Raw genomic sequence first — 72,089 nt, 5'->3', positions numbered from 1 at the left:
CTTCTTACTTATGATCCCGGTCATGTAAGAAGATCATAGTCTGATGAAGGGTGCTTGCATTCAAAAGCTCATGTCTTGAATACATCTTTGTTGGTTTTAAAGGTGCTGCTGGACTCTGATTTTATTTGGTCAGATATGTATGGTAATATTGTAGAAACACTCCTCATAGGATTCACATGCAATTCTGTTTCACTAAAACATGCAGAGCTTTCATCCCACTGACTTAATTTAACAATTGCATGTATAGATTTTTGTTGCACTGTCAACATGCATGGTACTAGCCAGGATAACCGAGAAAGAAAAGTTCTCCCTTCAAGGAATTTATTGTTGAAACTTTTGCAGTGTGGAGAGATCTGAAAGAGTACAGAGCCAGTAGGGGAGACCAGGGGCCATTACACACGACTTTAATGTAGCAGAAGTCTTGGTAAACGCTACTAATTCAAGGTTCCGCATGATGTCGCACCCAATCTGCAACACTCCTGCAACACTCCCACAAAAAGCGCTTCATTGACCGTTTATGCACTGGGAACTTCACTGTCCCGGTTCTCGTGCAGGAGCACAAATCAGGGGCAGGTGAGGCATACCGGGCCAAATACTCCCCTGTGTGGGTGCAGGAAGAGGTGGGGCAACCTGCCACAACTAAAACTCCAGCCTGGAGCCTGGCATGAAACCTGCAGTGCATAAATGGTCATTGTAGCGCTTTTCAGGAAATCAGGTAAAGTGGATTCCCCCTGAGAAAACTGCTACACTTCTGCATACAAGCTGCAAGAAACCAGCGAAAGACATGTGCATTCTCAATGTAGCAGTAGAAAGAAAGTCCCTCCCCCACTCTCGCCACCGAACTTCCGGTGAAGCGATCGCCATTTTTTTTCCTTAGATGGAGAAAGCAATGAACAAGCGAGGCTTCTCAGAGGCTTCTCCAACTAAAGTCCCTCCACAGAAGTGATTAAAAGTTAAACAAAGCTCCCTACTGCAAGTGTCTTTAAAGTTCCCAAGCACAATACAGCCCCTTGTTCAACACTGCCCATAATTTCGGCCACAAATCTCTCCCATGGGAGTTGCCTTCTCAGAGCTGAAAGAAGAGGAGGTGAACAAGAGTAAAGTGGATAGATTCAGGTGGGTAGCCATGTTGGCCTGAAGCAGCAGAACAAGAGTCCAATGTCACCTTTAAGACCAACAAAGTTTTATTCAAAAACACACTTCTTCAGACAGCACAGTTATGTGTATTTCAGCTTTGCTGTGGAGAAAGCAAGACTTCATCTGAAGATGTTCTTGAGCTGTGGTATTAGACTGTAAGGTTACAATGACAATAGGACCATTTAAATAAAAACACTTCTCTGTACACCCAACATTAGTGGCTGCTTTGAACAACTCCCACTGCTGTTGAGCATCCATCTTTATGCATCCTGTCAAAAGCTGCTGCAGCACCCCAGTTGCTCTGGAGGTTAGAGAAGCATTTGTCTTAAATGTCATTCCTGGATTTCATGCTATGCATATGCCTATGTCAGGGGAGTAATGGAATGACAAGACAACATAATTCATGCTGATAGGAGTAGGCTATAGGGCTTTAAATATGTGTTCTTTTTTCACACATTTATCACACTAGCTGTCTGCACCAATTGGAGACCCTGAATAATCCAAGTCTGATGACTTCCTGAACAATAATTTGGAAACATCTGTTAATTTTTATGCAATTTGCAATTGGCCCATATTTATAAGTTAGCTGTATCACATAGAAGGTTTTCTGTCAGCAGCAACCACCTAAAGGCCCTTCAATTAGTAAAATGCTGCTTTGGAGGGACAGGTGATCATGCATTCAATTAACCTACAGTAGAGTGATAAAGAGCAGTGGAATCTAATCTGAACAACGAGGTTTGATTCCCCACTCCTCCTCATAAAGCCTGCTGGGTAATCTTGAGCCAGCCACTGTTCTCTCTGAGTTCTTTCAGCCGCACCTGCACCATGAGGTGCCTGTGGAAAGGGAGGGAAGGAGATTGTAATCTGCTTTGAGACTCCATAAGGTACAGAAAAGCTGGGTCTAAAGATCTACTTTAATTACTACTACTACTACTACTACTACTACTACTACTACTACTACTGAGCCTTGGAAGAGGGCGGTATATAAATATAATAAATAAATAATATTTTTAAATTATATAATATCCAACCCTGTATTTCCATAGTAAAGCAAGCAGGGTCTTTGGGATTCTCTAAAACAGGGGTAGTCAACCTGTGGTCCCTAGCATTTGCTGGCAGGAGCTCATGGGAATTGTAGTCCATGAACATCTGGAGGACCACAGGTTGACTACCCCTGCTCTAGAACATCCAAAAGCTAATAGAAACACAAAGATGACCTTGACCCCCAAATGAAAGAACATATGAAATACCTTTTTTGGTGGTTTCAACACTTCTGCTGAGCAACAGTAATTCACACTGTAATTGTATGAACTATTGAGACAAATGTATGAATACTTCTCCCCTGGGGATTAGAGGTGCTCTTATTACTTTGGAGCCACTGCTTGATAATTCCAGCAGGATGGAGTACTATACAATGAAAGTAATGAGAGAGGGCAGATAATGGGTTCTGAAGTGTATGGAGTAGCTGCTGAAATGACATCTAGCAGAGGTTGATATATGCTCACAAAGGACTAGCTAGTCACCCTAGAGATACATCCCTTGACAAATAAGCTGCCCATGCCCCTTCACAATGAGCTTTGTAGCCTCACTTTATGCACTTTGGCTCTATGTAGCCACAAGGTATGTGATCAAGCTGACAAAAGAACTAGAAGGGAAGAAATGTCACTCGTGTGTAATACCAAATGGGCCTTTGTCTGGCCTTATGATAGCTGACACTGTTTGCTCTATGTTTGGACAAGCACTAGCACGTTTCGTTTTTGCATTGGCCAAAGTGATCTGGTAAAAAAGTATCACTTGTCATAGGGGAGTGTTTGGAATTATTCCCCATGCTATGACCCATCCTGATCATTTTGCCTGACTTTGCAGCAGAGATAATAAGGCTCTTCTGCTGTCCTCAGTTATTCTTTTTAGCAACTCTCCCTAACATACCTTGCCTAATAGCTCTGAATAGAACCTCATTCTTTCCTGGATTCCCACAGATTTCCAGAGAGCCACAACTTGGGGTCTGAGAAGATGAGATGTTAAACAGAAGTTGGACTGGGGGGAACTGACCTTGAAAATGACTTGTGGGGGTAATAGGCTCTGTGTGCATGACAAGAGTCTAGAGAGGTTTTGTCATTCTCAATCTTTCATGCACCATGCTTTTATGGTAAGAAAATTACTGTGGGAGAAGCCTGTTAATCTTGCTGCCTGTTCCAGGTGTCTCCTGGACAGACACATGAAACTGGTTGTCAGACAAACAGTCTATTTCCCAAGGCCCTTTTCTGTCTGCAAAAGCATGCTGGGTGAAAGGCAGGGAAGGATGTATCCTCTTCCCGACATACCTCCCTACATATACACATACACTCCATTTTGAGAATAAGTGCCAATCACAAATTAAAAATGTGTTGGGTTGGTTGGGGGTGAACTGACATTTAATGATTAGGCCTCATTATGACCTTAGCCTTACAACATCACTATGCATCTTTCATTTGATCTTGCTCTTTGGTCCTAAAAGGGCGTTTTTTCTATTCATGCCTTACATTCAGTTTTAGACCCCCTGGTTTGCTAAGGTGGCTGCATCCATTTCTGCTATTCTTGAAGAAAATGCTTTGCTCTGCCAAGTGTTCAACTTAGATGGTTCACCTGTAACCGCTCAGGTGAAAATTCATAAGGTTGGCTAAGCATATATTGGGTCTAAGATCTAAGTGAAGTGTTTGCTTGTATTCAATCACCATATTTGGCCAGGATCCTCCTTTGATTCTCATTTTCCAGTAGTTCACTTATGACAACATGAAGGTCAGTTTTCATACTAAATTGTCATTCCAAGGATTGGTCCATGAGCCGTGTTACCACCACCATTATTAGTAACAGCTAATTTTTTTGTTTATACTAGGGGCAAAGCCCGTTGTCTCCAAGAATACAACGGGCGCTAGAGCTTGGCAGTGGGAAGAGGAAGGGAAGGAGTTGTCCAGTCTGTAAGGGCATGGGGCTGTCATGTGTGTTGTGTGGGAGGTTGTGGTGGCATGGTGGCAAATGAGGGCATGGGTGTGGAGATATGGGTGTCAACAACCTGTGGTGTGGAATGTTCATTGATTGTGGGAGAGGACTGACCTTTGGGAATTGTGGCATAGTGGTTACAGATGAGCTTTCCAGAGCCATGTCCTCAGATATGTGAAGGGAAAATCAGACTGGAGACTCTTCTTAGGGGAAGATTACATGGCAACCAATTCCCCCCAGTTCTGCGTCATTTCCCTTCTTGTGTGAATTAGGCCACATTCACCGAAATGCCCCTCTGCCCTAATACACATAGGGTAGTCACAGTACACAGGTGTCCACCCTGTTCTTTCTGTCTCCCATATTTTCACTGTTGGTAAAATGTTATGTGCCCACATGCTTCTTTCATGGTTGCTCTTTAGAAGAACGGATTTTTGTACCCTATTGCTTACTACCCAAAGGAGTCTCAAAGCGGTTTACAAACACCTTTTCCGTTTGTCTCTCCACAATAGTCAACCTGTGAGGTATGTAGGGTTGTGAGAGATCTGAGAGAACTGGGAATGGGCCGCAGTGACCCAGCAGGCCTCAGGTGTCTCAAAGCATTTTCCAGTCGTCTTCCCCTTCTCTCCCCATAGCAGACTCCCCATGAGGGAGGTGGGGTAGCGAGCCTCACAGGGAAGCTGGCAACCCTAAGAGGAAGACTGTCTGTGCACAGCAGTCTTGACCTTAGTAAGGTTTTTAATACTGTTTTTTTATTTGCCAGGCCAAGGTTATTTGCCAGTTACTATTTCAGTGACGATGTGTCTCCAGACATTTACTTGTTCTCTATTTAGTTTCAGGCTGTAAATATTTATTTAGATCTTCCTGCACTTTCCAGACTCACAGGACTGATGCTGGTCTGCCTGTCTGCGCCCCAGAATACAAACAGTTGATGATAAGGGCTGGCCATAACCCATAGGCCAGGAAGGACACTCCTGCACCACTCCCTACCAACTGCAGGCAAAAATGGCTCCTTTGAAGGCTGGACTCTGAGGCATTGTACGATTTTGAAGTCCCACCTCCAAACCTCCAGGAATATTTCCAACCCAGGGGTAGCCAACCTACAGGTGTGGCCCGGAGAGCTCCTGGAATTACAGCTCACCTGCAGAGTATAAAGATCAGCTCCCCAGGTAGAAAAGGCTACTTTGGACAGGGTTGTGGTAGAGAAGAAACATTTAAGGCTTCCCACACAGGTTGTTGTTGAATTGAAAGACTTGAGGCCTACTGCACAGGGTTGTTGTGCAGATGAAACAGGAGACAAAAGAGCCAGCTTCCTCTGCAGAATAATGCTGTGCAGTGGCCTCAAATCTGCAGAGTTGCAAAGAAGAAAGACACATGGCTTGGCTGTGTCTAACCCCCGGCCAGAGCAGTATTTTAAGTGAGAAGGGGCTTTTCTGTAGCCTCCCTGTCAGGGAACTGTTTGGCAGAAGGGGAAAGTCCCCCCCCTCAAAAGGAACACCCTGAGGCTCCCCTGTGTTGCTCTTGGAAAGGCCTCCTTCCCTCAGTCAGGGCCTGTCAGAGGCTCCTTCGCAGGAGGCCTGAATGGGGGGGAGGGGGAGCACTCTGCAGCCTCCTGCTAGCTCTGTCAGGGTTCTGAGGCAATTCGCAGTTGGACATGACAGTTAGGACAGCCTTGGGGCAAAAAGGGCTGGCGCAGCCTGTCCAAGCCTCTGTTCTCACCCCCCTTGGCAGCCCTACTGACCTCCTCTCCCTGCGGTGGTCAGGAGCAGACTGGCAGCCAGACTGGGCTGGGTGAATGGAATTTTGGTCTGTCCTGGTGAGGGGCCAATAGGAAGTCACTTCGCGCCTCCCCATTGGCTGCTTGACCCTGGATGGACACTCGGAGGGCCCAATCAGGAGCCGCTTCGCGGCTCCTGATTGGGCCCTCTGAGTTTTTATCCTGGACAGGGCCCGCCCTAACTCCTCCCCAGGTGGCCTTACTCTTTTATTTAATAGGACCCTGTCCTATTTAAAGATAGGACCCTGTCCTATTTAAAGATGCTGTACTTGTTATCTTTCAATTGCCTGTCCTTAATTGCTTGAAAAGTCAAGAGGCTGATGGTTATTTTGGTACACTGTACAGTTTGGTAGACTGTACAGTTTAAATCACAATTGACTTATGTTACCAACAGTACAAAATATTAATTCTGCACATAACACAGTGCTCATGTGTATGCAGTAACATTGATGTCAGGTTTATATAAGATGCATCCATGCAGTAACTTTTCATTGCCTTGCAGGAAGGGAGTTCCAGGCTAAGGAATATGCTTGCACATGTGGTCGGAATTGAATAAGGCCACAGCTTTTTAAATAACATTTTATGAGATATTGGCAAGGCAGGGGTTAAGGAGCCCCCTCAATAGCAGTCAGCTGACTGTTCCTAGTTGTCCACCCCATCTCACAGCACTCAACTGACCTGCTCTTGTTCCCAGCCAGCAACACAGGTCCCTCAAGCTGCTGTGGATCCTATCTCAGGAGGTGTCCACCTGGGACATCCGAGGAGGCGCAAACAGACCCTTCCCAGGGAACCCAGCCCTGTGACCCAAGTGCCTCCCCCAGCCAGGTTCAGCACCCATCCACAGGTCAATCACCACCTTAAGGAGGCCCTTGCTTAGGGCATTTGGCATGCAGGGCAATTCCCCTTCAAAACTGGTTCTGCCCCCTGCCAACCTACAAGCTGTGACTTAAAATGCACACACAAAGCGCTGCAACAAACCCGAAAAATACCTGCCCTGGCTGAGAGAGTGTATTCAGCAAAAATCTTAAAACATGCTCTCTATCAGGCCAAACCAACTCCGAGATCCACTCTTAATTCCCAAAAATAAAACCAATACTACAGATAAAATAGTTGTTGTTTTAACTTACAATAAGTACTAAAGAAATATCTTTAGTAAGTACTGGTATCTCCTTTCTAACATTCTAAGATGTAATTTGTAACATTCTAAGATATAATTCTAAGATGTAAGATGTAATTCAGTCCCTTTGTCTGCACATAAATGAGTGAAAAATCTCAACAACTTGCTTGTTCACAGCAGATTCCCACACAGAACCGGCAGTTAATACTTTAAATGAAAGGGATTACCAAGCATTTTTTTTTCTTGCTGGCATTGCAAAACCTGTCAGTATGATAAAAAATGCAAAGCTTTAATGGTTCCAAGAATGACAGAACTTTTCTAATCAATCAGTATATAACATTTGTTATATCTGGTGTTATGTATTGAGTGGAAAGTAAATATAAACAATACATAGGCTTCACACCTAGACATATTCTTGAGCAAGTACATATTCTTGAGCACCTAAGCAATCTAAGGTACAGACGAAGCAGGAGGGTGGTGTTTGCTGAAGGAGCCAGAGACTGCAGGCACACTGTCAAAGTAGATGGGGCCCAGCTGGGATAGCTCCTGGGAAGGATGAGCGAGTCCTTCCCCAGGTGCAGCCAATTAGCTGGGCTGCTTTTAGGAGAGACAGCAGCAGCTCTTCAGCATGGATGCAATCTATGCAGAAACCCTCCTGTCCAGCTTGGATTCCTTAATTTACAAACTTCTGACTCCCATCGGCTCCCAGCAAATGGCTTGTGACTATGCACTTGGTAATTGGACTGGCTTTGTGAATATATGCTTATCTGGACTCTGACCTTGGCTTTCCCTCTTTGCCTCACCCTTAACTCTGCTTGCTTTGATTCCTAATGACTTGGCCTGGACTTTGCTTTGGTGTGGACTCTGCAGCCCAGGCACCTTCCTGCACAACTGCCACTGGGTGTGGCCAGCTAGAGCAGCATACAAGGCCTCATTGCTGGCTACCCACCTGCATGTGGCCCACATCCAACTCCAAGCCTTGTGTTTGAGTGGCTGTATGTGCAGGCAGGAAGAGCAGCCAGACCTTGCCTGCACCACCTTTAAGCCTCCCACTCAGTTGGCTGTGGGCTGGCAGGGGGAATGCCCAGGCCTCATCCACGCTGCCTTCTGGACTCCCACTCAGGTGGCGGTGCCAGCAGGTAGAAGGGGCATCACTGGGCAGAAGGGAGGGGGAATAGCCCCAGCATTTCCTACATCACCTTCAAGCCTATCTCACCTTCTTTCCCTCCTTTTCCTCTTTCCTTTCCTTCCTAATGCCACGACCCTCTTTGGGTTGCCGAGGCCACCACCACCGCCATAACCCAAACGGGGCCATGGCATTAAGAAGGCTGAGAACCACTGCTCTAACCAGTCCCAGCAGGTTAGTCATGGCCTCTCATCAGTCAGTGTCTACACCTGATGTCTATTAGGAAAGTGTGGGTATTCTATCATTTCCAGCAATGTCAGCCTTTCATGTTTATGGGGCGTACAGCAGATTAAAGGCTGTCTCCTCAAGAACTAAGCATGCAGCCTGCCAGTGTCTGTTCCAGTTTGAGTTAGTAAGTTGTCTTTTATTACAACAGAGAAGGTATTTATCTCCTGTGTTTTTCCCCTTTGTGCCTGACTGATTGTTATGTTTTTTTTATCTGCCATAACTTTCTCCTCCTTTGGTTATTTGGTTAAAAGCTTGTACCTGTGACTTTTAATAAGAGGTGCAACAGGGAGGAAAAACAATGCTTAAACTAAAGAACAGGGCAGCCTTCTCCCCTTATGTAAGGCATCCCAGTCCATTCAGCTATTTAAAACTACAATTCTGGAAGTTTAGATAATATGTATACCATAGTTTAGTTAATGTATAAAAAGGCCTCTGTGGCTAACAAGAAAAGTACTGGGAGCAGCAAATGCTAAGAAGGATTCCTTTAAGTGATGGAAGGCTAGTCCAAATGAAGTAAATAAAAGGGAATACAGACTTTGGTAAATAAAATGCAAGTTGGTGATCAGACAGTCAAGAAGGGGCTATGAGGAACATACTGCAAAATATACAGACCAACAAAAATATGTCTTCTAAAATATTAGCAGCAGAAAATCAGACAGAGAAGCAGTGGAGCCATTGGATGACCAAGGTATGAATGGAATGCTAAAGGATGATAGGGAAATGGCAGAGAAGGTGAATGCATTTTCCCTCTCTGTCTTCATTGTGGTTTGCAGGAGGGGTTAAAAAGACCTGAGTGAGATTAAGTTGACAAGAGAGGAGGCCCTGTGACTTATGGACAAATTAAAATCTGACAGATCACCAGGCCCAGGTAGCATACTTCTAAGAGTTCTGAAAAAAAATCAAATGTGAACTTGTGGATCTCCTGACAAAAATATGCAGTCTATCACTAAAATCTGCTCCATTCCTCAAGACTGGAAGCTAGTCAATGTAACTCAATGAAATCTTCAACTAAGGGTCCAGAGCAATCCTGGAAATTAGAGGATGGTCAGTCTAACATTGATACTGGCTAATTTGGTGAAATCTGTTGTTAAAAAAGAATGAATAGACCCATTGATAAATAAAAGTTGGTGGGAAAAATTAGCATGGATGCTGTAAAGGAAGATATTGTGACCATTTCCATATAAGGAATTTGCCCCTGCCCAGCCTTTCATTGTTTGTGGGTTTTAATGCTGCTTCCCCATGACAACTGCAGCAACCCGTGGCTGTGCAGGGGCTGGCATGAGATTTCATCCTTTTTGCCCCACGATGAGGGAACTACAATACGAAAAAGGAAGAAAGGTTCAAAACATATACAGAGAAAAACAGAACCTTTCCAAGGCAATTGGTACAATAAATTTTATATATCAATAATTTTTTAAGGACCAACCAAAACGGTTTCTAGATATACTCCGTTTTCACAATTTTTCTTCAGTGGTTGATTCCTTATACTCTTATCAACCAATTTTTATATATAGATAGGCCACCGGCTCTGTAAAGTATTGTGGGGAATGTCAGCCAAAAAACATGGGAATGTGAAAACGGAGTATATCTAGAAACCGTTTTGGTTGGTCCTTAAAAAATTATTGATATATAAAATTTATTGTACCAATTGCCTTGGAAAGGTTCTGCTTTTCTCTGCCCACAATGAGGGAAAGCTGTACATCTCTTCTTGTTGCAGCATACAATGAGGTGAAAATCGGGGCAAGCCTCTTTGAAAGGAGAAATTGCAAGTCTTGGTAGTGATTTCATAGAATCATAGAATCATAGAGTTAAAGGTAAAAGGTAAAGGTATCCCCTGTGCAAGCACCGAGTCATGTCTGACCCTTGGGGTGACGCCCTCCAGCGTTTTCATGGCAGACTCAATACGGGGTGGTTTGCCAGTGCCTTCCCCAGTCATTACCGTTTACCCCCCAAGCAAGCTGGGTCCTCATTTTACCGACCTCGGAAGGATGGAAGGCTGAGTCAACCTTGAGCCAGCTGCTGGGATTGAACTCCCAGCCTCATGGGCAAAGCTTTCAGACGGCTGCCTTACCACTCTGTGCCACAAGAGGCTCATATCATAGAGTTGGAAGGGGCCATACAGGCCATCTAGTCCAACCCCCTGCTCAACGCAGGATCAGCCCTAAGCATCCTAAAGCACCCTCACACCTGTACTTTGCTTTCCCTTTCCGGATTGGATTTTTTTCTAATGGCATGGTTGGTATTGCAGTGGGAACGCAAAACAACATGCACGTGTATCAGTGGAAATTGCCATGTAATCCATGCTTCCAGCTTCTCCGCCACCTTGTTGGGAAGGGACAAGTTGATGAAATAACATGGGAAGGGTCTCCCATCAGGAAGTGACTAAACATGTAGTTTACGATCACACGTTTACAAGATAGAGGTGGCACATGTTGTCCGCCTCCATGCTGAAATGGTCTGTCTTACTAATCTTTCAGACCCATTCTGAACCGACAGTTATGTGCCAGTCTGTTGCTGGGTGTTTCAGCCAGGGCAAGTTGCCCTGCCTCTTCTTGGGTCTGTACGAGGGAACATTTTCCTTGCCAGATCTGGTCCACCCCAGATTTGTGCCTCCAGATGAGGCAGCTGGGGTGACAAGGTTCCACCATGCTGTGAGGGGCGGGGACTGATTTTAATTTTTAAGGACAGGGTATTTACATTACAGCACAATACCTGTTGTTAAAAAAAAATTTTAAATGCCACAGGCAGTTCCACTGTGCACCTTCCCTGTGAAGAATGATTAAAGAGGTTAGGGCTCTTTAGTTTGGAGAAATGGTAATTGGTGGGTAACATAACAGAGTTTTACAAAATTATACATGAGATAGACAGTAGAGAAAGAAGTATTTTTCTTTCTTTCTCTCAATACAGAAAACGTTTTATATCCAAAGAAAGGTAATGCACAGTGTAAAGACACCCAGAGTTGGTTGCTGTGTAGAGGGGCCTGTTTGACATGAAGAAAGTAGAAAATATCAAGTGATTTCTAAGATTCTTTGTAGATCATGGGGAGGGGAATGGATCTTCAGGAACATGGAGTTCTTTCTTGGTTCCAAAGGGTGGTTTTATCCAAGTGATTGAATGATGAAGCCCTTTTCAAACTATTGTTTTTCCTGTGGTCATGTCGCCAGGGTGATTGTTGCTCAGTTCACACTTGCAACAGAGATTCTACATGGCAGTTGTTCACCCTTGTTAGCCATGGCTTCCCTTTTGCAGTACATGTGGATTGTGTCCCAACCCCTGCACTGTTGCCATGCTACTGCCATAATTCTCCACCCACCATTTTATTTCTCAATGCATGCATAGTGCAGCTTGAGAACAGAGCAATATCCATTCACAAAGTTCTGATCTATAACAGTAGTCAAATCCCATGGTGATGCTAATCATTGGGAAGTACTAGGTGTCCCCTTGTGGTCAACTACATTGAAAAGATTAATTGGTCTCCCGCTACTGGGGAAAAATCGAAAGAACACTTCAAGAACTTTTCAATTGTTGGCCAAAGCAGCAGAGAAATATCCTTGACACTTGTATTGCCATAACATAGTAACAGCACTGCAACTTTACCCAATCCTTCCAAATAATTAAAAGAAAATCAGCTGTGTTCGTCTCAGCAAAAACTTCAAGACAGTTAATTGTAAAAAATGCTGAAGAAGCAGGTAATGCAAGTGTTTCATTCAAACATAAGGCATACTTTCCCTTCTGAACACATATAAAAGTTCAACCCAACAATTCCATGCTGGGAAAGATTTTTCTGGTTTGGATCCCACCTTCTAAAATATGTATTATCTGAGGCCACCACTCTGTAAAGAAAATGGAAATAAAATTATACAATTAAAAAAATTAAAATTAAAAATGCCCATATTTCAGACAGAATGCCTCAGCTTTTGCCTAACTCTACATCAAGAATGCATTCCCATGTCTGTGGGAAAAAGCTTTGACATACCAAAGGGGAGGGGACTTTTTATGCCTACCAACTAGGCTGATGCAATACAGCTGTTATTGCATCAACAATTTTCTATGGGCTAATGTTGAAGTATAGTGAAGGAATGCTTGTGGGGGGGGGGGAGGGGAGAAAAGAAGGAACAGAGATAAACCACTATGTCCAATTAGGGTTGCCAAGGATGTGAGCATGACTTCCCTCTGGATGTGTTTCAAAGGGCCGGATTAGAGCTATTTATTGACTAAAGTTTATGCCCTGTTAAGATCTTTAAAAGCAAAATAAAATATTGACCTTAAGTTGAGAAGGAGTATTTTTGGAATAGTGTATCAGGTGCCTTCTGCCTACTGTAAATCCGTTGTCAAGCCAACACTAAGGTAGGTCCTGAGATACATTAACCCCTGTCACCAAATAGAGGCAAGATCCTTGGGAGATGAATTATACTTCTCGAGGGACCATATAAAGCTGTTATCAACTAGCTGCCTATTTTCATAAATGTTTAAAATCCTCCATGTGATTAATGTTCTTTGATATGGCAAGAATTAAAGAGGAGAGGTCATTTGATGTAATACAATGGCTTGCATCCAATTAATATTTATGAACAATTCTTTACAGGGATTGAAATTTTGCATTAGGTTGGGCCATCTGTAAAAAGATGCAAGAAGCATCTGTAAAAAGATGCAAGAAGTGTGTTGCAATATCTTTATTGGCCTTGAATTACTGCTACAATTGGCTATTTTCCCCCTGAGATTTTTATAATGGCTTTTATTTCTCTTTGTTCTGAATAAACATGTCTGTGTGATTTTGCAAGCTGTAATCTTATAATATCAATACTTTAAGAACTATAAGGTGTGATTTAGATGGGATAATGATTTCAGATGGCTAGGTTTGTGTGACTTTTCAGTGTGGCACAGAATCTTCAGTATTAAACCTATGGTGATTAATGCCAGCATAAAATACCCATCCATACCCACCCATAAGTGTAGGCATGTGCGTATAAGACCTGTTTAGTTTCAGATTCAGAGAAGAAACTAAACACCAGTTTGGCGTCATCCAATACAATTTCAGGATTTGGTTTCAGGCTTTTATTAAAAGGGGCACTCTGAAATCATTCAGGTTCCCTTGATTCCTATGGGGGACTTGTGACAGGGGACTGGAGTGGCTGTTTTTCAAAATCCCCAAGTTTCAAAATATCCCCAGATAGAATCTCTTTCAGCTAGCCCATCTGTCTCTCTAGTTTCCTGGTGGTGGTGGTGGTGTTGTCCAAAACACCAAACACATCAGAGACACCATTGCCCAAAAGCCTCCCAATACAAACAAAACTGACACGAACCAACATCAAACCAGAGAACCCAAACAAAGAGAAGGGGCAGCATGCCCAAAGCAGCCAATATCAAGCCAAGGTATGCCAGCAGAGCCATAAACCACAGACCAATGTTGCAAGTCCAACAAAGCCAAAAGCCTTCATCACTGGTGCTCCTGTTCTTCTCACCCCTGTAATATTTTATTTATTATATTTATATACTGCCCTTCCTTGTGGCTCAGGGCACTTTACATAGAACATAGGAGAACATAAGGATAATCTGTAAACCTCTCATAAAATGCTAATGACAATGTGGGAGGAGAAAGGGGCAGGGCGATTCCAGGATAAAAACTCGGAGCCAATCAGCATCCGCGAAGCAGCTCCTGATTGGCCCCTCTGAGTGTCACTCCGGGAGGTGACTGGGCCGTAGGAAGAGCCTTCGCTGCCGGGAAAGGAGCAGGGCTGCCACGATCTCTGGCAATGAGGATGGGATTGTAGCACTAGGCATGCTACCCCAGTAAGTGACCATTGACTGAAATCACTGCCCTACTTTCCTAGGAGGGAAAAGCCAGTAAAACCACTTTCTGCTCAGTGCCCAACCTCCAGGGAAGGGACCATTTGAATGACTGAATGCACGGCCCAGAAAGCAGACTCAGTCTTAGCAAAAAATGATATGGGCACCCAAGCCCAATTGAAGCCATTTTATCTGAGCCAACCAGTCAAGTGGGAGATATATTTATTTTATTTTTATTATTTATTATATTTATATACTACCCTCGCCGGAGCCTCAGGGCAGTTTACATAAGAACAGTAGATGAAACTATGTATAACATGTGAATAACCATACAATAATAATAATAATAGTTGTAACCATCTTTGACCGCTCCTGGGGAGTGGAAGGAATAAAAGAGTAAGGGCAGTGTGGGAGGAGATAGGGCAGGCTCTGTCCGGGATAAAAACTTCATGGCTCCTGATTGGGCCCCCTGAGTGTCCATCCAAGGCCAAATGGACAAAGCACGGCTCCTCATTGGACGCTTGCCCAAGCCTCGTTTGGCCTGGCTGGGGAGTCCGCGAAGTAGCGCTTGGGCCCGGAAGAAGCCTCTGCCACCTGCCGTCATCCTTCTTAGGCTTCTGCCGGGCCCCGGATGCCCCTGGGCCTGGCAGAAGTCCACGCAATGCACACACACACACCCTGCTCTTCCCCCTGCCCACCCCACCTCGCCTCTCCCTTAACCCTCCCCTCCGGACCCACACAAATGCACGCGCACACACACACCTTCTACCCACACAAACGTATGCACACGCACTGCCATCTCCCTCCCTCTTGCCCCCACGCCAACCCGCCCCTTCACATATACCCCTCTCCCATCCCATTCTATCTACCTCCCTGCCTGCCTTCTTCCTTCCTTCTTTCCTTCCTCTTTCTCCATCTCCTTCCTCTCTCTCTGTCTCTCCCTCTCACTTACGTCCTCTCTTACTTCCTGGATCCTTTCCTGTTCTTCTCCCCTCTATCCATCCCTGCAAAATCCTCTTCCCCTCCTTTCTCCCTCCCACTCCTCCTCCCATCTTCTACCTTCCTTCACAACATTCTTCCTCCCCACGCACTAGCGCCCGCTGTATTTCCCTTCACAGCGGGCTTTATTTCTAGTCTAACAATATAACAGTATAAACAATATAAACAATGCAACAGTGCAAACAGTTCCAGAGTATATTGGTGGAGTTCTGAGGATGGGGGGGGGGCGGGGGGGAGGAGGGTCCCTTCAGTTGTTGTTGGTTATGTCTGGTCTCAACCAAATGCCCTGCGGAAGAGCTCCTTTTTGCAGGCCCTGCGCAATCTTAAGCTCCATCAGGGCCCTGATGTCCTCCGGGTGCTCGTTCCATCCATGCTCTGGTCCTGGTCGAGACCAGGCGGAGTTCTTTAGAATCATAGAGTCGGAAGGGGCCAGAAAGGCCATCTTGTCCAACCCCCTGCTCAACGCAGGATCAGCCCTAAGCATCCTAAAGCATCCAAGAAAAATGTGTATCCAACCTTTGCTTGAAGACTGCCAGTGAGGGGGAGCTCACCACCTCCTTAGGCTGCCTATTCCACTGCTGAACTACTCTGACTGTGAAATTTCCCCTCCTGATATCTAGCCTATATCGTTGTACTTGAAGGTTAAATCCATTACTGCGTGTCCTCTCCTCTGCAGCCAACAGAAACAGCATCCTGCCCTCCTCCAAGTGACAACCTTTCAAATACTTAAAGAGGGCTATCATGTCCCCTCTCAGCCTTCTTTTCTCCAGGCTGAACATTCCCAAGTCCCTCAACCTATCTTCATAGGGCTTGGTCCCTTGGCCCCAGATCATCTTCGTCACTCTCCTCTGTACCCTTTCAATTTTATCGATGTCCTTCTTGAAGTGAGGCCTCCAGAACTGCACACAGTACTCCAGGTGTGGTCTGACCAGTGCCGTATACAATGGGACTATGACATCTTGTGATTTTGATGTGATGCCCCTGTTGATACAGCCCAAAATGGCATTTGCCTTTTTTACCGCTGCATCACACTGCCTGCTCATGTTTAGTTTACAAACCACAAGTACCCCAAGGTCTCATTCACACACAGTGTTACCTAGAAACGTATCCCCCATCCAGTAGGCATGCTTTTCATTTTTCTGACCCAGATGTAGAACTTTACACTTATCTTTATTAAATTGCATCTTGTTCTCATTTGCCCATTTTTCCATTGTGTTCAGATCTCGTTGAACTCTGTCTCTATCTTCCGGAGTATTTGCCAGTCCTCCCAATTTGGTGTCATCTGCAAACTTGATGAGTAGTCCCTCCACCCCCTCATATAGATCATTAATAAATATGTTAAAAAGTACCAGGCCGAGCACAGAGCCCTGAGGTACCCTGCTACTCACCTCTCTCCAGTCTGATGAAACACCATTGACAACAACTCTTTGAGTACAGTTCTCTAACCAATTCCCTATCCACTTAACTATCTGAAAATCCAGATTGCAGTCCTTCAACTTATCCATCAGAACATCATGGGGAACCTTATCAAAAGCTTTACTAAAATCCAAGTAAATGACATCAACTGAATTTCCACGATCCAGCAAACCTGTTACTTGGTCAAAAAAGGAAACCAGGATTGCTGGCAACAGGGCTGGTGTTCATGTTTTTACTTCTGCTGATATTGGCCCAGCCAGTATACATTTTTTAAAAATATCAGGAGGAGCTTTTATGCATTGCTGTCCTGGAAAACTGCCATTTGATGGCATGCCAGGGCCATGCAGAGGAAGTTTCTGGCAGAGGTCAGAGATAGAGGGTCTTTTGGATGTGGTATCTTGAGCCAGCACGACTGGGAGTGGTGGTTAATAAATTTAAATAAATAAAATAAATCTGTAGTTACAGGAGTCTATGGAAGGCCCTTCCCTATTAGTGTTTCTAAGGCTGAAGACCCCCTTCAAGGATCGCTACCTTGCCATGTGAAGTGAAGCTATGAGCTATGCCATGCAGGGCCACCCAAGATGGACAGATCATAGCCGAGAGCTGTGACAAAAGGTGATGCCGGAAGATGAGCCCCTCAGTTCGGAAGGTGTCCAATATGGTACTGGGGATGAGCAGACGGCTAGTACGAGTAGCGCCAGAATGAATGAAGCGACTGGGCCAAAGCTGAAAGGACGCTCAGTTGTGGAAGTAACTGGTGGCGAAAAGACAGTCCGATGCTGTAAAGATTTTTATTCCATAGGAACCTGGAACGTCAGATCCATGAATCAAGGCAAGCTGGACGTGGTTAAACAAGAGATGACAAGACTGAACATTGACATTTTAGGAATCAGTGAACTAAAATGGACAGGAATGGGTGAATTTAATTCAGATGACCATCAGGTATACTACTGTGGACAAGAATCTCGCAGAAGAAATGGAGTAGCCTTCATAATCAATAAGAGAGTAGGAAAAGCAGTCTTGGGATACAATCCCTAAAATGACAGAATGATCTCAGTTCAAATCCAAGGCAAACCAGTCAACATCACAGTAATCCAGGTCTATGTCCCAACCACTGCTGCTGAAGAGGATGAAGCTGACCAGTTCTATGAAGGCCTACAACACCTTCTAGAAGTAATGCCAAAAAATGATGTGCTTATCATCATGGGGGATTGGAATGCTAAAGTAGGAAGCCAAAAGATAACCAGGATAACAGGCAAGTTTGGCCTTGGAGTACAAAATGAAGCAGATAGAGTTTTGTCAAGAGAATACAATGGTCATAGCAAACTTTTCCAACAACCCAAGAGACGACTCTACACATGGACATCACCAGATGGTCAACACAGAAATCAGATTGACTATGTGCTCTGCACATAGTTGAACTATTTAAAATCTTAAAAGATGATACATGAGAAGTGTTACACTCAATATGCCAGCAAATTTGGAAAACTCAACAATGGCCACAGGATTGGAGAAGATCAGTTTACATTCCAATCCCAAAGAAGGGCAATGCCAAAGAATGTTCAAACTACCGCACCATTGCACTCATTTCTCATGCTAGCAAAGGTATGCTCAAAATCCTACAAGCTAGGCTCCAGCAATATGTGGACCGAGAACTTCCAGAAGTACAGGCAGGATTTCGAAGAGGCAGAGGAACTAGAGATCAAATTGCCAACATACGCTGGATCATGGAGAAAGCTAGGGAGTTCCAGAAGAACATCTACTTCTGCTTCATTGACTATGCTAAAGCCTTTGATTGTGTGGAACACAACAAATTGTGGCAAGTCCTTAAAGAGATGGGAATACCAAGCATCTTATTTGTCTCTTCAGAAATGTATATGCGGGTCAAGAAGCAACAGGGAGAACTGAACATGTAATTGATTCAAAATTGAGAAAGGAGTTCGGCAAGGCTCTATACTGTCGCCTTGCCTATTTAACTTGTATGCAGAGCACATCATGAAAAAGGCGGGATTAGAGGAGTCACAAATTGGGATCAAGACTGCAGGGAGAAATATCAACAACCTCAGATATGCAGATGATACCACTCTAATGGCAGAAAATGAAGAGGAACTAAAGAGCCTGTTGATGTGGGTAAAGGAGGAGAGTGCAAAAGTTGGCTTGAAACTCAACATCAAGAAAACAAAGATCATGGCATCCGGCCCTCTCAATTCCTGGCAAATAGATGGGGAAGAAATGGAGATAGTGACAGATTTTTTTCTCCCTGGGCTCCAAGATATCTGTCGATGGGGACTACAGCAAATAAATTAAAAAGACGCTTCCTCCTGGGGAGGAAAGCTATGGCAAATCTAGACAGCATCCTAAAAAGCAGAGACATCACCCTGCCAACAAAAGTGTGTTTAGTCAAGGCTATGGTATTCCCAGTTGCAATGTATGGCTGCGAAAGTTGGACCATAAGGAAGGCCGAGCGTCAAAGAATTGAGGCTTTTGATCTCTGGTGCTGGAGAAGACTCTTGCGAGTCCCTTGGACTGCAAGGTGAACAAACCGGTCAGTCCTAGAGGAGATCAGCCCAGACTGCTCCTTAGAAGGCCAGATCCTGAAGATGAAACTCAAATACTTTGGCCACCTCATGAGAAAGAAAGACTCCCTGGAGAAGAGCCTAATGCTGGGAGCGATTGAAGGCAAAAGAAGAAGGGGACGACAGAGAATGAGGTGGTTGGATGGAGTCACTGAAGCAGTCTGTGGAAACTTAAATGGACTCCGGAGAATGGTAGAGGACAGGAAGGCCTGGAGGATCATTGTCCATGGGGTCGCGATGGGTCAGACACGACTTCGCACCTAACAACAACAACAACAAAGGCTGAAGAATTCCCCCCTCCATTGTTGCTTTTGTTGTTTGGTAAACATTTGCTTGAACAGACTGTCTAGAAATGTATCCATTCACATACTGCCACAAACCACTGAACTGATTCATGGAAAATTCATGCTGGTTTACCTGGCATAAACCACAGTTCATGAATCACCAGCTAGTCAAAATTAATCATGAACTTTAGTTCATTAGCTGGTTTGTGCCCATCCCTACCCAGGACTGCCTTTGCTTGCAACTATAAGTTGCCAAGTGATATTTCTCCCCTCCCTATGCATGTACTTTCTGGGCTGTCAAAAACCTGTATAACCATTCATCTGTGATACCTGATTTTAATGGGTACCAAATGCCTTCCTGTGTCAGCCATCTAAGAAATATGTTGCCTTTAAAATTGTTATCCTTTCTTCTGTTTTTCTAAAATTTGGTAAGGAGGATACTTTGAGTTAGGGGCAACAATATATTGCCTGCTATGTTCATCCAAGCATTTAATTTAATTACATATAAAACTGGTACCCCCCCTCCCCAACTTAAGCTTGATTCAGAAAATCATTTAAGTGGCTAGTGTAGTCTATGCTGTACAAATGTAATCTTAGATTGATAGGGGGAATTTTTTTTAGTGCTGAACAGTATGTTTTCCACATTGTCATGTGTTTCTTGTGTCATGTGGTATCAATAAGAAACACACACAACAATGTGGAAAACATAATGTTTAATAAGAAACAAAAATGAAAATAAATTAATGCATTAACTACTGACATGAAAATAAATAGCATTTTTTTAAAAACATGCAACTAAAATTTTTAAAACCATTACCATAACCCACATTCATTTGTATAAGCAGCAGCAACTTGTGACTGGAACTTATTTTAATTCAAATACCTCATAGTAGACAAGCTTTCATATTTCATATTTATGATTTCAACAAGGTCCTCACAAAGTCATACATAACAAATTATGATAAAATCAGGCAGACAAATAAAGGGAATGAAACACGCTTTACTTTATGTCAATATACTAAAAGAAGACAGATTATTTTATTTCCTCATTTAGACATGGTGGCATTTCTAAAGAAAGGTTGAATTTAAAAAGGCTTTTAAAATAAAACCAAATTTATAAATACGTTTTAAAATGAGATGGATTTTAACTGCTTTAAATGTTTTGCTATGCTTTTTAACTTGTATGCAGAGCACATCATGAGAAATGCGGGATTAGAGGAGTCACAAATTGGCATCAAGATTGCAGGGAGAAATATCAACAACCTCAGATACGCAGATGATACCATTCTAATGGCAGAAAGTGAAGAGGAACTAAAGAGCCTGTTGATGCAGGTGAAGGAAGAGAGTGCAAAAGTTGGCTTGAAACTCAACATCAAGAAAACAAAGATCATGGCATCCGGCCCTCTCAATTCCTGGCAAATAGATGGGGAAGAAATGGAGATAGTGACAGATTTTATTTTCCTGGGCTCCAAGATCACTGCAGATGGGGACTGCAGCAAAGAAATTAAAAGACGCTTGCTCCTGGGGAGGAAAGCTATGGCAAATCTAGACAGCATCCTAAAAAGCAGAGACATCACCCTGCCAACAAAAGTGCGTTTAGTCAAGGCTATGGTATTCCCAGTTGCAATGTATGGCTGTGAAAGTTGGACCATAAGGAAGGCCGAGCGTCAAAGAATTGAGGCTTTTGATCTCTGGTGCTGGAGAAGACTCTTGCGAGTCCCTTGGACTGCAAGGTGAACAAACCGGTCAGTCCTAGAGGAGATCAGCCCAGACTGCTCCTTAGAAGGCCAGATCCTGAAGATGAAACTCAAATACTTTGGCCACCTCATGAGAAAGAAAGACTCCCTGGAGAAGAGCCTAATGCTGGGAGCGATTGAAGGCAAAAGAAGAAGGGGACGACAGAGAATGAGGTGGTTGGATGGAGTCACTGAAGCAGTCTGTGGAAACTTAAATGGACTCCGGAGAATGGTAGAGGACAGGAAGGCCTGGAGGATCATTGTCCATGGGGTCGCGATGGGTCAGACACGACTTCGCACCTAACAACAACAACAACAAAGGCTGAAGAATTCCCCCCTCCATTGTTGCTTTTGTTGTTTGGTAAACATTTGCTTGAACAGACTGTCTAGAAATGTATCCATTCACATACTGCCACAAACCACTGAACTGATTCATGGAAAATTCATGCTGGTTTACCTGGCATAAACCACAGTTCATGAATCACCAGCTAGTCAAAATTAATCATGAACTTTAGTTCATTAGCTGGTTTGTGCCCATCCCTACCCAGGACTGCCTTTGCTTGCAACTATAAGTTGCCAAGTGATATTTCTCCCCTCCCTATGCATGTACTTTCTGGGCTGTCAAAAACCTGTATAACCATTCATCTGTGATACCTGATTTTAATGGGTACCAAATGCCTTCCTGTGTCAGCCATCTAAGAAATATGTTGCCTTTAAAATTGTTATCCTTTCTTCTGTTTTTCTAAAATTTGGTAAGGAGGATACTTTGAGTTAGGGGCAACAATATATTGCCTGCTATGTTCATCCAAGCATTTAATTTAATTACATATAAAACTGGTACCCCCCCTCCCCAACTTAAGCTTGATTCAGAAAATCATTTAAGTGGCTAGTGTAGTCTATGCTGTACAAATGTAATCTTAGATTGATAGGGGGAATTTTTTTTAGTGCTGAACAGTATGTTTTCCACATTGTCATGTGTTTCTTGTGTCATGTGGTATCAATAAGAAACACACACAACAATGTGGAAAACATAATGTTTAATAAGAAACAAAAATGAAAATAAATTAATGCATTAACTACTGACATGAAAATAAATAGCATTTTTTTAAAAACATGCAACTAAAATTTTTAAAACCATTACCATAACCCACATTCATTTGTATAAGCAGCAGCAACTTGTGACTGGAACTTATTTTAATTCAAATACCTCATAGTAGACAAGCTTTCATATTTCATATTTATGATTTCAACAAGGTCCTCACAAAGTCATACATAACAAATTATGATAAAATCAGGCAGACAAATAAAGGGAATGAAACACGCTTTACTTTATGTCAATATACTAAAAGAAGACAGATTATTTTATTTCCTCATTTAGACATGGTGGCATTTCTAAAGAAAGGTTGAATTTAAAAAGGCTTTTAAAATAAAACCAAATTTATAAATACGTTTTAAAATGAGATGGATTTTAACTGCTTTAAATGTTTTGCTATGCTTTTTAACTTGTATGCAGAGCACATCATGAGAAATGCGGGATTAGAGGAGTCACAAATTGGCATCAAGATTGCAGGGAGAAATATCAACAACCTCAGATACGCAGATGATACCATTCTAATGGCAGAAAGTGAAGAGGAACTAAAGAGCCTGTTGATGCAGGTGAAGGAAGAGAGTGCAAAAGTTGGCTTGAAACTCAACATCAAGAAAACAAAGATCATGGCATCCGGCCCTCTCAATTCCTGGCAAATAGATGGGGAAGAAATGGAGATAGTGACAGATTTTATTTTCCTGGGCTCCAAGATCACTGCAGATGGGGACTGCAGCAAAGAAATTAAAAGACGCTTGCTCCTGGGGAGGAAAGCTATGGCAAATCTAGACAGCATCCTAAAAAGCAGAGACATCACCCTGCCAACAAAAGTGCGTTTAGTCAAGGCTATGGTATTCCCAGTTGCAATGTATGGCTGTGAAAGTTGGACCATAAGGAAGGCCGAGCGTCAAAGAATTGAGGCTTTTGAACTCTGGTGCTGGAGAAGACTCTTGCGAGTCCCTTGGACTGCAAGGCGAACAAACCGGTCAATCCTAGAGGAGATCAACCCTGACTGCTCTTTAGAAGGCCAGATCCTGAAGATGAAACTCAAATACTTTGGCCACCTCATGAGAAGGAAGGACTCCCTGGAGAAGAGCCTAATGCTGGGAGCGATCGAGGGCAAAAGAAGAAGGGGACGACAGAGAATGAGGTGGCTGGATGGAGTCACTGAAGCAGTAGGTGCAAACTTAAATGGACTCCGGGGAATGGTAGAGGACAGGAAGGCCTGGAGGATCATTGTCCATGGGGTCGCGATGGGTTGGACACGACTTCGCACATAACAACAACAATGCTTTAGGCCCCTTAAAATAGTTTAAAATGAAATTGGAACATAATGCAGACATGTTAAAACCTATGCATTCAAAATCACTTAAATGTGTAGCCATGACCCTTTATCAAACAGACTTAAAGCCTCCTTTTCACTGTAGGTGAATGAAAAAAAGGGCAAAAATACCTTGACTTCTTCTGTCAGGAATTATAAATGACCAAATGAATCATACATATTATGTTAACTTTATTTGTTAAACTTGAAATATATTAATTATCAAAGAACTGGTAATTTACTTTCCATCCTATTTGAAAATAGTGTTGTGTACCTTAATTACCAGTCCTCCGAGTTACCGCTATAATGAGTCAAGATGTAGCAGAGGTTTAAAACAGCAGTTTTGGAGAGGTGTAGCCTTTGCCTCCTCTGTTGCAGCCATCCTATCACCATAATTTCCATCATCTTGTATTCTCCTCATCCTTGCTTCTTGAAAGCCTTCAAAATCATTCTGGAAACTCAAATTGATGCAGAATACCACAGCTCAGCTATTATTGGGAGCCATATATTATTCCCATTCTATAGCCACTCCCTGACCTGGATAGGCTGCTTAAGGAGGTGGTGAGCTCCCCCTCACTGGCAGTCTTCAAGCAAAGGTTGGATACACACTTTTCTTGGATGCTTTAGGATGCTTTGGGTTGATCCTGCGTTGAGCAGGGGGTTGGACTAGATGACCTGTATGGCCCCTTCCAGCTCTATGATCCTATGATTCTATGATAGCTCAGGTTAGCCCAATGCATCAGATCTTAGAAGCTAAGCAGGATTGGTTCAGGCTAATATTTGGATAGAGGACCTGCAAGGGTCTTGGAGGCAGGCAATGACCAATCATCTCTGAATTTATCTTGCCTTGAAAACCTTATGAAGTTGCCATAAGTCAGCTATGACTTGATGGCACTTCCCATCATTTCATTGGCTGCCAATTGTTTCCTAGACTCAGATGTACCTATTGGCCATTACATATGGTAGGACAACATTACAAGCCCCTGATGGCCTTGGACCCTCATATCTGTGCCTCTCTCTCTCTCTGCATCATAACAACTTCACTCATCTGTGCAAGGTCTTCTGCAGTTGCCAACCTACAAATGGTGAAAATCAACAACTGCCCATACTTGTGCCTTCTCTATTATGGCCCCTTCTTGTGGTATGGCCTGTTTGAGGATGTCAGGAAGGTCCCCACTTAAATAATTTCTCATGCAACAGACTCCAAGAATTGCCATCGGAGACCATCAGTGTGGGATCTATCCTATGTGATGCCACAGGCTACAATCCAATCTCCCATGATCTTTAATCTTTATGTAAAGCTCTTCAGCCAAATCATTTCAAGTTTGGGGTATTTCTGTGATCAATGTACAGATGATACATAGCTATACATGCCCTTATCCAAATCATCTTCTGATGTGGTAGAGCGCCTAAATTGCTGCCTATCAGTGGTATTTAAATGGCTAAGAGTGAACAAACTGGAACTAAATCCTGGAAAGGCAGAAGTATTGTTAGTTGTGAAGGTCTTTAAAAACATTATGGTCCCCACTTTTCATGGAGCTCGTCTGACTCTTGCCAACACATTTAAACGCCTAGGCCCATCTGTTCAAGATCATTTGTTTTGCATGGTTATTTTCTGATTCAGAATTTTACAGTGTTGTTCTGTGAACCTTGTTCTAGAGATATTCTGCAGGTAGCCCAATTCTTTTTCAAAATTAGGACCAATCCTTTCAGAATAATAAAGGTTTTGAAAAAAAATCTACCAATTTGTCTTGAATGTCCTTTAAAAACAAAAAAAGATGGTATTTTCCATTATAATTTATTCTGGAAATTGAGTTCTTCATTTTTGCAATCTGTAACACCAGTGACCTTCTAGGTTATCCGCCTGTTCAAAATTCTTTTGTTTTAAAAAAATCCAGCCTTTTTCTCATCTCTTCTGCTTTAATACAATCTCTCTTTAATCCAAGAGCCGATATTTGCTTCCATAATTGTCTAGACTGTTTCTTTCTTTATTATTTATTTATTTATTTAGATTTATATACCGCCCTCCCCGAAGGCTCAGGGCGGTTTACATTAAAACTAATCAATGATACATGAAACAGTCTCCGTTAAAACATACAGTAATTAATAACAGTGGTTGTAACCATATAACAGGATAATGTAACAGTATAACAATATAATAAAATAATATAACGATGGAACGGTGCAATACCACAACAGGTCCAGAGCGCTCTGGTGGAGTTCTGGGAGGAAGGGGGGAGAGGGGGGGAGGGGGAGGAGCGGGGGGGAGCGGGGGCCCTTCATTCGCTGTTCGTCTCAACCAAATGCCTGGCGGAGGAGCTCCTTTTTGCAGGCCCTGCGGAACTGTTTAAGCTCCGTCAGGGCCCTGATCTCCTCCGGGAGCTCGTTCCACCAGGTGGGGGCCAGGACAGAGAATGCTCTGGCCCTGGTCGAGACCAGGCGGACTTCTTTAGGGCCAGGGACCATTAGCCGGTTGGTGGCGGTGGAGCGCAGAGCTCTTTTAGGGGCATAGGCAGGGAGGCGGTCCCTCAGGTACACTGGGCCCTGACCGCGTATGGCCTTGAAGGTAATTACCAGAACCTTTAGTCTGATCCGGAATTCAACTGGCAACCACTGCAGTTGGTGGAGAATGGGCCGGATGTGGGACCTCCATGGTGTTGCTGTGAGGATCCTGGCCGCTGCGTTTTGGACCAGCTGTAGTTTCCGGGTCAAGGCTAAGGGCAGGCCTGCGTAGAGCGAGTTACAGAAGTCCAGTCTAGAAGTGACCGTCACATGGATCACTGTGGCTAGGTGTTCCGGGGCCAGGTAGGGCGCTAGTAGTTTGGCTTGGCGGAGATGGTAAAATGCCAGCCGCGCTACCTTTGTGATCTGGGCTTCCATTGTAAGGGAAGTATCCAGAATCACGCCTAGGTTCCTGGCGGAGTGAGCCATAGAGAGCTGTACTCCATCCAGGGCAGGCAGGCACGCTTCCTTGCATGGGCCCTTCCTACCCAGCCACAGGACCTCCGTCTTTGAAGGATTGAGCTTCAGACGACTCTGCTTCAGCCATCTCGTCACTGCTTCCAGGCAGCTGGCTAATGCTTCTGGGGGGGAGTCAGGGCGGCCATCCATCAGGAGGAAGAGCTGGGTGTCATCGGCATATTGATGACAACCCAGCCCAAACCTCCGTACCTGTTGTGCGAGAGGGCGCATAAAGATATTGAATAGGATAGGAGAGAGGACCGCTCCTTGTCGGACTCCACAAGTAAGTTGACGACGGTCTGATGTTTTGTCTCCAATTGCAACCCTCTGTCCACGATCCCGGAGGAAGGAGATCAGCCATTGGAGGGCTGTCTCTCGTATTCCGGCATCGGTGGTACTCTTCTGTGGTACTCATCGGTGGTATTCTTCTGGTGGTACTCCTCCAACTGTCAAAGTTGTTAATGAATCAGTTTCAAATCTTGATATTTTCTCTTTTTAATCTTATTCTTTTGCTGGATCAGGGACCCCCCCCCCCCACTCACACACACACACAATATAGGTCTTTCTGGCATCCCGAACTGTTGTTTCGAGAATTGATTTGGGGAAAAAAATTCTGTATCTCTGTCTCACATTCCTGTACTATACGTTTATCTTCAAACAGATAGGGATCCATTTTCTAGCACCTGAGCCCATGCCTATGGTAACTAAATTTTAATTCCAAAGGATTATGATCTGCGAAAGTATTAGATAAAATCTGAATGTCCCAGATCGACAGATTTTGACAGCGAACACTGATCAGTCCTCGGGTAGGATTTATGTCTGGCTGAGTAAAATGTAAATTGACGTTTTTGTGGGTTCTTAAATCTCCAGACATCAATTAAAGAAAATTGATCAAAACAAGATAAAACCTTCTTCAGGAACTTAGCAGCCTGTTTTTTTGGCAGACTTGTCCAGCCTCAGATCTGGAACCACATTGAAGTCTCCCACCAAAGGCAACTCTGTATCTAAAATTTCCAAATGCTTTTGAAAAAAAATCCTCAAAAATTATCTTTGGTATTTTTAGGTGCATAGATATTGGTCAAAATCATCTGGTAATTGATCTGGTAATTTTTGTCATCTGGTAATTGAAGCTTGAGAGCCTCTTGTGGTGCAGAGTGGTAAGGCAGCGACATGCTATCTGAAGCTCTGACCATGAGGCTGGGAGTTCGATCCCAGCAGCCAGCTCAAGGTTGACTCAGCCTTCCATCCTTCCGAGGTCGGTAAAATGAGTACCCAGCTTGCTGGGGGGTAAATGGTAATGACTGGGGAAGGCACTGGCAAACCACCTCGTATTGAGTCTGCCATGAAAACGCTAGAGGGCGTCACCCCAAGGGTCAGACATGACCCGGTACTTGCGCAGGGGTTACCTTTACCTTTACCTAATTGAAGCTTGAGCATTATATAACACACCCTGGATCTTGGAACAGAATTGCAGTATTAATATTTGGATTCACAATACACAGCTACACCTCTTTTTTTTTTTTATTTTGTCAGAAGCAGTAAAGACTTTACCAAGTTTCCCAAATTGATGAATATTAAAGGGGACCTCTTAATACGAGTTTCTTGTAAATAAACAAATTATATTAGGCTGCAGACACTTGAACAAAAAAAAAATCTCTTTTTTTCACTGGGGCATTTAAGCTGTTCACATTAACTGAAAATAGTTTTAACTTCTCCATGTTTTACCCTAATGTTGATGGGCCAGGTTGTTGAGAAGAAAGTAGAGTCAGCACCTGACTTGAGGTCTCCTGGTTTAATTGATCTCCCAACTCATGCGCTTGCCAAAGTGTTTTAATAATCTGTCTTCCAGTGGGTAAAAAACTTCCAAGGCAAAAGGAATCTTCCAAAAGTATTGAATCTCCTTATGAATAAGAATTTGTCGCAAAAAGTGAAACTGTGCTCTTTTATGAAGAATTTCCACTGGTAGATCTTGGAATATCCTAACTTCCGGTCCAGAAATATTCAAAGGGATGGAACGACTCTTCTCCAATACGGAATCTCTCACCAGCTTGCTATCAAAGCTTAACACACGATCCCTTGGCTGGTTGTTTGTGAATTGCAGCTCTGGAAAAAACTCTGTATGCCTTGTCAATTCGGATCTCTTCATCTGGGAGGTACTTTTCCAGAGTAGTGGTTATTTCCTGTCTGAGAACTTGTGTACCAAATGCTTATACAGCACCTTTGATCCTCATGTTTCTGGACCTAATTTGGGTTTCCAAAACCTCAAACCTCTCTTCAGCTGTTGATTTCTAGTCTTTCAATTCATTCACATCTGTTTCTACCTTTAACGCTTTGGTATGATCTTTATCAATCCACTTGGTCCGGGGACTGGTACCGGTCTGTGGATCAGTTGGTACCGGGCCGCGGTTCCACTTCGTCCTCCTCCCCGGCTGCTGCCTCGGGGGCTGTCCTGGCACTCTGCCACTGGCTCACCTTTGGTGTTCTCCAGTGGCTGCCATGGCTGGGGCTCCCCCTTGGCGTGGCACTGCGCAGCTGCTGTTGGCAGTGCCCCCCAGTGGGCGGTGGGAAGTCAGGGGCGCTAGTGGGAAAGCAAGTGGAGCAGGGGCTCAGGTGGTAGTGGCAATGTCCCTCGACCAAAGACTACCCCCCCGGGCCTCAGTAAAACTGTCAAGCGTTGACTGGTCCCCAGTGATAAAAAGGTTGGGGACCACTGGTCTAGACTACACAAGACTTGTGCAGTGTCTGGAAATTTCTCTTCTCCTTCCTTTTTTGTGTTTCTCTTCACATAAGCCATTTCCTACTTTTTCCTCAGATGAGAAATATTTTGAAATAAGCTTTTAGATTTTGGTGATCTTGAAAAGTGTCTCAGCTTAGCTGACATATCAAAATATTGGCAATCAAATTCAGTATTCACAAACACAGTACCTAAACACAAGAACAGTGCATGAACACTGAACACAAGCTCTTAGGGGCTTGTATTTGTTTCCAGGGTCAGTACAGGGCATGGGTTACCTGTGATTTTTCTTTTGTATAATTTGCTTCAGATACTTCGGACTGATTTCATGGGCTGGAGCAGATGATTACCTTTTATTTAAGCACAAGCATTGGTGCCTATGTGTCTTTTCAGCAGCAGTCAGTCTGTTTTGAGGCTGAGGACTACAATCATTTGTCTTTGCCTACTGCTTGAGGTTTGCTCCTTTTGTTTTGAGGCTGAGCATTGTAATCATGGGGTGGGGTGTTGTCTGGGTTTTTTGGCTTTCTGCTTGTGGTTTGCCCTGTTTGGGCTTGTGGCTGTTTTCATAAGAGAGGAAAGATTTTTCACTGCTAGGCTTACCTTGCTGTTTAGCAGCGGGAAGGAAGAATTCTTGATGCAAAATGGTTTATTTGTTGATGCTTTGGAATGTGTCACCTGGACCGTTTATGCACTGGGAACTTCACTGCCCCAGCTCCCGTGCAGGAGCACAAATAGGGGGTGGATGAGGTGCACTAGGCCAAATGCTCCCCCATGTGGGTGCAGGAAGAGGTGGGGCAATCTGCCATGACTACAACTCCAGCCTGCAGCACAGCATGAAACCTCCAGTGCATAAATGGTCCTGGTCCTGTTTGTTTGTTCATTTTTTTTTCTTTTGGTGAAAGTTGAGCATTATGACACCTCCTTGTAAGAGAATGGTTAAGATGGCAGGGGGTAAGAAGCAGGGGAGAATAGCAAGTACTATGACTGGGGCTGCATCTGCTCCAGCTCCAGCTGCTGTGGCTCATCTCCCTTCTGCATCCACACATCAGCATGGGACTAGGGGAATGATCAAGCATGCTTTTCATGGGGGAACTGCACAGGCAGTTCCTGTGGGTTCAGAATCTCTGTGGGGGCAATTTCTGCCCAGGATTTTTCAGCCCTTCCTCCTTCTCCTCCTCCTCCTCCAGCTGTTGGTCACAACAGTTGGCCATTTTCAGTTCAGTCCTTAGTCCCAGTTAATCCTGACTCACTTCCAGCAGTGGCAGCAAGCCAACATGCCACGCAGTGGTCAGCTTCAGGGATGTTCTCATGCCTCCCTTTTGGTGCCAGCCTGGTAGGCAGCAGGGTACTTTTTTCATTCCAGGGCCCCAGTTCCTTAATACAGGGGTAGTCAACCTGTGGTCCTCCAGATGTCCATGGACTACAATTCCCATGAGCCCCTGCCAGCAAACACTGGTAATGTTATTATTGTTGGTAATGTTATTATTGTTTTTAATGGGGTTTTAATGGGGATTTTAGGATGCTGTAACCCACCACGAGCCGCAAGGGAGTGGCAGGAAATAAATCCAATAATAATAATAATAATAATAATAATAATAATAATAATAATAAATACGTGTATCTTGCTGAGGGATTTTCCAAAAGGGTTTGTATTCCTGTTAGTAGGCCCAGGGATCCCACATCTTACATTAATTTGAAATCAGCTTTTGAGTTCCCTGATGTCGTGGTGGCTAAGGTTAGGAAGGAGTGTGAGCTGGATAGGGTAGCTGGGCCTTATACTCCTCCCCTCTTGCCTAATCTGGGGGTGGCCCCAAAAAGGTGTCAGGGCAGTACCATTTGATCCATCATTTATCTTATCCCAAGGACACTTCAGTCGATGATGCTATTGATCCAGAGCTTTGCTTTGTAAAATATGCAGTGAACATGATTAAGGCTTGTAGTAAAGGGTCCCTTATGGCAAAATGTGATATACAGTCCGCTTTTCATCTGTGCACCCTGAGGACCTTTGTCTAAATTCCAGGATCACTGGCATGTGGATAAGGCCATGCCGATCGGTTAATCTATTGTGTGCACTGCTTTTGAGGCTTTTAGCACCTTTCTGGAATGGGTGGTGAAGGGTAGGTTCTCTTCATGTTACCCTTTACCTTAATGTTTTTTGTTTGTCAGTCCTCTGAAGTCTTCCACTTGTGCTGACAGGTTTTTCAGGCTTTGACAAGGATATACAGGTATTGTTAGTCCACCTTAATTTTTCCTGCAAGGCCATAGCTTTGGGTAGGGCCTTTTGTTCCAGGATGGCAAGATTCTTGTTATGGGTGATGGCTCAAAACCATCACATCCACTTGACTAGAGCAATAAACAGTGACCTATGATTGTGGTTTGAATTTTTGGACATGTTTTGTCTCTGGGAAACTCTACAAGTACAAGTTTTGTAGCAGCTAGTACAAAAATCAGGCTTTGGGCCAGGAAACAGCACATGTCTTCTCAAAGGGGGAAGTCCCCTGAGTGTGGGGTTGTTTGACATGTGGTGGTCCAAGTCTCATTTTGGGTGCAGAAAGCATTTCCTTATTCAATGTTCCCTTCTGCTTCAGGCATCTTGGTGGTGGTCCAAAAAAGTGTACCGGGCATTTCCGTATTCAAAGCTCCCTTGTAATAAGGGCCTCTTGGAGGGGAGGTCCAAAATCCTGTTCCTCACATCAGAACCTGGCATGTTTGGACCAAGCACCACCATATGTTTGCTTGCAAGGGACTGTCTCCTGAGTTTGGGGAAATGTCATTTGGAGTGGTCCAAAAACTGTTTTGGGGTTCAGCTTGACCTCAGTTTCTGGCGGTGTGATTTTCCTGGGGGCACCTCACTTAAGAGCAGCAGTCTCAGGAACTGGGTAAGCATGTGCATGCACATACATGGAGTGAAGCTTGCCAGAATTTGAGATCACATGCACAACTAAATGTAGGTGCCTTATACCCTAAATGTTGGCTACCAGTCAAATAATAATTAATTAACCTATCCCACATGTATAGATGAGCCAGGCCAACCTGCACCTGGCATCCAAGGAAAGGTGGGGAGAAACAACCTAGACTTTGGAAGGAGGCTGAAGCTGGTTCTTATTCCTCATTCCCTATTCCTTAGTCATTCTTATTTATGAAGTCATTACACCAACAATATTTTAAAACTCTAGGAACTCCAAAACAAGGCTTGAACCAATACATGTCATACACCTGCACATTTAGGGGACATCCCCTTTGAGAAGACATGTGCTATTTCCTGGTCCAAAGCCCAGTTCCTGTTCCAGCTGTTCTGAAGTGAGGTGTCCCCAAAACAATCACACAGCCAGTGACAGAGGCCAAGCTGAACCCAAAACAATTTTTGAACCACTCCAAATGACACAAACCCAAACTCAAGAGACTGTCCCATACAAGTAGAGGTGGCTTTGGACATCCCCAACCATCCCCCAAATCATCTTTCCCCCTATACTCTTTAACAACCTGATCCTGTTGTTCATCTGAACAGTGTCTGCAAATATGCAAGATCAACCACTGTCCATAGACATGCCTTCTTTGTTGTGCCCTGCATCTCATGGAACGTTATACCCAAGGAAGTCTGGATGGCTTTCCCCGAATTATGTAAAACTGAATGTTACAAGAGTGTTTTTCAAGGCAGGCAATAGAGTTGTGCTGTATAAAATGATTCACAAAATTACTTGGATAAATTATTAGGGACCGTGTTCTACTCCTGTGTTTAGAAACAAGAAGGAAAGAAGCTGCTCATGTTCCACTGTGGGAAAAGGAAGAGCAATTGGCAGCAAGTCATTGGAGAAGGTGGTCTCCAACCCCCCACCCCATTGATCTGCCACTGCTTGCCTTTACTTCTGAAAAGTTCCAGGCACTTCATTTTCAAATAAATGTTCTTGATAAGTTATGTTGCCTCTATGCTGAGAAAACCCAAAGACATTTTTTATTTGAAAATGCCAAGCTGCCTAATGCAAAAGCAGATCAAATACTCAAGAGCATATTAAGGTCAGTGCCATCTATTCTGACTAGTGGCTGCTCTCCAGGGTTTCAGTCTGAGGTCTTCCGTATCACCCGCTACCTGATCCTGTTATGGAACATATGGAACCTTGGACTTTCTGTATGCAGAACTGATACTCTACCAGTGAGTCATGACCCCCTTTCAAAAACTTTCAGTCTTTTTTTAGTTGAAAGGGTGCTTTTTATGGGCTATGGGCTCTTCAACAATATAAAGACCCAATCCTTTCAGTTATAAATGGATATGCTTTGTTTCAAAATGCCTAAGTTGTGAGGATAATGCAGAGGAGAGAACTATGTATGCCACCCACCTTTACCATATCTAAATGCTTTGGCAGATGAATTGGCAGAAGGATTCCCCTTCTCAAAATGTAATTAAAATAGAATTTTAACAATTATGTAATTTGTCAGCTCTTCCTTCTTTAAATAATGAAATGCTGTTCATTTTAGAACCCCTGCATATTCAAAATAATATGGATATTTAAGAGTACATTTAGTGAGTGGGTTTTCAAATGTGGAATATTACTGAACTAATCCAGAAAGCAACTAGTACAATAATTTAAGATGTGGTTTATATGTTGGGTTGGATCGATTAGCATCTGCTGAACAAAGACTTCTGAACTGAATGTTGAGGATAAGTCAGTCTGATTACTGCCCTAGCTGAGAAGAGTTGAGTACTGACAGTTTCAGAATTCAGCCCTGACTCAAAGCAATTTAACACAGACTAGAGAACTGGGGAAAGTTGCAAGGCCAAGTGGTTAGTTAGATGTAGATTTCCATTCAGGCCAAGGAAAGGGGGATAGATCTTCTTGAGAGAGATCAGGGATAGGTTGCAAGCCAGATTCTATTGCCCCAGTATAAGAAAGAGATCAGGGTATTTTGCAAATCTTGTGAAGCGAAGCATGTCATCTAGTGAGCAAGGCACAAGGCAAAAATACTCTTACAACCAATTCCATTTGTGTCTGAAGTGTTTTTTCCCCTCTCTTTTAATTGTAGTAGACATTGTAGGGCAAATCACCAGAGCAACATAGTGGAGGAATTAACATATTTGAACTACAATTGACTATGCAACAAAGTTTCCAGAAGCAATGTCTTTAAGGGACATCAAAACCAAAACTTCTACTAGGTCATCATTATTCATCTTCCCTCTTTATGTTTGTCTATATAGGTGTCTGTGTATAAACACAAACATTTTAACTTCCAAGTACTTAATTTTTTTCATAGTCTTGAGCTAATGAACAGGGAGCGCTAAGGAAGAAAGATCAAGCTCTGCTGTAAAATAATAAGGTTTTTTCATCCAAGAAGCCACTTTTTCAAGAAGCTGTTGTCTGCCTTCTGCTAAGTGATATATGGAGCAAAGCCAGTATTGGTGTGATGCTGGGAAACAGAAGGTATAAAATTGTTTTAATCTTGTGGACTATTACTGTTAATCATTTTGTTGCTGTCCTTTTTCCTTACCGTGCAGCAATTTGTTCGGTCTGCACTATAGACTAACATGGAACAGGGCAAGTTTCTTGTGCATTTGCTCCCATATGATTTGTCTTCCTTATAAATATATCTGCATTTCATTTCTTTTTGTTACTTGACTGTCCAATAAACAACTTTATTTCCTTAAAGTCACCACCTGAAATATAATTTCCAGGGTTCTTGTTTATCATAGTTTATAAAGGTAAAGGTATCCCCTGTGCAAGCACCGAGTCATGTCTGACCCTTGGGGTGACGCCCTCTAGCGTTTTCATGGCAGACTCAATACGGGGTGGTTTGCCAGTGCCTTCCCCAGTCATTACCGTTTACCCCCCAGTAAGCTGGGTACTCATTTTACCGACCTCGGAAGGATGGAAGGCTGAGTCAACCTTGAGCCGGCTGCTGGGATTGAACTCCCAGCCTCATGGGCAAAGCTTTCAGACGGCTGCCTTACCACTCTGCGCCACAAGAGGCTCATCATAGTTTATAGCCAGCCCCTGATTATCTCTTTGGGGCTTTACGCACCGGGATCTTTGTTGCAAATTGGTCACTGAATGAAAAATCGCCTTTTAAAGTAGTGGAATTCGTCGTTATGCATACCTGCCTTTGTGGTGGAATCCAGTTGCGTTTTGTAGCGTTTCCCACAGGCTTCCGGTCTCGGCAGAAATCACTAGAAAGGAAGCGCTATTGCCGAGCTGTCCCGCCCCTGGCCGTCAAGCAGCCAATGGGCATCCGTTAGCATGCTCCCAAACAGCCCCTTTCCCTTTAAGAAAGGTTTAAAAAAAAAAAAAACAGACCCATAGCAACGAATCTGGGTAGATTCGTTGCAACGGAGAGACCCATCCAGCTGCCTAATGTGTTTGAGCTGTCGTTTGATCGTTGCCACGGTGCCTCCGAGTGAAAAAAAAAAATCCCCCCCCCTCTCATGGGCCCGATTTTCGGCTGACTGAATGTGTAAAAATTAATGGGAAAATACATCAGCAAACGGGCTTTTCTGTGGTTTGTGCTTAGTGACTAAAGGTGAAGGACTGAAGCCAGGGAAACCTCTAAACAGAAAGAGGCTCGCTGGTGCGTTTATCCCCGCTCGCTCGGAGAAAAAAAAATGGCGATCGCTTCGCCGGAAGAGGACAGGCTCAGGAGGAGGGACTTTGAAGAAACCGCAACAATGTTAACGCACAGGTCTTTTTCGCTAGTGTTGCAGATTGGTTGCAAGAGTGTAGCGCTTTCCGGAGGGTGAATCCACTTTTTGGGATTTCCCTGAAAGCGCTACAAGGAAGCGCTTTTTGCAGATTGGTTTCAGGTGTGTGGCAGATTGTCTACGACGTCGTGCGTTATGGCAAATCAATAGCGTTTCCAATTGGCAACCATTGTGCGATTTTGAAGGCGTGCAAAAAGCCCCTCTATGTCTCAAACACACAGAGAGGGAGAAGGAGAGCATGTGACATATGCTATTATCCTTTACAGGCTTGCTGAAAACATAGTTTATATAGCAATTAATTTCACAAGTGGAAAATTCTCTCAACAATTCAGCAGCACATTCACATATAGTAGATTTTAAAATTTGTGGTTAAAGGCAGATAGATGAAAATTTCATACTTTGTACAGTTAAATTTTCTCATACTTGATGTAGCAGAAGGGGTTACTAATTTTAACTCTGTTTACATGGCTGGCCCAGGTCATACAGTGTCCTGCCTTTATTGAGGATAACATCTTCCTAACCTTATGTCACTACCTCCTTTCCCATTGTTACCAGCAGAAGTTACTAGAGCACTATGGTGATACTTCTTCTGCCTAAAACTTCTTTTCTTGATCACATGCTTTTCCTTAGCTACCTACTAAGAAAGCAAATGTTATTCCAATCTTCAAGAAAGGGAGGAAGGATGACCCGGGAAACTACAGACCAGTGAGTCTGACCTCTGTTGTGGGGAAGATAATGGAGCAGATATTAAAGGGAGCGATCTGCAAATATTTGGAGGACAATTTGGTGATCCAAGAAAGTCAGCATGGATTTGTCTCCAACAAGTCCTGTCAGACCAACCTGGTTTCCTTTTTTGACCAAGGACTTCAAAATCGTACAATGCCTCAGAGTCCAGACTTCAAAGGATCTATGGGCTATGGCAGCCCTTACAAGCAACTGTTTGTATTTTGGGGCACAGACAGACCAGCAATCAGTCCTGTGAGTCTGGAAAGTGCAGGAAGATCTAAATAAAGAATATTTACAGCCTGAAATTATAAATAGTGAACAAGTAAATGGCTGGAGAGACATGGGAACTGAAGTGACATTTCAACCTTGGCCTGGCAAATAAAAAAACAGTATAAAAAACCTTACTAAGGTCAAGACTGCTGTGCACACAGACACTTCCTCTTAGGGTTGCCAGCTTCAATGTGAGGCTCTCTACCCCACCTCGCTCATGGGGAGTCACAACCCCACATCCCTCACAGGTTGTCTATTGTGGGGAGACGAAGGGAAAAGGTATTTGTAAACCGCTTTGAGGCTCCTTTGGATAGTAAACAACAGGTTACAAAAATCCAGTTCTTCTTCTAAGGAGCAACCATGAAAGAAGCATGTAGGCACATAACATTTTATCAACAGTGAAAACATGGAGACAGAAGGAGCAGGGTGGACACCTGTGTACTGTGACTACCTCATGTGTATTAGGGCAGGGGGACAGCCTAATTCACACAAGAAGGGAAATGATGCAGAACTGGGAGTAATTGGTTGCCATGCAATCTTTCCCTAAGAGTCTCCAACCTGATTTTACCTTCACATATCTGAAGACATGGCTCTGGAAAGCTCATCTGTAACTACTATAGCACAGTTCCCAAAGGTCCGTCCTCTCCCATACTCAACAGCCACCACCTAACTTACTCATCTTTCTAGTCATGTGACCTACTTCATCCTGCTTGTGTGTTCTTACAGCTCCTTCTCTAAGAACAAAATAAATGAATATTCCCCTCAACTATTCCACCCCTTGAGTACCTGCTGAGTAGCATATAATATCCAATGTATTTGCTATCTAGTTTACAGAAACTTCAGTTTACCCTTTCATGAGTGAAGAGATGATATTACCAAAATCCAACATCATTCTGAAGGAATTGCTTGATGAGCTTGGGAATCTTTGTGAGTATGGGGTTGTTTATAGTTTATGTTTGACCTCTGTGTAGGTGGTGTTTGGAGGAGAGGAAACTTCAGTGTATCTACATGGCACTGTCCTTGGAGCTGGCAGTTGGGGGTTGCACGGGGTCTAACTAATGTACTTGGGAAAATAGGGCATTTACCTTCCAACATGGGTGGCATGATATGAGATAATGGTGGAACTGATGGGGAATATATTGATCTGTATAGGTACAGCAAATCAGTCTTAACAAAAAGTATCATGAGCTTAGGTAATTTTTTTTTGAATAAATAGTTTTTGCTAAACATGCCAAGCCTTAATATTTGAGAAGTCAATGTGGAAAGCTAGCTAGAAAAGACTTGCTCTTCAGTCTCTCTGTGAAGGATGTTTTTCTTTAAGCTTTGTGTCTTGTTGTTGTTGTTGACAGCCATTCGGTTGTGTTTGACTCTTAGGGATTCCATGTTATGATAACTGCCATGATCCATGATCCCATACTGCCTCATACAGCCTTGCAATGTTCTGGCCAATGTCCATCCCAATTGCATCCAATCACCACACCCTTTGTTGGCCTGGTTTCCTTTTGCCACTGACCAATCCTATCATAATAGTTTTCTCCATTGAGTTGGATTGCATGATATGGCCAGAGTAATTGCTTCCTCCCTTTTGCCTGCAGCTTTCACTGCATTTCTACATCCAGCTATTCTTATAGTTTCATTTGAGAGCCATTTTGATATTTTTTCTGGTTTCTTGTGCAGTTTGTGTTTAACTGCTGTTATCAACAACAGCTGATTGAATTTCCTGCCATAGTTCATCAAGCATCTTCTCTGTGGCATCCAATAGTTGAAATCAAATTTTCACCTCCACTGCATATATGAACGGAATTTTATTTACATCGAACTTCCTTAACCCTGATGTTCTCTTGATATTGCAGAGTTTTGTTTTGATTTTATCCAGTAACAGTTCATGATTTGAACTGCAATCAGCACCTGGATGTGTTTTGATAGCAAGGATTGAACTGGACCATAACCAGTTTCATTAGATATTATCGATTTGGTTCCTGTGTAGTCCATTTGGTGATGTCCAAGTGTATAGGCAATGTTTATGCTATTTGAACCAAGTGTTCATGATGTGAAACTGATTTTCATGATAGAATTGTGCCAGATGACCATCTGCATCATTCCTTTCTCCAAGTTCGAAGTTGCCAGTAATGTTTCTCATGCTTGTGTGCCAACTTTTGCATTAAAGTCACCCTTTATATAAATGACATCCTGCTTGTGCACTTGTTTTAAAGTGTCTTGCATGGTGCTATAGAAGTCTTCAATTTCCACCTCTATTGCATCAGTTGTCAGAGTGTATACTTGGTCAACTGTTACATTTATTGGCTTGGCACAAATTCAAATTATAATGATTTTCTCATTGATTGCCAAAAAACTTTCCACTGCTCGAGAAACTTTTTTTGCCTGCTTCTTATGGAGTTGTGTCCTGAATAGTAGATGGTAAAATCCTTTGATTAAAAGAAACCATCATGTGTCCAGTGTAATTCATTGATGCCAAGAAGGTAAATGTTTAACCTGACTGTCAGTCCTCTAACATTCCAAGTTGCTATTCAGTGCATCTTCATAAAGCACAGACCCTTGCTTTCATCATTGGCAGCACCATCACCTGGGGTTCCTGCTGGATTTGCCCCAGGCACATTATAAATCCTGGGCTCCTTGCTGCAGGTCCGTGCTCCTCCTCAGTCACTTAGCAGAGTGCAAATTAAACATTCTTCTCCCAAGTCTACCCATTAAGTATAAGTTACTTGTAGGGTAAGGTGCCATTTCGTAATGCTTGATTACAGGCTAAACAGTGTTGTTGTTTTTTAAATTCTTGCTCTCGCTTTGTATTTGAAAACTGTGTCAGCAATTTTCTTCCTGCCATCGATTTTGCAGTCACTTAGGGATGAATGAATGTGCTTCTTTTTATTTCTGTAGATGACACTGGCTTTTATCCAGCCATGCAGTGCTGCAGACTTAAGGGTACTTAAGTCCTCTGTGCTGCTCCCCGGGGGTCTGCTGATGCTCAGGAACAAATTTCAGGGAACTATAGTTGGGAAGGGGATATGAGAAAGCAGATCTAGGAACAGATCCTGTTGGATAGAAACCGGTGTGGATGGTTTTGATCACCTAATTTTCATTGCTGGTATTGATATTTCTATGGAAATATCAAACAGAATCACACAGAAATAGCACAGACGACAAAGGGCCATCCCTTATGAAATAAAAACTTTGTAATGATGAATGTTTCTTTTGTGCAAGTCACATTATATTTTGGCATGCAATATGTGTTGCTCATATGTATAAAATATGCATAATATGTAATACAGTTGCTTGGATTTGGATGGCCCAGGCTAGCCTCATATTATCAGTTCTCAGAAGCTAAGCAGGGTTGGCTCTAGTTAGTGTTTGGAAGAAGCCCAGGGTCCCTGTGGAGAGGCAGAACAATGGCAAACAAACTCTGAAAGTCTCTTACCTTGAAAATACTAAGTGGTAAAAGGCAGTTCTGTAAGTGGACAGCAATTTGAAAGCACTTTCCACCACCAAATTCAGTTGATCTTCAAACATGATATGGGATAAAATAATTACTTAGACATTCTGTTTATATCAGTCAGAAGCTAAATCACAGCAGGGATCAAATCATCAAGCTTGCAGAATCTAGTTACATTAATGAACAGGTCCAACTATTTTATATATTAATTAGATATGTGGCGCAGAGTGGTAAGGCAGCGACATGCTGTGTGAATCTGTCTGCCCATGAGGTTGGGAGTTTAATCCCAGCAGCCGGCTCAAGGTTGACTCAGCCTTCCATCCTTCCGAGGTCGGTAAAATGAGTACCCAGCTTGCTGGGGGGTAAACGGTCATGACAGGGGAAGGCACTGGCAAACCACCCCGTATTGAGTCTGCCAAGAAAACGCTAGAGGGCGTCACCCCAAGGGTCAGACATGACTCGGTGCTTGCACAGGGGATACCTTTACCTTTACCTTAAGCCCGCTGTGGCCAAAATACAGCGGGCCCTAGCATGATGGATGGGTGGAGGGATGGGGTGAAGGAAGGAGGAAAAGGAGAAAGAGAGATAGAAAGGCAGAAAGAAAGGGAGGAAGATAGAGACAGAAGAAGAGGGAGAGAAACAGGTAGCCAGAAAGAGGCAGATGGAACAGAGGGAGGAAGGGAGAAAGGGAAAAACAAAGTGAATGCTAGGAGGAAGGGAAGGAGAAAGGGAATGCTGGGAGGGAGGAACAGAGTAAGGTAGGTGGCCTTGGGACCTTCTGCTGGGCCCAGGGGCAGGCTCAGCTGCCCCAGGGCCCGGCAGAAGGCTCGGGATGGGGGCGGTGGGCCCCGCGGCCTACTGCCGGGCCTAGGAGCAGGCTCGGCTGCTCCAGGGCCTGGCAGAAGGCTCGGGACTTCGGGAGTGGGCTTTGTGGCCTTCTGGCGGGCCCAAGGGCAGGCGAGCCTACCCCAGGGCCCAGCAGAAGGCTCCCTGGGCGAGGGGAAGCCGGCCGGAGAACTTACCGCTGGGGAAGGCTTCTTCCTCTGAGCAGCAACTCCCCGGCCGGCCCAGGCGAGGCTGGGCTAACCAGCCAATGGGGAGCCGCTCTTTGCGTGGCTCCCCATTGGCTGCTTGGCCCCCGAGTGACACTCGGAGGGCCCAATCAGGAGCCGCTTCGCGGCTCCTGATTGGGCCCTCCGAGTTTTTATCACGGACAGGGCCCGCCCTAACTCCTCCCCACTTGCCCTTACTCCTTTATTCCTCCCGCTCCTCTGGAGCGGGGGGGGGAGGTTTAAAGATTGCTTTTGACTTTGCAGAATACAAAATGACAGATTTTACCATGTGTGGCTCACAATGTGTAATTTGACTCAAGAGAGACAACAAAGGAGGGAAAGTGGTGACAAAAAGTAAAAAATGCATTCGTTCCAGCTATAAAGTATATTTCAGCAGGTGGTAGTTTTTGCAGGTGGTTTTGATGAAATCCGAAAGGAGATATGGGAGTAATAAAAATAGAAAGGGATAAAGGGTGTGCCAATTGGTTATGCAGGAAACCTTTCAATAACTGACTGGAGATGGCAGACTGGACAAGTGAATGTCATGGGGACAATATGAACAGTCTGAAAAAGACTGTCAGGACTGTTTAGAAATGAAACCTTGTACCAATAAACATCAATGTGTCCTGCACTTTAATACATGACTGAGGGACTGGGGAGTAGAATAATGCTACACATGCTTCAGGGATTTCAGCTGAAGGCAGTTCTGAAGCATCTAACAGAGAGTGCTCAGAATATTTTTTAGGAAGGGTACATGTTATTAGAAGCCAGTGTGGAGTTAAGAGGAATTTTCAAAGTTTCATTTTGTAGGGGCTGTGTTGCGGTTGCATTTTTTGTTCCATGCTTTATTCCATAACAATGTTTTATGATGGGCCTGCAAGGCAGAAAACTCCAAAGTGAAGGTACAACCCAACTGAGCCTAAATAAATATGAAGAATATTGTATTAGCTTGTTATATCTTTACAGTCACTAAATAATATACTTACTCTGTTTTCAGAATAATTTGAATATTTTATTTCTGTTTTAGATACTCTGTCAAGAGATTTCTTCATAAAGTTGAAGTATGTATTCATGACAATTACTTGTTCATTTGTTAATATACACATAATTATTATTGTTGAACAACCACTAATTTTACATTTGTATTTTCCAAGAACCACTGTCACTTGAAAAAGCTATAAGGCGAAACATGTCGGGACTTGTGTGAAATTATAGAGAATAAAGAATTACTGAAGATAAAAGACTCCATGTAAGTCCATTTTGGATATTTTATTGCAATATTGGTTCCCCAGAAGCCCTAAACAGCAGCATTGTCGAAGAAGATCAGCTGTCAGAAGATCAGCATGCCTGTCAGTAGATGGGTCCCAGCTACACCTCCTTCCTCTGATGAGGGTTAGGTCCAGCTGCTACACTCTGCTCTGTGTATTTCAGGAGGACCTTGCCTCAAAGTCTCATGGGTGCAACACATGCATTCCCTGCCTGTCTTCCCAGTATATATGGAACTCCTTGTTCCAGTTTGCTATGGTGAAGCTCTACCTGACTAACTCCTGGTTCCTGACTTTGGTCTGACTCTTGACTATGTTTCTTGCTATGACTTGGCTTCTGACTTCATCCCTGGCTTCTGACCATAGTTTGGCTTTGACTGTTTATCTGGCTCTTGACCCTGGCTCAGCTTGACTTCACTCCCTACTCTGCTTGTTGTGTGAATTGTTTCTATGGCTCTAGACCTCCCAGACTTGACTATGGACTCTTGTCTCTAGTTCTCACCCTCCTGCCTCAGCACAACAACCCTGTTGAGTAGGTGCAGCCCAGTAGAGCAGCACACAGCTGCTGACTGTAGAAGCCTGAGAGTCCTTACAGAATGAGGATTGTAAGGCTACTAATAACCTATATTAACTTGAGGCTGGAAGGTCTAGGTTGTTGATGCGACTTTGCAGTAATCTGTGACCTGCTCTTTCTACTGATGCCCTTGGACTGGCTGAAAATACCCTTGACTCACTAGACTGAGTCAAGACATTCATTGTATTCTGTCTGTTCCTTGGCATACTGTTTTTAAAATACTGATTCTCTCTGCCTTCCTGTCAGCGTATCAGTGCTTTCTTTCAGCAGACAGCTGAGACCAACACAGGAGGCAAAGAAAGCAGCTAGATTCCCTTCATTGCCTGGGAAAGATGGAGGGTGGGAAAAGGTTGAGGATGGGGCAACTAACCAGCAGCAGGGCCTTTCAGAGAGGCCAGCTCTTCTTCCACCTGGTAAGCAGCAAGAAGAGGAAGACATTTAAGCTCCACAATTGGCCCTCATCGGAAGAATGCTTTCTACCTATTGGTGGCACACACCCAGGAAGAGCCAATCAGATAGGGAGTGAGTTGTCTGCATGCATCTTGAACTTTATTGTGATTAAATGTAAAGACAATGTGTTTAAAATGTATGCTCTGTTTAAGTCTGTGTTCTTGGTGATATTTCAAACATGCACATTTCCATGGAGCCTTAAGGAAGGCATAGTTTCCATCCCTTGTCATCTAATTACCTGACCTGAATATCCATGACCCTGGGAAAGAATTAATTTCATGTAACACACAGGTACAAAAGCTCCTGCAAGGCAAGGAAATGTTTGTGCCATCCCTAATCTGTTGTGTTTGATTTGACAAATGAGCATAGGAACAACAAAAACCACTGTTTATCTTTCATTCTTTTTGCCTTGATATAACAAGATTTTCCAATCTGGTAACAGACACACTTAAACATAAAACTGTATTTTTCTTCCTCCATGTATGTTCTCTCTCTCTCTCTCATATATTATTTTACTCAAGTAAAAAGACATTGTAACAAATGTTCTCTGAGTAAACTTGTTAAACTGTATAGATAATGGTTGCTCAATAAAATATTATCTTGTTCAAAAAATGAAAACAATAATTACAAAGTCAAAGGGGTTTTTTTGTAGCAAAGAAATTTACATATCTGATCGTGTATCCATTGTTGTCAGTGCCTTACAGTATAAGCTGCAAAAAGATCTCTTCACAGAAAACTGGGAACAGGTTTAAATAAACACAAAGTCATTAAAGGTAAAGGTATCCCCTGTGCAAGCACTGAGTCATGTCTGACCCTTGGGGTGACGCCCTCTAGCATTTTCATGGCAGACTCAATACGGGGTGGTTTGCCAGTGCCTTCCCCAGTCATTACCGTTTACCCCCCAGCAGCAAGCTGGGTACTCATTTTACCGACCTCGGAAGGATGGAAGGCTGAGTCAACCTTAAACCGGCTGCTGGGATTGAACTCCCAGCCTCATGGGCAGAGCTTTCAGACTGCATGTCTGCTGCCTTACCACTATGCGCCACAAGAGGCTCTTTTACAAAGTCATTAAGTTCTATAAAATCAATTTTTCTATTTCTGTCTCAAAGCCATATTTCTGTTTAGAGCAAGAAGACACAATATAGCTATATGCATTACATATAACCTAAAATAATGTATTTTACTGAGGCTGAAACTTCTTCAGGCAATCTTGAAATCTATTTGCCTGTTATCTACCTAAATGATCACAGAATTCTTTAGTCAGCTTGCACTGTTGTGTGAAACAAGATTGCTTTACAGTTCCTCTAGTCTATTTCTATAGTATTTCACAGTATTCTAGGACAGTGGTCCCCAACCTTTCTGAGGTTGGGGACCGGCAGGGCATCGGGGCGCGGCCCGCGGGCCGCGCGGGCCACGCCCACGCATCGGCCGCGCCCGCGGGCCGCGCCCCCGCATCGGGCCGCGCCCACGAGCCGCGCCCGCACAACGGACCGCGCCCACGGACCGCGCCCGCACATCGGGCCGCGCCCGTGAACCGCGCCCACATGGGCGCGGCCCGGCCCCGATTCCCTCTCCCCGCCCTCCCGCAGTAAGAAGCTTCCCGGCCGCAAGCTTGCGGCCTGGGAAGTTTTTTACTGCGGGGGGGCGGGGAGAGGGAGCCGCGGCCGGGCGCCATGGCCTTCGGGGCCCGCCACCGGGCCGCGGCCCGCAGGTTGGGGACCACTGTTCTAGGAGGACAAGCAAAATTCCACCAGGCCTATGGTTGAAGCCTAGAACCATTTTATCCTCCCTGTCTGAATACTGCCCACCAAACAGTATAAGACCCCTTCCTTTCCCTTGATACTCATACTGCTTATATGGTTCATATTGTGTAATTTAATGTATGTATTTACATTTATATTTTATATGTTTTATTATATTGTAAACTACCCAAAGAGTTTCATGAGATAGGGCAGTTAATAAACCAAATAATAATAACCCCGTTTTGAATATTTGTAATTTTGGCTTTTTTTAGTTGAACTCGCTATATTTTGTTGCTAAAACAACAAAAACAAGCAAATGTATCTACAATGACTTATGAATCATTTAATTATGAATGTTCTTAAAGACTATTTAACAAAATAGTCCTTTAAAGGACTTAGAGGTTAGTTGACTTGCAGAAGTGCATTAAGGGCTGGAAGAAGACATGACAATTTGGCAATTAACATGGCTCCAGCTTTTATTTCCTTCTTTATGGAGGGTTGGCACATCATGAGAGGGAGCTTGCCCTGGCAGTCAGCGGACTGCATTGCCCCCAGATCCCATAGGTGCCCTGGGGACTAGCCCGATTCTCAGCAGAGAACATGGATTCCCTTTCCTATTGGAATCCTATCTCTAATGGGAAGCGACCCTGGTGGGGGGAGCCAAAGGCTGCTAACCTTAGTTGTCTGCCCCCAGATTGCAAAATGAGCCCTCCATGCCTTCCCAGCCAGCTCAGCTCCATCCATTTCCATGCCACCTCAAACGCCACAGCCGTGACAAACTTCTTAACCTTAATAATGTACTCATGATAATTTTAACCAACAAATTAACCATAAAACCCCTAGGGTGGGAAGGAGGGAAGCTGTCTGCTCAGCATCCAGGGGGCAAAATACCTATTATAGCCACTGTAGGATCCGCCCTGCCCCACTGGTGTGAGGATGCTGACATATGCCTTTTGCACAGTGATAGGGAAGCCAGGACAGTCACATCCATCTCCAGGCAGCCGTCCACTGTACCAACCAGCAGACTTTTTTGAGTCCCAGCTGCACTATTCTGCACAAAGTTTCTGCTTGTGCCAGAGCTCTTGAACAAGTAAAAGGGTATCAAAAGAGGCTATGGTAGCTGCTTGGCCTGTCAAACATTGTATCCCCTCTTTCTTTTCCACCTGTGCAAGATCTTGCATAATGAATTTCTGGGCACTACAATATAGAGAGAGGAAAGCACTAAGAGTTGCATAGATCTTTTACAAGCAGAACTGTACTAAGACTGTTTCTGTTTGCACATTACTGGATCTAGGCCAATATAGCATCAATTATTACCTGAAATTTTGCAGGACTGCAAGGCTGAAAAACTGTTATAAAGTTGCCACAAAGCTCAGTGCTTAAAAAACAAACACCCCTTAGCAAAGCACAACACCTTGCTGAAAAGATCAGTCTAGCCAATGATTCGGTTTCCAGCAAGAACCTTTGGGTATTTACCTTCAGAGTAGCTAAGATGATAGCTTTACCTAATCTTAGCTGGCAGCCATCTGTCAAAATGGCAGGGGATGAAAGGAGGATAAGAGATAAAGGTCATGTGGAGATAAAGGTCCTGTGGTGGATTATTGTTAAACAACAAGCAGCAGAAAATAAGAATAAATCGACAATTCTCAGAATGAAACAGAGGGGACTTTTAGAGATCTATTTTAGGACCATGCTATTTAATTTATTCCTAAATGATTGGAATTGGGGTTAATGTGTAAAGTGATGAAGTTTGCAGATTACAAAACATTTCCAGGATTGTGAAAACAAATTTTGGAGAGCTCACAGAGGATCTCTCAGTCACTAACTGATTGGGTAAATTAGGTTTTCTTTAAACGGTAAAGTGAGGCCAGAAATTCTAATTTGACATATGCACAGAAAGGATCTGAATTTACTTAGGGAAGAGATCTGAGCAGGAAGCTCAATGAAAATGGAGAGTCAGAGAGAGATAATAGCAAATACGCTAAATCCTCTGCCCGTGATAATTGGAAAGCAACTGAAAACAAAATAGCCAAATTTGAACAACCAAAATGCTCAGGGGATGGGAACTCCTCCCTCATGTTGCTGAAATCAGTTGCTCAAGGAGGAATAACCTCAGTGGTATAACCTGGCCGGCTTGTGGGCTTTCTTGGGTTCCTGGTTGTCCACTGTGGGGAAAAAATAGTAAACTGTACCATTACTGCAATGGACAGGACATACCAGCCAATGAGAAAAGTACTTAAGGCAGTTTTTCAAAATGAAAAAAAATGTATGCTTCTTGAGAGATTCATGTTAAATATTTAGTACTTATCAGTTTAATTCTGTCCCCAAAACCATTTTTCTCATTATGCAATACTGTCTTAAGGATTTTCTTCATTGGCTGACTTGTCCCTTAGGATAGTTCATGGAGGCAGCAGGTTGCTCTGTTATCCACCACCTGGTAGGTGATTCAGTACAGAGTAGATGGGATTCACCTGCCATGTGGGGAGCAGGACCTTTGAGGCCATTGGATTTGCAACAACTGTTGTTCTTGTTTGCAGCTGTAGGAATTTTTGGTGGAAGCTGAGCAGCATCCATCTACCTCTGATTGCAATTTCAGGCACTGGGCTGAATCTATTGTGGGAGGAAGGCTGCATCTGCATGCCTGCCTCTCCTGGGTGAGGATTCCTTCAAGGGGTCTTGGGGATGGATCCCTGCAGCTGCATGCCCAGCTCAGGGGCTCCCATCCCAGGTGGAAAAGGAAGTACTGTATACACTCGCATATAAGCCGAGGCACTTAATCTTACCACAAAATCCGGGCAAATTTATTGACACGCATATAAGCCAAGGGTGGGAAATGCAGCAGACTACTGGTAAATTTACAGGGTGACCTAAGTGCTTAATCCATGCTCCATCATCATAGGCTCTCCCATCCAGCTTCCCGCCCAACAAATACCGAAAAGTCAAGAGGATGAATAGCTGCTGGTTTTTGTACCCCGCTTTTCACTAACCAAAGGAATCTCAAAGTGGCTTACAATTACCTTCCCTTCCTCTCTTTTTTTTTATAGAAAGTTTTTATTTTATTTTTCCAAAGTTGAAGACAGTGAGATACATGCAATCTACATTGTTAATACAGAAAAGGAGAGCTATGCTCTTCATTTGATACACTTGGTTCCCCATTTTAATCCCTTTTGTAAATAGTTCAGGTAAGGGCCCCATTGTTCTTGAAAGGCCTCTTCTATTCTTCCGTTAACTATTAGTGTCAGTTTGGCTATCTTGGCAAGATCAGCTAGTTTATTCAGCCAGTCTTCTGTCGAGGGTAGTTCTTGTGTTTTCCATTTCTTGGCCAATTCTAGTTTTGCTGCCGTCGTCGCATAGAAGAAGAAGCTCTGTATGTGGGTTAGGAAGCACTGTGGAAAAACATTTTGGTTCTCCGTTTCAATCTTAAAAACCCTCTTCTCTCCATTTAAGATTATAAGACTGGCTACAATATTATGGACTTTTACCCAAAGCTTATAGACTTTTTATAGACTTTTTCACGTTTGCACCACATTTAAAAAGAGAAGTCTACCTTGTTACCATCATTTCAACATTTGTTTGCATAGTTTCTGATAGTTTTAACAATCATAAACAGTTTATACTTAACGTATTCCTAGAGCCCTCCACAGTTCCACTAGAGAAAGGGAAAAAGGAAAAAAAAATAAGCCTGCTTAGTTGTACGGAAAGAAGAGAAACAAATATATATAAGTGTACATTGTTAATACCAGAAATAATAAAATGGAGTCTTCATTAATTAGTAGAATAGATTTTTCGTTAGTTATATTTACACCTCCTCAGTTAGAAACCTCCTTTTAGTTATGCTTTAAATTTAGGCTGAAAGTCACTACAGAGATATGTTAGATAATTCAAATTCAGCTATCATAGGAAATCTAAAACCCCACACTGTAATATAAGCCCATTCCATTAGGTGTCTTCTTTTAGTTATGCTTTGATTTTGGGCTGATAGACACTGCGAAATTAGGTTTAATAATACAAATTCAGCTTACTTAAAAGATCTTAGACCCCAGATTAACTTCTTAACTAGTTATATTGCCTATATGGCTACATAAAGGAGGGAAAAGAGGAAAAGAATTTCAACCACTGTGTTACATTTCCATTCCCCAAGTTTCTTAAGGGGGTCTCATATCGAGGCTTATTACGTCTTGTGGCTCCCGTTGACTAATGTTCTGTCCTATTGGTCTTTCGCTGGGAAAGTACAGTTGTAGTCTTTCCCTCGGAGTACACATCGATAAATCTTGAAGCAGTTGTACCTCCTGGACTCCAATATCAGTACCGATGTTTTTCCATGAAGCTCCTTTCAATCGATTGCTTTCACCGCAGATCCATATGTCTTTTAATTGATTCTTGTGTATTGTTGCTTTGGAGTGGCTATATATCTTCTCAGGTAGGGTGTCCTTATCTGAGCTGCAAGACTCTGACATCCCCTTTTCCATCTCCATAATTTCAGATTCCTCTTCTGCTGATAATTTTCCACCTTGTTTAGAGCTATCATCAGCCACTACTATTGGTTCATCATTCCTGTTGGAGACTTCTTCCTTAATACCTTTAAACTCCATGAGCATATTTTTAAGTGAGCCATTTATAGATTCTTTCAGGTCTTGTGTTTGTTTCTCTAGAAGATATGCAAATTTTTTAAACGAAAACATGTTCCAGGTTTGGAGTTTTGTTAGACTTAATCAATTATGCATATGTTGTTTCCAAAATATATTTGCGATTTTGCAAATAATCAGTAGAGGTCCCTCCTTATAAAACTCAGAGTCCTGGGAAATCAGCCAAAAGACAGTTAAAAAACAAGGAGCGATTGTAGAGCAAAGCAGAAAGACAAGACCAAAAATAGCACTCCAGATAAAATTTTGTCTCTTTGCACACACTAGTCCCTGTAGTTGCCAATGGGAAACCGAAACTATTTTCTTCACCAGCTGTCGTCCGTCGCTTTGATGACCTGTTGAAGCTTTTCCAAGCCTGAAATCTCGTTCTGGCACAGAACTCTCGCAGAACTCTCGCGAAGTCCTTATATCTGCTTTTTCAATCTCCGGTTTATAAACAATGGTGAGGGGGTGTTCTGGCTGTCTTAGCCCCTTTCTCTACCTTCTCCCACTTATCTCCTTGTCACTCTAGCTGCTTAAATTAAGGAGAGCAGCTCTTCACGCCGAGAGTTTGTTCCAAAGGGAGAAGGTGCCGGGGGAAACCCCCACTCACTGTTTGTAGGCTCGATCCGATATCTGCCAGTTGTTTTCACTCCAGAGTTGTGATGAGTCAGAAGTCTTGCAAGGAAGAATCCAATTAGCTTTGAAGATTAAAGTAAAAGCTGTGTAGATTGCAGAGTTGTAAGAAAAGACGAAAGTTTTAAAATGGCGAACGGCACTTGCTGGACCCTGTGCACACTGAGCTTATGTTCCAGGGAGTATTAAATTCCCTGCGGAACAGAAAGGCCCCAGAGATTCACAAGGAATTCCTGAGAAGATGGTAGGTGGGTTTGCGTACCCAAAACCCGATTCTGTCAATCACAGCAGTGATTGACCCTCAGTGGAACAGGAGCTCGCAGTATTCGAGCTATCCAAGTGCCATGGCTCCGCCCTCCTTCCCTTCCTCTCTTGATGCCAGACACCCTGAGAGAGCACTGACAGAACTGCTCTGTGAGAACAGCTCTGGCAGGAAAAAGAAACAGTGCCCCCCAGGCCAGCAAACCAGAGCAGAACAATAGTACCCAAAGTTGGCAACCTACTACAACAAGTGCAACAGCTACCAAACTGGGGGCTACAGTACCCCCCCCGAACAAAATACTAAAAGAAAGAACTGTAAAACTGAAAACAAAGAAAGAACTGTAAAAATCAACTTTTAAAAGAAACACAACCCCAAGAAGAAAAGGCAAACAATGCTGCCTCAGATAAAAGAAGAAACACTGGGGGGGGGGGAAACAGTAAATCCCAAAGCACTCCGAAAACCCACCACACCCACCCTCAGAAACCAAAAGAATAGTTTGGAAGAAGTGATTAGGAAAACAAGGGGAAAAATATCAGAATCCCTCAGTTAAACCATTGATGTCCTACAAGCTGCCAGAGTAAGCGTTCAAGATATTTGCAGAAAGCAATGGTTAGCTGGAGGCCACTAGCTCACTTGCAAAGAGCTAAGTTTTTAAGATCTTTGCAGAAGGCAAAGGTTAACTGGAGGCCACTAGCTCACTTGCAAAGTACTCAGGTTGCAGATGCAATGCTGCTATTGGCTGGCTGGGGGCAGGCTGTTAATCAATTACCTGCGTATAAGCCGAGGAGGTCTTTTAAATACTAAAAACTGTGCTGGAATATGCGAGTATATACTGTATACAGAGGCTTGAACCCATGTGGGTCTTCTTAGTTGCTATTCCAGGTTACCCTGAAATTAAGCTGGGGTTGAGTTTCATTGACTGACAGGTAGGTCACCTGAGGCTTAGATTCATGGCCTATGCCATGGCAGTGCTCCATTGGCTGTAATCTGAAAAGCTGTGTCCTATTTTAACCCATTCAGATCTCTGTGCACATTTATGTTCTCTTTCTCCTCCCTACCTCCTCCCCTTTGCTGAGGGCTGCAAAGTGTTTCAAGAAGCAAGGAGATGAACATTCTCAAGTCTTTTTCACAGTAGGAAAAAACTCTTAAAATTTGAGTGCTCATTTTTTAAAAAGGTCTCCCTGTGTTTACGTTATTATACATGTTGATGAGTACTGAAAGTATATCTTTCTACAGCAATTTTCTCATTTATGCTCAGGAATACTTAATCAGTACTTACCTGATTGTGCCTAAAATTTCAGCATGAACTCACACTAAGTACTCAAGGAATATCATTGGTCCCACCCAGAATAGTTCATTTTGCATTAGGAATTTTGAAAAATAATGTTGATGGACCAGCTTGAAAACAGCCCTCTGAAGGACTTGCTAAAAATTAGTAAAAAAAATGTTAACAGAAAAGGATACCACTGAACAATACCAAAAATGACATTAATTCCAAATTAGTTTTTTAACACAAAGAAAATGGTACATTATTTGTGTGATGGATAGGACTTATTTGAGCTTGCTAATGCTCTTTTACATTGACCTTCATCATGCACTTTGATGAATTCTATTCTTGGCTTCTGTTGTTAAGGATGTTAAGGATCCAGAAAGGACTCTCCTCTCTCTCAGTTGGCTTTGTTGTCCTTCAGTGAAGTCCTCACTTGGACATAAAAACAGCCAAGATGGGAAGTGATAGCCTTAAAAATAATGAGCAAAGTGACCATTCTCACTTTCTTTTGAGAGCTGAGAAAATCTCCTGTATCCCAAATAATATGCTCAGCTCAAAAATCACAGCAATGCAACATCAATTGCAGTCCATGTCACACAATCCTATGGTCAATATGTAGTATGTATGTAACCATTTGCAAACCCTACAAAGTGGGACTTTCCCCACTGAGATCCGCAGTCTTGTTCCTCTGAAACAGCATAGTGGACAAAACGGGGGACTATAAGGGGAAGGAGGAAAATAGTTGGCTTTTAATGAAGTTATGTCAGTACCAAAAAATTACATTGCTCAGAATGTCTCTCTTCTGTCCTTGCTTTCATTGTTTGACAGTCCATTAACGTATATCAGTTTTTGCTAGCAAAGCATTTCAGGTATAAAGTAGGATTCAAAAAATGTTTGCGTGTTTGTATGATAACAGGATGCTTCACATTTAATGTGCAATGGGGTTTTTCTATGAGATACATTAGAACAGATTAATGTTTCATAAAAGCTGCTGAAAAGACAACACTTCATTTTATGTAACAAAAAAGGAGAGTTGAAGTGTTGTTGAACACATAATGCTTTCTTTTTTATAACTTTTATTTAAAAATATATTGCTTATATTGCATATTACAGAATGATTATTTCTTAAAGACATTAAACTATTATTTTCTAATACAAAACAACTCAGTTATTCCTTTCCATCTTGTTTTATTGATCTATATAGTCAATATAGTCTAAGATAAGATTTTCTTCTGAAGTCTGATGCTAGTCAGTTGTGTATCAAATATGCAAGTTGTGCCATTGCCACATATACAGCCATTTTGTTTGACCAGTCCATAAGGTCTTGTGGAGTTTCTTTTGTCCATCTTAAAGCATATAGAATCCTTGTAGCTGTTACCATATACTTAACACATAATGCTCGTTCTTCTAGACACAGAATACCTGTTGAAAGTAGTAAAAATTACTGACTGATTACTGGCTGACCATACTCAATATCAGACATCTTCCCTACATAGTTACAGCATACAAACATATACAATAATAACCCAATAGACTTTTTTTCCCCTCAAGAAAAGCAGTTTTGGAATAGGGGCACCAAAAAAATGCATTTTTCATTTTTTTAAGGTTTTCAGTTTGTTCATGTAATCATAATTTTTTTGCTGCCAAAGACGGGAAAAACTGACAACATCTAAATAACAATGATAACACTATCTGGGTGTTTTACTCTACTTTTACTCAATGGGTCTCAATATGACTTACAATTGTCTACCTTTCCTCTCCTCACAACATATACCCCGAACCCTGAGAGAACTATCAAGGTCACCAAGCTGCATGTGACTGCATAAATAAGACCTGAGTTAAATAACTTGCCCTCCATTTTTCAGATATGTCAGGCTATGGCTTGGCCAAAGCTGAAGGCTTTAATTTTGAGCTGAAGAACAAAAGGCCAAGTGGTCTTTATTTCTAGTTTTTAGGCCGGAGTTACTATCCTGTGGTCTTTTGTAGGTTGTACCAGTGGGATCTGCAGTAGCCCAGGACATCCATGTGACTCATCACCTGTTTTACATTTGTACTGAGAGGCAGGTTGTTTGATTAGTTGACTGTTTTTGACTTTTCTGTCAATGGAGCTCTGTTACCAGAAGAAGGGAGCAATTTCACAGCTTCCACTCATGGCATGATGTTACATAACTATCAGTCTACAGGAATCAGATTTTAGGATCAGAAAGGATTGTTGGGGGGAGGGTAATGCTGGAAAGATATGTGATCTTTGTGAGTAGAAGTGTAAAGCTGAAAAGATATGTGATCCATGAGATTCAACCCATTGCTCTTTCTTCTATTTTCTATGAGCCCTTTTCACATGCATTACACTGCTCTAACACTTGCACAATTGATTATTCATGGGGTTGCCAGCCTTCAGGAGGGGCCTAATAATCTCCTGGAATGGCAACTGATCTTCCGACCATTCTCTTGGAGAAAATGGCTGCTTTGGCAGGTGAACTTCATGGTATTACATCCTGTAGAGGTCCGTCCTTTCTCCAAGCCCCACCCAGTCCGCACCTGCAATATCTCCAGAAACCCTAAGCTGGTGCAGTCAACCCTAATTATTCAAGAAATAAGAATTCACACATGTTTCACCCTTCTGAGTGTCATGTACTGCTCTTCCAATGGAAAACCTGTTCATTTTGTTTGGGAAATCCTGTATTGCAGCAACACTTGGCTGTCTGTGCCCTTCTTTCCCTGAATACTCTGTTTTCTTTTAGCTTAGAGAAGCAAGAACTTTATTACTGATTCTAAAATAAAGAAGTTCAAAGCAATTAGAATGTACAGCTGGGAAGCAGCTGTCAACCTACACTTTTCTTGTCAGTTTGCCTTAATTCACAGTACTGTTCATTCATGCCTTTCTAATTCTCCTTGTCTTACAAGCAGTCAACCAACTTGTCATGACCTTTAGGAATCAAGTTTCACATCCTCATTTATAACAGTTCCTGTGTTCAATAAATGAAATGTTTTTATTCATCATCCCTAAAGACAAGGAGATCAGCAAAGAAATATGAGAAGATGTATGTTTTCCTCTTTTTTTTTGCCCTGATTTAGCAGACTGATTGGGTTGCATTCAGATGCGTTATAATTATTGATTCTGAAATGCAAATGGGTGGATCAAAATTTCTTCTGTTCATAATTTATAACTGGCATTGTGATTCTTGTAGAAGTTACTTAAAGAAAATATTAGAGTTGTGCAACAGATCCCTGTACATGGGTTTAGGCCTGCTGAAGGACTTCAGGTTCAGTTAGATAGTGTTATATAACACTGCCCTAACCTGGATGGCTCAGGCTAGCCTGATCTTATCAGATCCTGGAAGCTAAGGAGAGTTGGCCCTGGCTAGCACTTGGATAGGAGATCACCTAGGTCTAGGGTTGCAACGCAAAGGCATGCAATAGGAAACCATCTCCATTTGTCTTATGCTTTGCAAAGCCCAGAGGTTGCCATCAATTGGCTGTGACTTTCCACCACCGTATCAAGTACAGACTTCTGTTGGCACAATCTTTATGAGAAAGGTTAAGGTACATCAGTGAGAAATTAAATGTACAATTATGGCCCATGGTGAGAATTTATGATCAGAATAGAGAGTCTATTTTTTCTCATCATAGGATATAATGGAGGTAGGATGGGGATACCCTCTTTGGGAGCCCCTAGAATTGGACCCCCTTGTCCAATTTTTTTTAATTTGTGGGGAGTCAGAGAAGAGTCTCCTGAAGCTATCTCAAAAGACTGGAGCCTCTAACTGCCTCCCCCCGCCCCAACCAGGCAACAGAGATTATGGAAACTTGAAACATTCACCATTGACTTTAATGGCCAAATCGCTTTGGAGATGTCCAAATCAATTTGGCTGAAGCTAGATCTGAATCAACTAATTAGAATAGCCCTTTAATGGGTTCCTCAAAACCAGAAATGCTCTGAATTTTTTTTGGGGGGTGCATGCCTAGTAGTAACCCTCTTGAGAATCCAAAATTGCAAACAATATCCAGAGCTGAATGGACACTGGCAAATCAATCCTTGTGATGATTTTCTGTGGGATGTCAGTAAAGGTAAATATACATTCCCTGACCTTACATTTGCCTTTTTCAGCATTGTTACTGTGAAGAAAATGCATACTATAAAAATGGAAAAATGAATTCCACCTTGTTCTTGCTGCTGTTGCTGCTGTCACCAACAATAAGTGATCCCTCTGTCAATAATGCCTAAATTGTCCCTGGCCACAAGGTTAAAAGAGTCTGAAATGTATATACAATAAGAGTGATGGCTGGGTATGTGTGCAAATCCCTGCTTCTTCTAGTGTAGGACTACCAATCTATCCTGTACTAGTAAGTCTTAATGACAGTTTTGATGCCTGGATACAGTACATGGAATGACACTGCAGGCAGGCCCATTTCTTTGAGTCCTACCACAAGATGGAGAGTTTTGTTTTATATGCAATCAATCTAATGAGCATACATTTTGGGGGCACACTGAGTGCCAGTATATGTTCTCTGAACAAACAAAATAGAAGGTTGAATATTCCACCTGACATTCTTACATTTTCCCTCAAACCATCCACCATGGGAGGTTTTCTTCAACTTTTCCAAAACGCATTATTTTGTAAATCCAGCTCTCATCTCTAATGGCCTATGGGCAGACCATGGGCAGACCATTCTATTGGATCTGTGGAGAAAGAGCTTTCCACAATCTTCCTGGGAATTAGTCAGCCAGTTGCTATCTGAGTTATTTAATGCCTGCTATTTCAGTCAGGGACCATCTCCCAAGAGGAAAGATTCGCAACTACAGAGATGCTGCAGAAGATGTTAAGTTACCAACCTTAACATGGGAAATTAAATGAAATGAGCTTAGGTTGTGGGTTGCTTCCTTGGGCATGTGGAATCATCACTCATGTGGCCTCCTTCTCCCTTTTGTCCTCAGGAAGAGGATTGTAAAAGGAGATGCTCAGCTTTATTCCAGGTATAAACATGTATGCTCCTCACTAGCCCAGAGAAGTAACACATTGAACTTCGGCAGTAAATTCTGACCAATTTGCATTTATAGCAGCAGGAAGACACTGAAGATTGCTTTTGCATTATTGAAAGCTTCTTTTTTTAAGGGCTCCATTTCTGGAATGATTCTCTGACTAAAAGATGCAAAAATGTAACTTCCATGCCACTCATTGAAGATAGACAGTTTACTCACATTGTTCTGCCAACTGGTTGCAGGTGTGGTGGTAATTTATTTTTAAAAAATGGCGGAAGATGTGAAAGGTAGATCAGAAGCAAAGCCCATGTTTCTAAATGTGATCGCAAGCAGCTGAGTTTATGAGTTTTAATCATTTCAGTAAGGAACAACCATCAGCCCACAAAACAGATGGCAGTCTCACTGCCCACCAGATTTAAAAATATCTCAGGGGATTTGAAACAAAACCACAAGTAGTCTTTCTACAATTAATCCAGCAACTAAGGACTGTATCTGGAAGACTGATGAAAAGCCTCACTTTGAATTACAAGCTTTTCTAAAAGAAAAGTAGATTCTGAAATTGTGTTAACTTCCTGTCTGCCTCCTAATAGAAATCACATTAGAAAAAAGCTTCCCAGAGAAGCAGTGGATACATTTCAATTTTTAAAATCTTGGATAAGCAATGTAAACAACTTACTGACATTTTATCCCTTGGGATTTAACAATGACCCTGCTATTACTTGAAGGTATTAAACGGGAAATAATCCACAGCACACTGTTAACAACAAATGAATAAATAAAAATAAAGCAGTGTTATGTTTTATGTTAGTGAAATAAACCCAATTAACTTTCTCGGAACCTTGATCTGTGTTTCCTTGGGCCGGTGTCTTTTTTTAAAATAAGAAAAATCTATTTTTCCAAGATTGCTTGAATATTACAACAGTTTTATGACTCTTTCTGCCACTTACTTTTTTGTCCTTTGGTTTAAGACATCTGGGTTGTCCTTGATCACATGCATTTTTCTCCTTTATTTAAGTTCTTTCATCTGTTCAGTGCTGCCAAATATTGCATGTCATGTTGTGCCTCTCACAGCAGTATGAGGAAAGACAATGTGCTATAAAGGAAATTTCCACTGGACCACAAAGAATGAAAGTATTTACCATTTTGTCTTTGATTTTGGACACAATTGTGTCTTGTATGGATGTTACATGAAGCCACATGTTCCTTTCTTCCTGGGCTCAAAATACAACAGCTAGGGCTTTGTAAGGATGTGGAGTGTGAGATGGGATTGTTTATCCATTTTGCACAGTGCATTATCTTTTTAAGTTAATTTGAGGTTAAATATGCTGTGTGTTTCTGTGGTGTTGGGTCCTTTCCTTCCTTTTTAATTTACCTTCCTATGTATTATGTTGGCCTGACTATCCCAGTCAGAGTTGGGAAGGCAAACTGTGTCAATAATGGTTAGTACTTTGTTGGGAGACCACCAGAGTAGACTGGAGATGCTAGGCAGAGGAAGGCAATGGCGAACCACCACAGCTCATCTTTTGCTTTGAAAACCCCAAAGTCCTGGAGTTACTGTGAACTGGTTATGATGATGGCACACAATTGAGCAATAGGGTTGTGAGTGTCCTGCATAGTGCAGGGGGTTGGACTAGATGACCCAGGAGATGCCATCCAACTCTATGATTCTATTTGTCATTTATTATAACTGTCAACTATTTTCTTTTGGGGGGCAAAATAGTCTGTTATCTGTCAGGACACTATTTATTTATTTATATGTTTGTTTGTTTGTTTGTTTGTTTATACTGCCTTCCCCTGAGGCTCAGGATGGTCTACATAGAATATAGAAACAATACAAGGAAATTAGATTTTCCATAATATATAGATAACCACAACAATTATAATTGGCATTAATAATGGTAACAGAAGTAATTATAAGAGTGAAAACAGGTCCAGGGGCAGAACACATTAATGGGTTTCTGGGAGGGAGCAGGAGCCCTGTAAATGTTGCTGGTTCCACTCGGCCTCAACCAAATGCCTGGTGAAAGTGCTCCTTTTTGCAGGCACTGTGAAACTGCTTTAGCTCCGTCAGTGCCCTGATCTCCTCCAGGAGTTCATTTCACCAGGTGGGGGCCAGAACAGAGAAGGCTCTGGTCCTGGTTGAGGCCTGGTCGGCTTCTTTCGGTCCAGGGATAATTAACCAGTTGGTGGTGGCAGAACGTAGAGTTTTTTGAGGGGCATGGCTGGGAGGCAGTCCCTCAGGTACACTGGACCTTGACCATGTATGGCCTTAAAGGTAATTACCAGAACTGATCTGGAATTCAACTGGCAACCATTATAGTTGACGGAGAATGGGCTGAATGTGGGACCTCCATGGTGTTTCTGTGAGACCTCTGGCTGCTGTGTTTTGGACCAGCTGTAGTTTCCAGGTCAAGGCCTGTGTTGAGCAAGTTACATAAGTCCAGGCTAGAGGTGACCGTTGCATGGATCACTGTGGCTAGGTGCTCTGGGGCCAGGTAGGGTGCTAGTAGATTGGTTTAGTGGAGAAGGTAAAATGCCAGCCATGCTTCCTTTGTGACCTGGCTTCCATTGTGAGGGAAGCATCCAGAATCACATCCAGGTTCCTGGTGGAATAAGCTTTTGAGAGCTCTTGAGAGCTGCATCCCATCCATTCCTCCCAGGATGATATCCAGGGTGTGGCCTGCTTGATGGATGGGGCCAAGAACAAACTGTGAGAGCCCTAGTGTCACATGGTTGATACCAGGTCCTGCCCACTTCTAGAGAACAGCAGCTCAGCATGGATGTTAGTCCCCTGGAACTAATAGTCTGGGGAACTGTAGTGTTCAGGCCACCATCACCTCCAGCAGGGCATCTGGGGGTGCACTGGGCATATGGTACACTAACCAGATGGCCACACTCTGAACTGATCCCCATCTGAGGCCAACACATTCAATGCCTGGTATTGATGGCACAGGAAGGGCCCTGAAGGAGAAAGCCTCTCAGGTTAAGACTTCCTCTCCCCATTTGACCATCAAGGGAAATGGAACTTGTGGCTAAATATTGGATTTGTTACTCAAGACATTTCTGCATGATTCACCAAAACTTATTATTTGTTCTCCCCTTTGTTTGAATGATTTTTCCTGCAGTTGTTCACAAGATGGTAACTCAGTGTGTAGCAATCTCCTGCTGGGGGATTATTGTTTTAAGTGATAAGAGTACTTAGAGCTACAATTCAAAGTACTGAAAAGCATCCATAAAATATTTGTAATAAAAGAAACTCACTTATATTTGAGAACCACAGCTTAGGTTCTGGGTTAATGTATGTTTGGGATAAACGGTAATGACTGGGGAAGGCACTGGCAAACCACCCGGTATTGAGTCTGCCATGAAAACACTAGAAGGCATCACCCCAAGGGTCAGACATGATCCGGTGCTTGCACAGGGGATACCTTTACCTTTACACTCTTGGTTGTGCCCCACCCAAGGCCATCATACTCAATTCCTGGGGTTGTTGGCGCAATGAGAGCCCTGAAGGAGATGTTATCACACCCTGCCCCATGATCTGCAACTGCTGGTGGACAGATAACCTGGCAGTGGCTAGTGCTTTGAAGGTGACTGTTTTGCCATCTCTGGACCAGGTTTCCATCACACACACCAGGGTGTAAACTGCACGGGGCTTTTATTCCAACCCCAGATTGATTCAGTCCCTGCCCTCTACACAGAATGTGATTTCTGTTTGGATTTGGGGCGATTTAAATTTTCCTTCTGCAGCAAGAAGGATTGATCCGGAGTCACCCTACCTTTATTGTGCCATATCTCAGACTGCTTTTAATCCTGAATATATTCAGAAAATCGCATTGTTTTGAATCTGGGTTCCCCTCCGTGGTCGAGGACCCATGATTGGCTACAGGTGGTCATGTGACAAGCCTGCCTTAAAGGAGAAGCCCCTAAGTTCTCTCAACTTCTGTCGGCCTTGGATTTTTTTGTGTGCCTTCTTCGTCCCCCCCCCCCTTCAAGAAAATAAAAGATTTTTTTCCTCCCTCCTCTGACTTCTTGGATTCTCTCCCCCCGTTCAAGAAAACAAAGAAAGAGTCTCCACTTGCCCCCCCCTCTTCTGAGCCTCCCTAACCACGTGCAGAAGACTTTCCTGTTTCAATGGGGGGGGGAAGAGGAAGACTCGAGTTCAAAGCGATCTGAATTCAACAGGATTGACAATGGAATAAAAAACATAAGTGCTGACTCTGCCCAGGTCTATCCCCTGCTCTGCAAAGTAAGCTAGCAGTGGAGCCTTTGTTGTTAATTTACCTGGCCTTGCACAGCTTCTTTGTTGGAGGTAGGTTGTTTAACTTTGCCTCCACCCTAGTGGCTCAAGAGATGGGGCAGAGGTTAGAAGGAGTTCGAGCATGGCCATATCTCAAGCCCCTTATATTGTCAAGCCTTCTCCCTCTGCTGTCTCTGCCTCTTCCCCTTATTATTGGGATTCCCAACCCTTTGGGTCCCCCTTTGATGTTGCTGTACCCTTAATTAGGTTCAATGATTGGGAGCTGTCCATGACTGACATGTATTTTCTCCCTGGGCTGTCAACTTCTTGATTTCTAGGGTTTTGTGTCCTGGTTCTAATTCTTGTTTGGTTGTGTTGGTTTGGATTTTTCCATTTCATGTGGGTTGATTTGATTTTGGTTGTTTCAGATGGGATGAGTTCCAGAGAGATGGCCTCGATATCTGCTACATCTCAGGGTTACCCAATCTGGAGCTGATTTGTTAATTAGGGTGTCAAGTACATTTTTTTGGCTCCCATTCAGGTGGGAGGGAGGGGGGAAGGGGCACTTTTAAAGGTTTAATTTCATTGAATTGTGTAAGTGGAACATATGGGAACTGTAGTGACTGGGTTTGTTTGGGGGTATTATTTAGTTTTTTTTATTTCTGGGGATTGGGTAGTATATATTAAAGCTGTAATATTCCTTTTGGGAGGAGGAATTATTGATTGGGGTGATGACTGGTAGGATTAGGGGTATGGTTTGTGATAGTTGGAGTACATGGCTTGTGATAATTTGGGTTGAACAATTTGGATTGTAATAATTCACGATGATCTACGTGGAAACTCATAATGCCTAATTCCCCTTCTCTCCCCCCACACATTCCCCACATCAAACTACTGCTTCTGCCTATTTTTCCTGCTTATCCCTCCCGCTCCCCCTCCCCCTCCCCATGTGCATAAAGTTTCCTGCACCGTTTTTCCCACCCAGGTGTCCCCACCCAATTCTCCCCGCTTATACCTAACCCTACTTTTCCTCCTTCCCCCCCACCTCTTCTTCTTTGACACAATATTTCCCACCTAATTTTTCCCACCCATGGTCATGTTTCCTGATGTTCCTTGATGATTTGCCCTCCATTTGTTCCGTTTGCTATGATCTCGCCTAATTTTCCGTTTGTTAATTTCCCCTCCTCCCGCCCACCCCTTCCCCACCAACAATCAGTTTCAGCTTGATATTCCCTCCAGTCCACCCCCTCCCAACAATCAATTTCAGTCTGATCTTAATAAACTGATGGATTTCATTGGGGGACAGAGATCCTCAGCAGATTGAAAAGGCCTTGGTTGAGGCCAGATGCATCCTCAGCAGATTGGTTCAATCAAAGAGCTCCCTAGGAAACATAATCAGATTAGTGTACATCATTTCTTTTTTTGAGTGGACCAGCAATGATCAGCTACATGATAGGTTAATAACTGCACAGAGACCAATATAAAAGCATAGAGGAAAGGACTTATGATTAGTGTAAACTGGGAATCTTTTGAAGAAACAAATTCAATTTTAGTACAATTTTTAAAAATAAAATCTGGCTCTAATTATTGGGTAAATGTCTTTAGTTCAATGTTTCCCCAACCTGATTTGGAAAGCATACTAACAGGTATGCTTTGATTGGCTGAAGGAAAGAAGGGGGGGGGGGTTCTAAGATCCTGGGGAAACTTCCATTTTAGGAATGAAGGAGAGGTATCCAGTTGGGAAAAAGATGTAGAGATGTAGAGACATTCTATGTTACCTCTCTGAACTGAAATTTATGGTGGTGATTCAATAATCCAGATTAAGTCAATTTGAACTAAAAACCTGTTAAAGGTAAAGGTAAAGGTATCCCCTGTGCAAGCACCGAGTCATGTCTGACCCTTGGGGTGACGCCCTCTAGCGTTTTCATGGCAGACTCAATACGGGGTGGTTTGCCAGTGCCTTCCCCAGTCATGACCATTTACCCCCCAGCAGCAAGCTGGGTACTCATTTTACCGACCTCGGAAGGATGGAAGGCTGAGTCAACCTTGAGCCGGCTGCTGGGATCGAACTCCCAACCTCATGAGCAAAGCTTTCAGGCGGCTGCCTTACCACTCTGCGCCACAAGAGGCTCTACCTGTTAGACTTTGCTAACCCATTAGGATTTGTTTTGTGTAATAATGACAAACTGGAACTGGACAAAATTTAATGTCTCTTGGGAAGTGTCTGTATGCCTCAGTAAGTATGATGAGTTGTGACACTGTACTTCCCCTCTCTTTTAGCTTTCCCCTTGGATTTGGAAACAACCAGAAACTTACTTTCATGCCTATTTCATAGCTATCAGAGGAATAATGATAGGCATCAACAAAGTGAATGAGAGAAAAAAAACAGAAAATAATCAGTCGTCCATTGCAAAGAAAGAAAAAATACAATTGTAAAACTCAGTTGAATAACTGAACAATGAGATCAAGAAGAACATGATTTGTTGAACATGGGTAATGTTGCAAATGTATACAAAAATCTACATTTGAAGATCTTGTGAAGTGAATGAAAAGTAAATATTTTCCATTCTATTAAATTGCAGATTTTATCCCATCTATCTCATTTAGAATAATTTCCACCTGACCAAAGTTAGAGACTTAAACCTGCATGACTGCAATTGACTTAGAGTTTCCTTGCAGAAAATCTGAATAATTTACAAGGACAATATGTCACTCTTACATCTTCTGGCATGTAGCCTCATTATCTAACTTATTGTCCCTCTTAAAAAAATACCTTTTGATGGAAAGAAAGGTAGTATAACTTAATGTGTCTGAAAATAATGAACTCAAGATCTCCAATCTCCAGAGAGGATGCTTATTGTCTATTATTTTGAGCAGGGCTGGCCAAATCTCCAGATGTCCGTAGACTACAATTACCATGAGCCCCTGATAGCATGCTGGCAGGAGATCATGGTAATTGTAGTCCATGAACATCTGGGAGAGCCACAGTTTTACCATCCATGATTGAGAGTAAACCCCAACTATTTGATGGCACATGAGTTCAGAGGACAGGTCTTCCCATCAAAAATAATGCCCATTTAAAAATTAAAGGTCACATGTGTTGCTGAACAGCTGTTTTCCAGAACACATTTCCTCCTCTTCTCTCCCTCTGTCTCTCTCCCTCCCCATTCCTGCTGCTTCTGAATGGAAGAAATTGGGGAGATAACAAAATAATTATTCAAAATTGCGTCTAAATTAGAATCTTGAAGCAGTAGCAACATTCACAAACGTTCAGGGTAATAAAAAGCATGCCCCCTTAAAATCCTGAAGGGAAATTAATCTGAACAGTTTTGAAGTTTGTACCCCTAATGGATACTACATGAAACTTGCCTCCCATTGACTATTCATCATAGTATGAGTCATTTTTATATACCACAAGGTTTGTTTACATGAAGCTAGAAACTAGCAGGAACCACATGCAATCTGGGGAAAGAAATCAATAGCAATTTTCCATAGCTTTGTATTTTTCTCTTTGCAAATTTTTGCAGAGAAAGCCAAGCTCAGACATTTTGCCTTAGTGATGATCTCACTTTTGCAAAGAGCTCCTTTAAAAACAGAGTTCAGCCAGATTGCAATGCTTTCTTTTTCTTGAATTTAACATCCCATCTCATTGCAGTAATGGTCTATTCACAATTTCAAAACTGCAGGATTTTAAGGGCAATTGTGTGATGTGGCATCTGGGTTGGGGAACTGCTATTAGAACTTGCTCATTTGTTGTAGTGCTTGGTCTACATATTCCTCATGGTCATCACTGACAGGTCATGTGCAGATGCTGCTTTTGAGTCTTTGCAGTCATTAGCATTCATCATATCAGTGCAGACAGACCAAAGTAGAGCAAACAAAAATGTACTGTTTCAATCCAGTTTAGGATAGTCTGGGAACACGAACATGCTTGTATGAGGGAGTCGGGCAGCAGTGAGACTGAAATCCTACAGTAAAAAGCTACATAGCCTTCCTACCATCAGGCCAGCAGGTTCAACATAATCATAGGAAGCATCTGTTTTGTAAACATTTTCGAATAAAATGGATTGGTTAGATAGGAGAGGGAATGGACAAAAATGTAGACAAGAGGGGATGTGATAGAGGTTTATAAACTTATGCATGGGGTAGAGAGAGTTGACAAAGATAATTTTTTCTTCCTCTCCCAAAATACAAGGTGCTCTTGGGCATCCTACTTATCACCAGTGTTTCCTATTGAAAGGGAAAATTCCATGCTTTCTCTGGAGCAGAGAACCCAGCAGCCAAATCCATGAAGGCAAACACTAAACAAAAGATTCCAAATGCTAACAGAACCAATAAAAGAGACAGAACCAATGTCAAACAACAGAAGCCCAGCAAAATGAATGGGCCAAGGACAATGCAACCAATGTCAAACCAGAAAATCAGCTTGGGAACACACACAAAGAACAAACTCTTTAGAAGTTGGGGGACGACGACTAAGAAACAACTAAAATACAAATAGTTAAAATTCTTACATCAAAAGAACATAGTTCAACAACATAGTATAAGCCATTTAAACCTGTTTTAAAACAGTGTAAAACTAAACCAAGGGGGATACCACTCCTCCCAAAAAAAATCTTGCCCTGAAATGAAAACACACTTTAGCCTGTAAAGAACAAGGTCCTCTATTAAGTTAAAGTATGGCTCTAATAATGCCCCCCAGTTAAAATCCACTGAGATAACCTCTGATGTGGAGTAGAAAACACACACATACATATACATACATACTCTGATTTCTCTTACACACAAACATACAAATTCTTAGAAGAGATTGGACAATAAAGGGCAAATGAGTTTACTACAGTAGGAAGTAGGCAGTTCATTTGCTAGAAAGTTTTAACCGTGGAATAACAAATACAGAAGAAACAAAAAGCAGTAACATACAAAAAGAAAGAAGAGTCCTTTGAGGATGGCAAAAGCAGGATATGGGAAGGCTTGGTAGAGAATTGCTGTAGGGAGGAAAAAAACAGAAATTTTAATATTTAAACAAATCCACAGACAACTGAACTACCAGGAGAGATATAAAGGCTGTTGAGCACCAGCAAAATATGATTGAGATTAATATTTCACAGAAGCTAGAGATTTCATCATATAGTAGTGGGTCCTATGGCCAGTCAATTGCGGTTGAATGGTATAATCAATTTAGTTTGTAGTGGTAAGCACTTTTGTTGTAAGAATCAAACAATTTTAATGCAACAGGCACAATTTTGGGGACTGATCTTTATCACAATAGGGGGAAGAAAACTAAGGCTCCCTTAGAGTAGCTTTTCTTTATTAAAATTTAAATTATATTTCAAATCCTTTATTTTGCAATCCTGAGAACATTTTCCTGGGACTAAGTCTGAATAGACGAGTAGCATAGATTTGGAGCAGAACTTCTCTCCAAGACCCATTATGCACGGGCCGGTACGCCCGCACAGGCGGTGGCAGGGCTTTGGGGAAAATCCCTGAAAATGTATGCCGCCAGCGTGGACATGTCCTGGCCCAGGCCCTCGGAAGACCCGCATTAACGAAACATGGGTTCTCCCGGAGTCCCAGGACTACTGAGGGCACAGGCGAGGGCCAAGCCGCCCAAGCCACGTGCATAATCGGAGGAGCCAGCTTTTGGCCCGGCTCCTCCCCCGACCTACGATGTCCCTGCAGGGACACCTCTCAACTCTGCTGACTCCACAGAGCCGACGGGGTAACCTCCTGCCCCCACCATGGTGGGAGAGCAGCATGCTGCTCCCCACCATCCTGCAGTGGGGGCTCCTGCCCCCAATTCCCCCCCGCCCGAGCTGCAGCCGCCACTTACCTGCACTCCCAGCACTTCCAGCCCTGCATTGCCTGTGTGGGGCCATTGCACTGGGACAGCTGGTGGAGCTCTGCACCCATGCATACATGGGGGATGGCAGGGATTTTTTCCCGGCCACAATGACATGGCGGCAGCGCAGAGTAGCTGCTGCCATGCATAATAGGTCCAACAGAACAAACTAAGTAGATCAGCTCATAATCACAGTGTCATGTGCCATGACAACTTTTCCAGGTTCCTTCTGAATGGAGGTTAGACATGCTAGATACCTCAGCTTCCCCCCCCCCTTTCTTTGTCCCTTTAGTGCACCTCAGTTTTGTTTGAAGCTCTGGTCTGGTCTGTGTCACGTTAATGTTATCTCTAGCCTTGAAGGAGTTGTAAAACATCCCAGCTCCCAGGAAAGGTGCAGCTGGGAAGGAGTTTGGGAATGAGTGTGTAGACTACCAGTCTCCTCATTTCGCACCTTTGCTGATCAAACACTCACTTCTGTGAGAACCAACTTTGATGTGTCCTCCTGGGCCCATTCTGCACACATAGGATAATGCACTTTCAATGTGCTTTGGCATTGAAAGTGCATTATCTATTGTGTGCAGAATAGGCCCTGTTTGGGGCATGTACCTGAGTGAATGAAACCCCATTCCTTCCTTTTGTATCTTGTCTTTGCCAATAAACGTGCCTGTGTGTTTCTTGAGAAGATGCTTGCTTTGGTATAATCCTCAATAAAGGCTATTTTTGCTTTGGACTAACAAGGGTTTGGTCACTATTGGAGGTCGCCAGTTGAGATGCTCTCATAGGTTCCTGATGCATAGTCCCAACTATTCAGTAGGGCTTACTCCATGGAAAGTATTTTTAGGACTGCACTTGCAGGCATATACATCTTTGGTTAATATGCAAATCTATTTAAATGTAAGCAAGTAATCAATTAATAAGTTGAAAGGCAGATGATAATCAACTTAACTCATCTTTTAACAGCACTAAAATTAAGATACCAAGAATAGCAGATCAGATAGTAAAATGATGGTATCTCAGAAGTGCTAAGCTTTGGAGGAGTTTAATAACTACTTGTAGGAGCATGGTATTTGTCTCTGAAAGTCTTATTCAAGGAATCACAGTCTGCCCTTGACTTTCCTCATGATTTAACTTTCAGCTTATCTGAATTGCAACCTCCATTTCTGGCTGAAAGTTAGCCTCTGAGAGCTGCCAAGACTGTTTTAGATTTTAGATTTTGATTGTAGAATGTTTTAGTAGAACTGTTAATAGTCTGCTAAAAAATCAGAACACACAACTGCATATTATTGCACAGATACTAAACCTATCCCAAGGCTACTATAGATGGACTACAGAATATACAGAATACATGAAATAAAAGGTTCTTCGTCCTTTCAAGAACGGACTAGAAAGGGAGATTGCAGAAATTCAGGTTATTACAATACTCAAAACAATGTAATACCCTGGACTCAACAAGGACATTGATTTCTTATCTCACTATGTATGCTAACCTCATTCAACTCTTATTATCCACATTCCTTACAATCTCTTCTTTTTATTTTATTTTATTTGGGACAATGTGATTGTAATGAGATGTAAGTAGTATGGAATGTAATTCTGTATCTAACTCTCTAATCTCAGGACAAGATAACAAACTCAGCACAGCTTGTTACTTGTGGGGATTTTACCATGCTTGGGTGGAGATGGATGGGGCAAGCAACTAGTCTCTTTTAATTATCTCTTTTCACAACTGGGAAAGTGTCTGCCATTAATTACTAATCTTGACATTTTTATTTCTCCAATGGTTTTGTGAACTACAACTGAACCCAAAGGACTGATTAGCTTTTTAAGCAAAGAATTATAATACTGCATAATTTGGGTATGACAGTTTACTAATTTGCTACTGATTTACTTTTCCCTTATATCTATACTCTTATGATCCTTGCTCCATTGTCTGAGGAAGATTCTATGCACTTGAAAAATCATTCCTTGAATAAACCCTTGTTGGACTTAAAGGTGTGATTGGACTCAAATTTTGTTGTGCTACTTCAGACCAACATGACTACCCCTGAGGTTTTTGCAGTTTATCTCACTTGGTCATATCCCATCATAAATGCTGCAGCTCCCAAGGGGTGAACAATTCAACTGATGTCCTTTGGCAATCCTGTCCACTTCACTTTATTCTAACCTGCCATTCAAACTTTCAACTACCTTGTTTGGTTCTGGGAACTTCAGCTTGTGTGGTGGCCCCTTAAGGCTGATCCACAACTCTATCTTTGTGCCATCTTCTTCCAACAGTACCACCTCAAAACTTGGGACTTTGGGGATTAGCAGGGTTGATCTCAATGGTGAGGTCAAAGAAGACCTGGTGCAGGGCCTGGCCAACAGCATTAGCATTGCACCCATAGACTCATCAGCCTTTACAGTGTTCAACGACCATGTAAGCACCTCATCCCTTGTGCTTATTCAGATTCTTGGGTGACTGGTCAACCCCATTGGCTTCCACCTCATAGGACTTTGCAGTCTTTACTGTGAGGGCAGCTGCCTTCCCCTTCCACCAATTAGGGAGCATTCTTTTTTGTTGTTGTGAGATTTTTCCTTGCAAAGGTACAAGCCACACACAGTTATCTCCTCAGGTTAAGAAAAAGGAAATTCTACCACTTTTAATATTTTTAACAGATAAAGCATGGCTGCGACATACCGCAGCCACCATTAATGATGCGGCGAGGTGTCGGCAGAGGAGGGATGGCACGCATTCGGGCGCTCCACCCCTCCCTTCCCAGTGCAGTCGGGCAGCACAGCATGGAAGTGCTGCATCTGAGCTGAGGAGGGAGGAGCAAGGCGTGGTGCTTAAATAAGTGCCAAGTGCTCACTGGTGGCCTCTTTCTCCCCGGCCAGCCAGCAAGTAGTATCGCCTGCATTGAGGTTATGCTAGGGGACTGGAGAGGCCACCGGGTGGAAAGAGTTTGCCCTCCTCTCGCTCTCTCTACTCCACCCTCCTTCTTGGGTGGTGGTGAGATCAGGCGCAACAGCAGCTTACTGGCAGGGGTATGCCCATGCCATGTCACAGCAGTCAGGGCATGGGAGGTCCCCCAGCACGGAAGCCAGCCCAAGCTTCGATCATATGAGTGCAGAAGCAGAGAGCACAAGTGATGGGGTGGAGGTGCCCATACAGGCCCCAGTGTTGCACAAGCACAAGAAGCATTGCAGGCCTGCAAAGCGGCGGTGCTGCAAAGGGCGGTGCACTCACTCATCTGGTGAGTCATCGTCAATGAGCGACAGTGACGGAGCACATAAAAAGGGCCACTATTGGCTGGAAGGGGCATTTGCCCCGGGCCTCCCAGCGTGGCTACATAGGCACAGGGCAAAGGCCAAGCACCTACTTGAAAGTGGGGAAGTGGCAGGGGGGTGCGAGAGCACCCAGGTAATTATCGGGATACAGATGCCATCCCCCAGGGATCCATCTCCCAAAGAAATTGAGGGAAAGGGCCTTAGAAGGCTATGGCGTAAATTTGTTTTCTTTTGTCAAGTCGGGAAAAGGGGGTGACACGGGTGCTAAGAATGATAAAAAGAGGGGAGGCATACAGCCCTGTGAGTGCAATTATACCCATTGGCTCAAAGGCTTTAGTGAGTATATGGCTCTAATAGCGGTGGCCTACCCGGAGCAAGGGTGGCATTTGGCTCACTTCCTTTCCCACATCCTTGAGGCCCTGTGTGTGTGTGTGTGGGGGGAGGAAGTGGCTATGGATTATGAACGGGAAGTCAGGGAGCTGGCTTCACACAATCCTGCAGCCAGATGGGACCTCAAGCACCAAGGCTCATGGCTGGTAAAAGAGGGGCCGCACATGTGCAGTCTGAAAGCAGGAGAAGAGGGCACTGCCAGTTAGGAGGGTCCCAGGTTTACCTGCTGGGACTTCAACCGGAAAATCTGCAAACACCTGCAATGCAGGTATAATCATATATGCGAGATTTTTGGGGGGGCATGCTGGCCAGTTCTGCACCAAGGCGGGGGGGGGGGTCACAGCAGCCCTTTCGAGAAGCCCGGTCAGCCAGCAGGAAGGAAGGCGGATCGGGCGCAGGAACCCCTTCTGCCGCAGCGAAGTCCATCTGAGGCCATCACAGCGAAGCTGCTTAGCATCGCCCAAACCCCAATAAGGGTAAGTGTACTAGAGACAATGCTGAAGGCCTACCCCGACAAGGCAACTGTGGCGTATTTGCTGCAAGGATTTGGGGAAAGTTTTCGCATACCGTATACAGGCGATAGAGTGGCAACTGACTGCTCTAACCTTAAATCCACTGTTGATATGCCAGGCATACTGCAGTAGAAGCTGGCCAAGGAATGCACCGCAGGCCGCATAGCAGGTCCATTTCAGTCCCTGCCACTGCCGGGCCTCAGGGTATCTCCCCTGCGGGTTGTGCCAAAGAAGGCACATGGTCAATTTAGACTTATTCACCATTTATCTTATCCTGCTGGATCTTCGGTTAATGACTTTATTCCACCAGAACTCTGTTCAGTGAAGTATGCTTCCTTTGACCAGGTGGTAGCAATGGTACGGGGATGTGGGCAGGGGCCACTGATGGTGAAGTGTGATGTGCAATCTGCCTTCCGTCTCCTACCAGTGCATCCAGCCGATTTCAGCCTATTGGGCATGAAATGGCAATGCCAGAGGTATGTAGACAAGGCCATGCCCATGGGCTGCTCCGTGGCATCTGCAGCGTTTGAGTCGTT

The 72,089-nt window shown here is 43.2% G+C and overlaps 1 long non-coding RNA gene across 1 annotated transcript; it reads left to right on the top strand.

Annotated features, from left to right (window-relative positions):
* The first annotated feature begins 42,525 nt into the window (after positions 1-42,525).
* LOC143831295 (uncharacterized) lies at positions 42,526-64,079 on the top strand. The gene is made up of 3 exons (XR_013228800.1): positions 42,526-42,561; positions 42,655-42,749; positions 63,823-64,079. It is a non-coding gene; the product is annotated as an uncharacterized LOC143831295 (long non-coding RNA).
* Positions 64,080-72,089: the final 8,010 nt, after the last annotated feature.

This window comes from Paroedura picta, chromosome 3 (genome assembly GCF_049243985.1).
Source record: "Paroedura picta isolate Pp20150507F chromosome 3, Ppicta_v3.0, whole genome shotgun sequence".
Taxonomy (NCBI): domain Eukaryota; kingdom Metazoa; phylum Chordata; class Lepidosauria; order Squamata; family Gekkonidae; genus Paroedura; species Paroedura picta.
The sequence above is the reverse complement of the archived record's forward strand: the minus strand, read 5'-3'. Positions and strand labels throughout refer to the sequence as shown.